The sequence below is a fragment of the Rhineura floridana genome, chromosome 7 (assembly GCF_030035675.1).
Source record: "Rhineura floridana isolate rRhiFlo1 chromosome 7, rRhiFlo1.hap2, whole genome shotgun sequence".
Classification (NCBI taxonomy): Eukaryota; Metazoa; Chordata; class Lepidosauria; order Squamata; family Rhineuridae; genus Rhineura; species Rhineura floridana.
Window position 1 is genome coordinate 29,919,207 of NC_084486.1, and position 72,089 is coordinate 29,991,295.

General features: G+C 42.4%; 1 protein-coding gene and 1 non-coding gene across 6 annotated transcripts; both read left to right on the forward strand.

The window, feature by feature from the left end:
* Positions 1–10,546: 10,546 nt before the first annotated feature.
* On the forward strand, positions 10,547–35,964 carry ZNF365 (zinc finger protein 365). Of its 5 annotated transcripts, XM_061635117.1 has the most exons (6): positions 10,547–10,604; positions 14,159–14,899; positions 23,490–23,670; positions 27,533–27,570; positions 27,700–27,978; positions 30,187–35,964. In XM_061635117.1, exons 2-5 carry the CDS (start codon positions 14,172–14,174, stop codon positions 27,950–27,952), a joined length of 1,200 nt encoding a protein of 399 aa, XP_061491101.1. In that variant the 5' UTR covers positions 10,547–10,604; positions 14,159–14,171; the 3' UTR covers positions 27,953–27,978; positions 30,187–35,964. The 5 variants fall into 5 exon arrangements, with proteins under 5 accessions (XP_061491101.1, XP_061491100.1, XP_061491102.1 ...); XM_061635116.1 differs by lacking the exon at positions 30,187–35,964 and having other exon boundaries at positions 27,700–29,959; XM_061635118.1 differs by lacking the exon at positions 30,187–35,964 and having other exon boundaries at positions 27,703–29,959.
* A 27,690-nt stretch (positions 35,965–63,654) lies between these two features.
* TRNAA-UGC (transfer RNA alanine (anticodon UGC)) lies at positions 63,655–63,726 on the forward strand. Its single transcript has one exon. It is a non-coding gene; the product is annotated as a tRNA-Ala (tRNA).
* The last annotated feature ends 8,363 nt before the right edge of the window (positions 63,727–72,089 follow it).

Genomic DNA, 72,089 nt, shown 5'->3' on the forward strand with positions numbered 1-72,089 from the left:
TGGTCGCCCTGATAGATGACTTTTATCGGGAGAAGGATGGGGGAGTGCGACCCTGTTATTCTTACTAGATCTCTCAGCGACTTTTGATACCATTGATCATGGCATCCTTCTCAGTAAGAATCAACTGTCAGTGTTCTAAAAGCCAGACTCACAGAGGCTTGGTTTAGCTAATCTGGGGGTCACACCAGACCTTTATTTCACTTTAGACAATCATGGTTTCCCCCAAAGAATCCTGGGAAGTGTAGTTTGTGAAGGGTGCAGAGAGGAGACTCCTATTCTCCTGATAGAGTTCAAGTGGCCCAAGTGGTTTAACACTCAGCCCCTCTTCTGGGGATTGTAGCTCTATCCCCTCCCTCTTACCCCTTCCCTCCCCTTCCTTTGCCCCTTCCTCTCCCTCCCCATTCCCTTCCAATCCCCTCTTTCTCCCTCCTCCTGCCTCCCCTCTCCTCTCCCCCCATGGTCAGTTTTTCCTATCTTAAGCATGATTGCACAGGAGTAAATCCCACTGAACTCAATAAGTATGCAAATGATCAAACCTCCCCTCCCCCCTCCCATCATCTCCCTTTCGCCCCTTCTCTCCCCCTTTTTTCACCCCTCGCCCCTTCTCTTCCAATCCCCTCCTTCCCCCTCCCCCTCCTTCTGCTCCCCTCTCCCCTCTTCCTCCTTCCCTCTCCTCTCCCCTCTCCATCCCCCATGGCCAGTTTTACCTGTCCCAACCATGACTGCATAGGAGTAAATCCCATTGAACTCAATAAGCATTCAAATGATCAGACATGCCTTTCCCCTCCTTCCCTTCTCCTCTCCCTTCCTCCTCCCTTTTTCCTCCTCCCCTACCCACTCCAGCCCTCCCTCTCCCCCTTTCAGTTTTACCTATGCTGATTGCACGGGAGTAAATCCCACTGAACTCAATAAACATGCAAATAATCAAACCTGCCCTCCTACTTCCCTCCCCCTTCTGCCTGCTCCCATCCCCCTCGTCCCCTCTGTCCTTCCTCCCCTACCCCTGCCCTTCCTCCTCTTCCCCTCCCCATCTCCTGTAGTCAGTTTCACCTATCCTAAGCATGACTGCAAGGGAGTAAATCCCATTGAACTCAATAAGCATGCAAATGATCGATCCATTCTCAGCAAACTTGCACAGGATCCCATTTCTTACCTCCCAGATGAAAAAGCAAGAAATTCACTAATAGGCAGCAAAACCTTGTGGTTTAAGGACGTACCTATTGCCCACAGATATTTCTATCAAACTTTAAAAAGAAGGGAAACTGGGCAGCTATAGTGAATGCACCAGGGGGTCAGGAGACCTGACCTCCTCTCTCAGATATTGTACTGCCCTACAAATTTGTAAAAATGCAAACACAATTTGGGTTGGTCTTTCACAGTCCAATCCCCTTTCTGTGTAGCTTGGAAGAATTTGATAACATGTCCCTCTGAAGATATGGTGAGTGGTGGCAACACCTGCAATCAGCCCAAATAACAGAAACAAGACATGTGCTTTGCTGATCTTGTTTTAGCAGGGAGGAAGCAACAATATTAAGAAAGTTGATATAGTTCAGACAGTCACTTTAAATATGTTTGATTTACTTCGCAATTTTAGAGACGTTTCCTATAGTAAATCATTTTCTTTTGCTTCTGTTTCTGTGAATATATGAAGTACAGCAACACTTTGCCATATTAAAAAACTTCAAAAACCATTGTGGAATAATGGCACTGACTATTCTGCAGAATAGTTTCCAGTGGACATGAAGACTGTCTCAGTTTGCACAAGATAAAACAGTGGGAGGTGAAATATACTCTAGCTAAATTCTAGGTGTGCTCTATGTTTTTAATTGACCATGCCCACCTTTCCTTAAGTGGAGTGGTTTAAGCATAGCAGGTTGAAAACATGCATCTTGGGCAGGCCAAATTTATTTATTTATTTTTATTTACAGCTAGAGTCATTGCTTTAAGTAGTAGCATATCATAATCAGTCTGATTTTACATCAAACTGCTGTTTCAGATTCAACTGTTAATGCACCCAAGATAGAAACAGACCTCCAGTTTGAAACACAAAAGGCTGTCTTCACCATCATATGACATTCACCAATAAAAAGGCTTGAAAATTAATAAAAATAAATTTGATACAGATTTCTAAGATGAATAATGAGATAAATATATTTTTCTAGGTAGAATTATCTAGTAGTTACAGTAGTAACACAGGAAAGAAGCAAAATAAGAACACCAACAAACATACAAAAATGTAATTTTCCATCTTTGGAGATGGCGGGTGTTGCCACCACTCACCATATGCTCAGAGGCACATATTACCAAATTCTTCCAACCTACACAGGAAATGGACTGGACTTGAAAGACCAACTTCAAATTGTTTTTGCATTTTTACAAATTTGTATGGCAGTACATTAGCTCAAAGAGGAGGTCTGGTCTCTTGCTCCCCTGGTGCATTCATTATGAAAAATGGAAATGGACTTCCTTTATGTCGATCCCGACTTATCATGACCCTATGAACAGGGATTTTAAGAAAGAAGAATTTCATGGTAAGCGGTATTCAGAGGGGGTTTACTATTGCCTCCCTCTGTAGCTAGTCCTCCCCAGCTGGGTAGGGCCTGCTCAGCTTGCCACAGCTGCACAAGCCTGCCCCTGCCTTATCCGCAACTGCCAGCTGGGGGGCAACTGGGCTCCTTGGGACTATGCAGCTTGCCCACGGCTGCACAGGTGGCAGGGCACGTAACCCTTGAGCCACTCACTGTGGGGTGATCTTTAGCTGGCCCTTGATACCCAGGAGACACGAGCAGGGATTTTGAACTCACAGAATCTGGAGTCCCAGCCAGGCTCTCCTCCCCACTCTGCTATACCAGCTGTTTGCATTCACTGTAGCTGCCCAATTTCCCTGCTTTTTAAAGTTTGATAGACATATCTGCTGGCTATAGGTAAATTCTTAAACTGCGTCTTCTTTGCCTATTAGTGAATATATTTGTACTTTGTACACAAATTGCAATGTCAGCCGCCCCCTAGTGGCATCATGCGGGGGGTGCAGGGGGTGCGGAGTGCACCAGGTGACACCATCAGAGGGGGGTGAGCCTCAGCTTTAATTTAAAAAAAAATTAAGTTTCTAGGTGGTCCGGTTCTCGAGATATACATAAAAATGTCAGCTGCCCCCTTTAAATCTTTTTTTAAACTACTGTATAGCACTTCATAGGTTTAACCCCTCCCATTCAGGATTGCAGCCAATCAGTGAAGTGTTTGTTTGACCTGTGGCAGTGTCTAGTAAACCTCATTGCAAGGCCAGAAAATGGTGGTTTCCCCCCCCCCATTTATCTGAAAATCTCATAAATTGGGTAAGTATATACATTTCAGTTTTTTCCCCTCTTGTGTGTAGGAGTCAGATCCTGGGCAGTGTTTTCAAAACCTTCCCAATACTTGCTTTTGTGGGGGTAAAAGCATTGCTAAGTAATCCCATATGTCCAGAGTAAATCCCATTGAATTCAATAGGATTTGCTTTTGAGTAGACATGGTTATGAATGTGCTGAAAATCAATGGGACTTTGGAGTGAATGTAAAAAAGAATTGTGTTTGTGTTCTCTTTCTGTCCCGCCCTCCTCCAGTCCTATTTTAAAGCAAGTAGGCAGGGCTTACTTAGGTATTACAGTTTTTATTCTGTAGGAAACGAATACTGATTTTTTAAAAACTAATTCTGATTTTTCTGCAATGACCAACTGGTTTGACAATAAACTATTATATGGGCTGTATGTATTTATACATCTGCAGTGTGTGTGTGTGTAGTCTTTCCAACAATCCTGTGAGGTAGAGTTGGAAACCAAGGCAGCTCACAACAAGAAATAAAGCCATTTAAAATCCAATAACCATAAAGCAAGAATAAACAGTTGGAAAACAGCCTAAAGAGGCATGATTCTGAATTTTGGTTTGGGTGAATGAAGTTTATTTATTATTTGATTTATATCCCGCCCTTCCTCCCAGTAGGAGCCCAGGGCGGCAAACAAAAGCACTAAAAGCACTTTAAAACATCATAAAAACAGACTTTAAAATATATTAAAACATCTTTGAAAATATTTTTTAAAGCTTTTAAAAAAAGAAAAGGCTTAAAAACATATTAAAAAGCAATTCCAACACAGACTCAGACTGGGATAAGGTCTCAACTTAAAAGAACAAGTTCCTTATCACTTGAGGCTGTAGTTCTCTGCACACTTCCCAGTTTGAGTAAGCCTCATTGAATACATTGGGACTTGCTTCTGAGTAAACAAACATCGGATTGCACTATAAATATATTTACAGATTGTGTAATTCATAAACATATTTGAGTGTCATGTTTATTTAAATATTTCTTCATACTGTGTCCCAATAAGTATTTGATTTCACACTATGGTTGTAGACGCTTTTTTCCTCTACATTTTAAGTGTACCCTTCTTCCTGGGGGTGGTCATGGTTCTCCATTGTTTTCATCCTGAGGGGAGGATAGGCTGAGAGATGGTGAGTAGCACATTTAAGGTCTCTTCACCTCCCCCCCTTTTTTATTTGTATTTATTTTATATTTCTCCAATATCTTCCCCTGGCTGTTTTTATGTATTTTAAATATTTTTAGATTAAATAAATAGGAAATCATAATTGTGAACCTCCCTAAAAGCAATTTACCTATCCTTATGTTTTGGCAAAGTGATGGTGTGGAGGCATGCTGGTAGAACAAGAGACCATGTTTAAGGCATGTTATAAGGTGTTTGAGGACTTTGTCACACATTACTTTTTGAGACCTGTAGATTCATGTTGGAAAGAACACGTGCACGTATTGAATGGTGGCTTGGGTGCTGTTTTTTCAGTCTACGCTGCATGCGTAGGGAAGGTGATACATCATCTGGCAGCTAGCTTCATAACGTGAAAATGAAAAACATTCGGATTGCCATTCACTTGTTTACTTTTCTCGCTATTGAGACCACTTCATATATTACTTTTTCATACACAGAAATTTAATCTTTGTATAGGAAAAAGTATTTTGTAAAATGTGAAGGACAGTGGCTGCCCAGTCAGTATAACCACTGTACAAGATCTACTTAGCCACTGTAATTACCTTTTTGTTTTGAGTGCCCTTTTGTCTGGGTCTTGGTTCAGGTGTGTATCCAACTTTGATGTGCTTATGGAAGGGGTGTGCAAGTAGCGCCCCCCCCCCAAGTGTGGAGGCTTGGACAAACATTGTGTTATGGAAAACCAAAGTCTGTGTGAGAGTACATATTTGGGAATGCCATCAGTGTAATCCTAAACACACTTAATAAATAATATCGAACTTGCACTTTACAAAATATATTACAGTCATGTCCATAAGCACCAGGAGGGTAGTCGCCCAGGGGATCTTAGTCCCTCTGCTTTTTTGGGAGCAGGGTCCCTATGTCTCCAAGCATCCTACAGTCAGCATGAAAAGGGAGTGTGTTAGTCACTGAGAAGAGTCTTCTAATAGGCTTCCTTGCCTTTTCTGCAGATTGGAGCCAATCAGAGTGAAAGGAGGTGAGTCAGCCACTGAGAAGACTCTTCTCAGTTGCTAACGCTCTCCACTTTCATGCTGATTGGCTCCTAGAGATGTTTGTTGTTGTGAGAGAATGCATTAACAAAGATCTCATTCTTAATCCAGGAGCAAAAAAAGTGTATGTGGCTGTAACTATCATGAAGGGACTCTGCACTTCTGAATTTTCTACTAAACAACTGATAAATACCTATGTAACTTTGTGTCTGGAGACTTATTATTAAGAATCACTTTCCATAATTGTAAGGAGGTGTGTCCACACGCAAGCATCCCAGGCCCCTAAATGAGGGGAGAGAGCAGCATAGGGACATAAGCAGGTGTCTTATTCCAGGGGTTCCCAAACCTTTCTTCTACGTAGAGCACTTGAAAATTGCTGAGGGTCTGAAAGTATCTGAAAATTTACTATGGGCATATGCAAGATAATTAATTCCCATTAGTAATAAGAGCAAGAATTTGAGCTGTGCGTATGATATTGTAATTCAAAGGTGTAATTTTAATTTTGCTAGTTGTTTATGTCACTACTATTGCCATTACATTCAGTGATATATGGGAATTACGATTTACGAGTAACATTAGTACAAAAAACATTACTAAGGATTCTGTATGGTCTGATACGGGAGGAGGTCCATGGGGGTGACACCATGAGTTACCGCACCAGGTGACACCAACCCTAGTGACGCCACTGATGCAAACAACTCTCTTATCTATCTTGAAACATGAGAAAGGGTAAAGGACCACTTAGACCTGTTGTAGCATAAGGGAACTATTTTCTTTTAACCTTGAGCTACAAAAGACAGGACCCCCACTTTTGAATGAACTGGACTTATCCTTACAATTGCCTTATTTTGGTGACTCTCCAGCAAACTCACTGTCAATGAATTTCTTGGAACTTGTTGCATATGAAGGATATGCCATTTGCATATATGCAAGTACAGATATCTGGAAGCAATCCCTTCATGTGATCTCTGCCACAACAAACCATGGGTACAATCTTATGCATTCCTGCATTGTGAAAAACAACAGCACCAAAGCACTTTGCAGCCATGTTGGACATATGAATATGCCATACTAAACAGATGTCCAGTCTATTATTTATTTATCAGTTGCTTTACACAAATGTCTCAAAGGGTGCAATCCAACTCAGGGGAAGTTGGCATAAGTTGTGCTGGACCAAGAGAAGCCACCGTAAAGTTCCGCCCATCCAATTGCCATTCAGGAGCCTCTGGGTTGGCTGAACTCCAGCTCATCAGGGAGCTGTGTACAGGGATCAGAAAGTAAAAGCCTGCTTTCCCATATACCCCTACCGGGAAGTAAGCCATCTCCATTGACCTCTATTGCAATAATTTTCTCAGACTGACTGTTTTCCCGGCTTAACTTTCCCCCAAACTGAGACCTTCAGGAGTGCTCTGAATACGAGTTGGATGTGGTCCAAGTCCCCTCCCCTTGGCCCCTCCCCTGACATGCCCCTAACCTGCCCCTTTTTCAAGCCTTACGCCAGCTCCACTTGCACTGGTCTTGGCTGAACTGGCTGGGTCCTGGCTGAGGGACTTATGCCTGCATAGCCTGGCTGAGCTGGGACCCAGCCGGCTCAGCTGGCGATCCACCACATCCAATTCCCCTCAGCCCAGCATAAATGCAAATTGGATTGTCCCCAAAGTCACTTACAAAATAAAAAGGGTTTTCAAAATAGTTACAGAACTATAATTTGTGATGCTTGCACCAAAATCACACCCTGATTTGCTCTCTTGCCCTCTTTTTTATATTTCTTTGTGAAACTGGGGATCTTTGTGTGTGTGTGTACAGCAGCATATTGAGAAGGTGATTCTTCTAAAAGTTAAGAATGGCTCATTGCTCCCTACACTTAGGAGATTAGAAAAAGTTCTAAGATGTACAGTAGGGCCCTGCTTTATGACGATTCGCTTTACGGCAATTCGCTAATACAGCGGTCTCAATTAGACGCAATCAGACTAAAGCCCCACTCATACGGCACTTGTTCCACTTTTACAGCGGTTTTCGGGCATCGCACGCCATTCTATTCAATGAGTTCGGCTTTACAGCAGTTTTCGCTTTACAGAGGGGGCCCGGAACGTAACCTGCTGTATGAGTGGGGCCCTACTGTAGTTCAAACCACTTCCTTTGATGTAACTTTCTGGTGAATCATTTAGTGGAGGTAGCCTTAATCACATCAAAGGCACTTTTATCGGCATCTTCCTGTTTTTCAGTGTGGTATGCCTATGTACTTTGCTCACAAGATATACTACACACTGTTCAAACTTTTCAACAGTTCTCTCTCCCAATATACAACATAAAGAAGCATACAATTTCATTTTGACTAGTGTTGCTTCACTACCATGTTAACACCATGATGTTAAAATAAGTTGCAGCCCTTTCTTCTGGAGTTATCCCTCTGGCCCAGTTTGAGGATCTGACTATTGAGGCCATCCCTGGAGAGACAGGGATTTGGCAACCCTTTCCCAATTTTCCAAGGGTGTCTGTTGATGCACTCCATGTGGGACCCTAGCTACAACCAGTACAACAAAACAAAAAGCCTGCCCATCTTGTGATTGACATGACCTAGCAGAGCCACATTGCACTGAATTGCAAGAACTGCACTGCCTTTTGGATCCAATTCAAGGTGCTGGGTTCTTTTAAAGCCATACACAGTCTGGGAAGGAAGCATCTCCTCCCACACGACCCTGAATGCCTACTAAGTTCAAGGGTAGAAGCCCGGCTCCCTTCCTATGGGATGTTTCATCTACATCACAGTTCTTCAACCTTGGGTCCTCAGATGTTGTAGGACTGCAACTCCCATCATCCTTGGCAATTGGCTAAGCTGGCTGGGATGGGAGTTGTAGTCCTACAACATCTGGGCCCCCAAGGTTGCAGAACAGTGACCTAGAAGACTTAAGAACAGGGCTCTTTCTTCTATTGTGGTATCCATTGGTAAATCAAAATAGAACAATTACTCCACAATAATAAAATGGAACCTAAAGGCGTTCAGAACCAAATATAAACCAGGTTTTTTCAGTCATTAGACTGAAATATAAATCAGCTTATAAATCTCATAATAGCATATAGTGGATATGAAGGAGAGAAAAATTGGTATCACAGCCTATTGACAAAGAGTCAGTTGCCAGGAACAATTTAATGCCAGTAAATACTACTGACTGCCAGCCACATTTCAACCGGGCAGGGACTCATTGGCATAACTAAAAAGTGGCTGTTTCAGAATATATCCAGGAGTTTCAATATCTGGGCTTGTGTTTGTCAAAGCACATTTTCCTTGCAATAACATTATAAAATTAATTTCTTAGTATCTTGCTCCTTGATCCACTTTATTTTAAAAAAAGCTCACTACATGTGCCAGCTTAAAAAAAAAAACTACTTGAAGATGTTTGGCTTAGGAAAAAAACTGTCCCTGGGGCTCTTGGTATTAAGGTTCTTGGGCTCCAAACAGCCTTCGCCAACCTGGAGCCCACCACCTGTTTTGGACTGCAATTCTCATCAGCTGCAGCCAGCACAGCAGGTGGTGATGGTTGTACAAAACATCTGGAGGGCACCAGGCTGGCAAAGACTGCTTTAAAGGCTCAATGCTGTGCATCGGGTCTTCAGTCCCACGTCGCTGCAGCTGGCAGTGGTGACATGGACCTGATCTGCTTCTCCCCCTCTGTGTCTGAGTCCTGCTTGCTGTTAAAGGTCAGACTCCAGGCAGCATCCACTCAGTTTTATTGACAAGAGTTATTTTATTTGCAAGATTTATTAGATGATTAAAAGATCAAGGGGACAACAAGCGGTCAATAAAATAATTACAGACAATGTTTAAAACAATTTAAAAAGTTTTTTTTAAAAAAATCAGCGCCATAAAACGATACAAGTAACAAACCCATATTAAAAGCAGCAAATGCGTTTTAAAGAACAAAACATCTTTGTAAATAAAAAAGAAAGATGCTAACTATCTAATGGAAAGAATGATGAGTCTGGTAGATTTCCACAGTGAGGCTAGTCCTTCAGAAAGACAGTGCCACAACAGAAATGTCCTTGTTCCACATGCCAATACAGAGGATACAGAGTAGAGCAATATATTCTGTGCCGTTTTCAGTGTGCAAAGTTTTATAGACCTTATCTCTTGCCCAAATAAACACAGGTACTTTGCTTTCAGAATTTCATCACACCAGCAACATGGCTGTCAAGAATTTCTTGTGTACACTTAGCATCTTACAATTCCTACAGAGGATCCACCCAATGACCCTGTCAGTTTGCCCAAGTGGCCACTTAGTGAACATCACTGGGACCAGGGCTACAAATGTTCCCAGTGTCACACAAACACACACACACCCAGGCCTTGAACTGTAGGAGGGTTCACTCCCTGGATTTCTGGTTTCAGGACCAGGCTGAAACCCTGGGTTTTATGAAGTTAGAAGAGAGTAGGAGGGCTCCTGAGCAGAGGCAGAGTGCATTAAGTTATTTAGGATGCAATCCTAAAGGTACTACGAGGCAGTAAGTCTCACTGAATATAATGGGACATTTCTAAGTAGACACAGGGCGCACTGAAGTTCTAGCATTTCAAGTCTTTTAACTAAAAAATAACCAAGGTACCTGATTTACTCTCCTCATTAACTGCGTCCCCCCTCACACCAGGAATTAGGGGAAAGGCTTCTAGATCAGAAGGTACCCTTTGCAGGCGGACTTGATCACTGCTACCAAGTCAAACGACGCAGCCTTACTTCCATCCTCCAAACGTAGCACTACCCACTGTACCACACTGCCCTCTTTTCCCTTTCTTCCCCCCCTTTTGCTTTTCCCTCCCTTCCTCCACGGGGATATTTCAAGTTCCCTCCCTGCCCCCTGCCTCCAACTGAAGTGGATTTCTGTGCAGTTCCTTGCTTCAGATCCCCAGCCTTTGCCCAGGCCGGTTCTGCAAGTCGCCGCCGCCGCCGCCTTCTCTGTGGGTGAGAATGAGTGGGCGAGGGGTGTGACCGCGCCGGGTTCAGCGTGATTTACGGCTCTGCTGAAAACTGGTTTTCCCCGCAGCATCAGCGCCGCTGGCACCTGCCGCCGCCGCCACCACCGCAGCAACAAGTCAGGTAAGAGCCGCGCTCTGCGCCACAGCCTGGAGCCAAGAGAGAGCCGGGGGCGCTGGGTGGAAACCAGGGCGTTAGCGTGGCAGCGGAGGGGACCACGAAGGATCCAGATGTGGGGGGCTTAAGATGCATAGGAGACCAGGGCCAGAGGCAGGCAGGCATCCCCGGCCGGGCGCACCGTGTAAGCAAGGAGGCAGGCTGCAACCCCCCAAATCATGCAGAATTCAGTGCCCGTGGCTTTCAGTGAAACTACTGCGCTGCAGACATGTTTGTCCCTCAGATCTGCATGGTGGCCAACGCTTCTCTGTCCTTCACAGATGTAAGCAAAGTCCCCCCTCCCTCCAATGTATCAGCCTGCATTTCTGCTGGTCTCTACCCCCTGCTCCCAACCCCAGCATCCCTTTTCATCTTGACCGGTGTGTTTTTTTTTTTTTTAAAGCCACACAGACTTTCTACCTCTTTCCTTTTTCCCTTTTGGGGATTGCCAGTGCTCTGCTTCCTTTCACCTTGCTGTGCTCTGTACTCTGATGCGCGCGGGGTTGATTTGACATAGATGAGGGGGGATGGGGAGGAGTAGCGTATTTTGCTGTTTGTTGCCCAATTTAACTAACATATGTAAGCCCTTGTTTGACCTGGATATGTTAATAACAGGATGCTTATTAAAGGGAACCTCTAATAGAAAACAAGCTTTTGAGGGTGATATGTAAATATAGGATTAGGCTTTCTTTTTTTTTTGGTCTACCTAGCGCATTCCAAAATTCTCTTGCATTTCTTAAAGTCCCTAGTTTTATGAGTTATTATGATTCTCTTTAATGAACAGCATTTGTGGCTTCACTGAGGAGGAGGAGGCCTCAACGTGACTTGCATCCTATTTTTGATAGCTTGGTACTCTGAGCTGAAATAAGAATGAGGCCAATTTAGTGTTCCAAATTTATTTGACACTTAGCTTGATTTGCATGTTCCACATGGTTTGCATTTGCACAAACACTTAAGCAAGTGAATGACACAATCCAAAGTTAAGCTCTTGTAGGTCTCACTGATGTCAATGGGAACATAGGAAGTTGCCTTATACTGAAGTCCATCTAGCTTAATATCATTTACTCTGACTGGTAGCGGCTATCCAGGGTTTCAGGCATGAAGAGCCCTACCTGGAGATGCCAGGGATTGAACCTGGGACCTTCTGAATCCAAGGCAGATGCACTGAGCTATGGCCCTTCCCTCTCATCTGTGATGAAACAACACCTTACACCAGAGTACAGAATGCAGCAAGGTGGAAAGATTAAGCAAATGCTTAACTCTCCCATTGAAATCAGTGGGGCTTGGAAAGTGCTTAACTTTGGGTGAGTCATGCCCACATCCCCCAAAACATGTACGAATGCACTTGGCTGTGTGACCAGGTTGCCTAGCGTGAAATTGTTATTGTTATTTAACAAATGTATATCCTGTTCATCCAAGGTTCAGGGTGGCTAACAGTCAAACAACTTTCAGATCCTATAATAAAAACCAAACCCATAGAAACCCTACTGAAATGTGGTGGCTTCTTCAGGAACTTGGGGTGTATTTGTATTTATTAAACTCATTTTCTGCTAGTCTTTTGGGAAGCTCAGAGAGGGTTATGCGGTGCTCTGAGGCACTGAACTGGCTGAAACCTGCTTAACTTTAACAACATAATAGCATTATTTATCTCACACTTTTATCTAGGCCCACATTTCCTTTTTTTAAAAAAAGTTATCACGCGTGAAAATGCAGTAAGGTGCTGAGAAAAATCTCTAGGCCTGTCAAGAGGCATGATTTCTGCTACTACTCCCTAACATTTCTTGAGGTCCAACAGGGTGTTCAGCTCTGTGATAAAAACAAAACAAAAAAACCACTCTCTGTCCAGAAAACATGCAACTCTGCACACCTGTCTGTCTCCTTCCATATCTTCTGCAGTCCATTTTCTGTTATGTGCTTTGAACATTTGAAATGTTTGCTATTATTTCTGAAGAAACACAGAGCTCTAGAAAGGTGCCTGATGCTGAGTCTGGACAATTTTAACCCAACCCTGTGCACATTTACTCGGAGGTAAGTCCCAATGTGGTTAGTGAAGCTTACCTTAAGTAAGTGTACATTGGAGTGAACCTCAGTGCATCTAGCTCAGTATTATCTACTTGGAGCAGCAATTGTTTCTTAGGGGACCTTCCAGTGCTGCTTCCTGTGATCTTTGTAACTGGCCCTAGCAATTGAATCTGGGACTTTCAGGAAGCCCAGCAAATGTGCTGCCACTGAGCTGTGATGATTTCACCCCTGTTATTGTTTCTTCTTGCATGCTGCACCCCCTTCTTCTTGAGTCTAATTGTAGCCTCAAAGTCCCAGAAAGGCTACAATGTTATAGTTAAATTCAGTTAGGGAGGAAAAATAAATGTATGCTCATTTCATTGATCTGCATAACCAATTCTAGTTGTAAAAGAGGAGGAATTCCTCTAGCTGAATGGCAGCACACCTGCTTTGCATGCTGAAGGCCCCAGGTTTGATCCCTAGTGTGTCCATGTAGGACTGGGAAATCCTTCTGCCTGCACCCTTGGAGAGCTGCTGTCATCAGTGTAGACAATGCGGAACTAGGTGGACCAATGCTTGGTATACGGCAGCTTACCCCCGGCCTGAAATTAGAGTTTTCCAGCTGCAGAGCTGTAACACTTCAGGTTGTTTTGGGTTACCAGAGATGAGATGCAGACAAGAGATTTGCTTACAAAGAGTTAAAATTTATTGAGTAACTTACAAGCATACAGCCAAGTATTCCCAATAAAAGTGGAACAGCAGCACAGCCCTGCAGAAGCTAGTGTCAGACTGAACACCCCATTGGGCACATGCAACACTTTTATAGTATTGAAGCTAGCATGTGGCATTGGCATGATTACATACGATATTGGCAGGTTTACATACACAAATGGTATTGAACATTACAGCATAATACCGATAATTGGTTATTTGACCTTCTCACAGGACATCTTCAAAAGCCAACTAATTGCTAGAAAACTATATGGAAATACCCTGGCACCCATTCTTAACATACTATATGCCTACTATATCTTTTCCATCTTTGCTAACAAGCAGTTGCTATACTATCTTTCTTTTGACCGTCCTTTGACTCGTCCACCTGGCTGTACTAACAAGCAACTACTCATTAACCGTCTCTTGACCCTAGGCTTAAGCCAACTATGAAACACCTTGCTAATAACATATTCTTGAATATATGCCTAATTGGGCTCCTTTGATGCCTCTCTAACTAACAAGGTACATTCCCACTAGCTTAGGTTTTCAGATGATTATGGGACGCAGGGGCCTGAAAGGGGAATACAAGCCTTCAGGCTCACTAACAAATACATACTGAATCTATGCTTAACATAAGGCTATAATATCTTGCTATAGGCCTCTACTTGCTTGCTGGAAATAACAGACTGGTACAGGGTATACATGAGCTCAGAAACATTTCATGCAAAGTTCAAAACTCTTTGGCTTAGAGCACAGCTTTTGATGCAAACCTAAAAAAAACCCCGGTATTATTCCTTTTCTTCCAGGATTTGAAAAGTAATGCAACAGAACACTTTTGAAGAAAGCAGATACCCTTGGCAGGAGTCGTTTGAAAATGTCGGCGTCTGCATGCCATTCCGTTGCCCACGATGTGGAGACCACACCAGATTCAGGACCCTGTCTTCCTTGAGAGCCCATCTAGAATACAACCATAGTTATGAAGATCGAAGCCTTCTGACAAAATGCAACCTCTTTTCTTCCCTCAGAGATACAGACCTGATCTCTTCCGATCCCCTGACACAAGGAATGCTTGGGGACAGCACCAATGTCATGAAACCAAAGACATCATATCTAAACTTCTGCAACACATCAGGCAAGAATATAAAGAACAGGAAGTCATTGGAGGTGGAAGCGGAAAGGCAAGTGTCTTTTGGGTCAAATTACATGTCAGGAGAATCCATTGATGAGCCCATTTCTAAAGCAGGGTTGGCAACAACTGACTCCAAAGCCTCGTTCGAGGCCCATGTGAGAGACAAGTTTAACAGAATGGTCGAAGCAGTGGACAAAACGATAGAGAAGAGGATCGACAAGCTGACCAAAGAGCTGGCCCAAAAGACTGCCGAACTCTTGGAGGTTCGGGCGGCTTTTGTGCAGCTTTCTCAGAAGAAGCAGGAAGTCCAGAGGCGAGAGAGGGCCCTCAACAGACAAGTGGATGTGGCCGTTGAGATGATCGCGGTGCTGAAGCAGCGGCTGACAGAGTCAGAGGAGGAGCTCCACAGGAAGGAAGAGTAAGTGGGAGGATTACTAGATCATGGGTGTCTTTCCTGTACGCAGCAGGAGTTTGGGACATGATTGGTAGAGGAAGGCCAACACTGTGTAGAAGCCAGTTCATTAGGATGAATGGGGCACTGCCCCACCAACCTCAGTCTGTCCTCAGCCAGCTCTCACCTCTTGCCTTTTTACTTACAACCAATCCATGGGGTGGCACTGACTGTCAGCTTCCTCATCCTTAGTCCCAGTGTTGTTCTTGTAGAACTCAGCAATGAAGATAATGGGAACAAGATTAGAATTTAGTTGGCTCTGCCTGTCATTGGCTCTGACTCCACCTACTTTCAGTCTCCTTGCCTTCCACCCTACCAGTCCCAATGGGCACCACTGCCAACACTCATTCTTGCCTCTCTGTTATCACATTGCTGCCTGCTCTCCAGCTCCTTTAGACTAGAACAGGTGTAGGGAATCTACATTCCTGGGCAAGGTCTTGGAACGGGTGGTTGCAGGCCAGCTCCAGGCGCTATTGGATGAAACTGATTATCTAGATCCATTTCAATCCGGTTTTAGGCCCGGTTTTGGCACCGAGACAGCCTTGGTCGCCCTGTACGATGACCTATGTCGGGAAAGAGACAGAGGGAGTGTAACTCTGTTGATTCTCCTTGATCTCTCATCGGCTTTTGATACCATCGACCATGGTATCCTTCTGGAGAGGCTCGCGGAGTTGGGAGTTGGAGGTACTGCGTGGCAGTGGTTCCGCTCCTACTTGGCGGGTCGTCTCCAGAAGGTAGTGCTTGGGGAACATTGCTCGACACCGCGGGCTCTCCAATATGGGGTCCCGCAGGGGTCAGTTTTGTCCCCCCTGCTTTTTAATATCTACATGAAGCCATTGGGAGAGGTCATCAGGAGTTTTGGAGTGCGTTGTCATCAGTATGCTGATGACACGCAGCTCTACTTCTCCTTTTCATCTTCTTCAGGTGAGGCTGTCGATTTGCTGAACCGTTGCCTGGCCGCGACAATGGACTGGATGAGAGTTAACAAACTGAAGCTCAATCCAGACAAGACTGAGATGCTGTTGGTGGACGGGTTCTCTGATCGGATGGTGGATATATACCCTGTCCTGGATGGGGTTACACTCCCCCTAAAGGACCGGGTTCATAGTCTGGGAGTCTTTTTAGACTCTTCCCTCTCACTTGAGGCTCAAGTAGCCTCGGTGGTTAGGAATGCATTTTACCAACTTCGGTTGGTAGCCCAGCTACGTCCCTATTTGAGTAAAGAGGACCTTACATCAGTGGTACATGCTCTGGTAACCTCACGTTTGGATTACTGCAATGCGCTTTACGTAGGGCTACCTTTGAAGACAGTTCGGAAGCTACAACTAGTGCAAAATGTGGCGGCCAGATTGCTGACAAGGACCAAGCGGTCCGAGCATATAACACCTGTTCTGGCCAGCTTGCACTGGTTGCCAATATGTTTCTGGGCTAGATTCAAAGTGTTGGTATTAACCTATAAAGCCTTATACGGTGCGGGACCACGATACCTTGCGGAACGCCTCTTCCGATATGAACCGGCCCGTGCACTACGTTCTGCTATGAAGGCCCTCCTCCGGGTTCCAACTCACAGGGAGGCCCGGAGGGTGATGACAAGATCTAGGGCCTTCTCAGTGGTGGCCCCTGAACTATGGAACAGTCTCCCCGAGGAAGTACGCCTGGCGCCGACTCTGCTCTCCTTCCGGCGCCAGGTCAAAACCTTCCTATTCTTTGAAGCATTTTAAGTTACACTGATTTACTTTTAAAAATGTTTATTGTATTGGATTGTTGATTGTATTTTAGTATTATTTTGTTATTCATTGTATTTTTATGCTATTTTATGTTCACCGCCCAGAGAGCTATTGCTAGTCGGGCGGTATATAAATTTAATAAATAATAATAATAATAATAAATAACTCCCATCGTCCCTGACTATGCTTGTTGGGGCTGGTGTGAGTTGTAGTTCAGCAACATCTGGAAGGCCAAAGATTTCCCACCCTTGGACTAGATGCAAAAGCATCCCAAGGCACATGGGGCTGCATATGTACTTTGGCAAGCACTTTCTCATACTCTGGATTGGACGTTGCATACATTCCAAAAAACAGTTGGCCATCACTGCTTTAGTGATGCAGCTTCTCATATTAAAACAAGGGACTTGCAAGATGTCTGATGCATAGTTGGTACTTTTCATATTATCACATGGATTCTGAACGTTGAATCCTGAGAAAATCTTAGATTTTGTTTTATGGAAAATCAAGATCCTAGGAGGGTATGGTCTGAAGGTACCTTGACCACCTTGCTGAAGCTAAGCAAATCTGGGTTTGGGCAGCGTGTGGATAGGTGACTGCCTGGAAACCAAATGTACACCTCCTTGGTTTACATGGTGGAAAAAAGGTGGGTTTTAGAAGAAAGAAAAATGAATAACCCAATAGTTTTCATGAGTACAGAGAAAAGTTTGAAAAATTAATGTGCTGGCCAGTATCTACTGAAGATTCTCAAACCTTTTTCTACCTCCCTAGTGTCTTCTACTTGTTTCTTTTCCTGCCATTCCTACCTTCTCCCCATCTCCCTCTTCTGTAGTCCATCTCTTCTTCCTTCATAGTTAGATAGATAGACAGATAGATCTAGAAACCTCTAAATATTGCAATAGGAATACAATAATGCCACCCAAACAGATGCATGCACATTTACACAAATTCAGTCCAGCAGTTCTAGTGTGCACACAGAATCATGCATGAACACACCAGAGCTCTGCACACACAGGGGCTGCAGCGTCATCTTCTGTGAGTTGCTGAATGGATGGTGTGAACAATGGAGATTCTGCACACATAACATGCTCTGACATAGAAGACAACAAGGAAGTTCCTAGGCCTACGGTGCTTCACTTGTGCATCAGAGCCCATATGAGTATGGATTGCACCCAGGTATTTTTTATGCCCAGAATTTGGCTGCAGAAAAATGTATCAGCTAGTCGTCTTACTGTTTACACCAGGGAGGGAGATCCTCTGACTCTCCATCTTCCTTTGTCCTTGACCATTGGCCATGCTGGTTGGGGCTGATGGGAACTGGAGTCCAACAACATCAGGAGGGCCACAGGTTTACATCAATGTTTTGTCATATGTTTCCCCCTCTCCTTATTTACATCTCTGTCTTCTTTACTCCATAACACAGCATGTACGTGTTCTTTAGAACATATACCATTTCAGCCTTGAGGCATAGATCTGTTTAATTTAGTAGAGAAGAAGGCATGCATCAGGATATACCAATTCATGCATCATCCAAATAAACCAAATGTATTAGAAGGACATTTTCAACAAGCCATTTAATAAGGGTAAGACTTTTATGCTCTAATAACATCCAGTGGGATTTCTTACAGAGGAAAGTGCTATTCTACGAGTAAGGGTATCATATGGGGGCTAAACCTTGTCCTGCTATACTTTAACTTCAGAACTGAAGGTAAAGATGTAAAGGTCTTGCTTCCAAACACCCCTTCCCCCCATCCCCAATTCAATGGCAAGTAAGAGCTGTAAACAAAACCTTATGGGATCACATCTTGGAAGGAATGATAATTTGGTTTCCTGCTGGCTTCCATAGTAGATTCTGTAGCCATTTTGGCAGTTCCAGCTCATCTAAAAATACTTCCATGTTGTATTCATTAAAAATGTAGTAATTGCTGATACATTATTTATATGTGAACTACTTGCGGCTGTAATCCTCAGTCTGCCCACTCTCTGATGTTCCCATTGATACTAGTAGAAGTTATCTGGAGCAAATGGTTAAAGGATTGTGGTCTTGGTTTGCATTCTCAGACATCCCCCAGGCAGTTCACAATACCTTGATATGTTCCAGTTAAATGTATGGTGCTGCTCTTGTTAAAATTGGCAAGCACAATAGCTCAAAAGTTTAAGGCAGCAATCCTAAACACACTAACTAGTAAAGTAAGGCTGCAAGCCTATATCCAATACTAGAGGTGTACATGGGCTGCAAGATTCACTTTGTATTTATTGTCTCTGTGTTTTTTTAAAAAATCCAGTCTATTTCTGATTCACTCTGTGCTCTCTTCGCTTCAATCTATGCTTTGTGTTCTGAGTCGGTCAGTATAAAGCAGGGGTGGCCACTCCGTGGCTCTCCAGATGCTGCTGAACTACAGCTCCCATCAGTCTCAGCCAACACAGCTCATGGTCAGGGATGATGGGAGCTGTAGTCCAGCAGCATCTGGAGACCCACGGAGTAGCCACCCCTGGTATAAAGTGGGAATCTAAAAACATTTATAACGTTTTCCTCTTTTGGCCAAAGCAGATGAAATGTGCAGACACAGCTGCCTCTCCAGAATGGACTGAGCCTGACAGATTGCAGGTTAATAGTTCCTAGAGCTTTTTGTGAAAGAAGTGAAAGAATTCACTTTCCTCCATAATCCATATTAGGGCAATGACTTTATTAGGCCAACTAAATTGTCAAAAGCCATGTTAGTTTCATAGTTTTGACAGCAGGGGGAATGGTTGTGTGTCTCTTGCTTTTATCTTCTAATAATTAAGAGGTGCCTATGTGTGTATTCTTGCTTGTACATTTTATAAAAACTTTGCAGCTTCACACTGGCCTTTTCTTACAGGTTTTTGATAGGCCATACCGTGTCTAAGAATGTTGCCTGCAGAGTTCTGAACGCTGTGGAGGGTTTTTTGTGTGGTTTAAATCAAGCAAAATAATAACTATTTAAAAAAACCCTAAATGAAGCTTTTAACTTTTTTAACAACCCTCTGCTGCTGCACTTTAACAAAAAACAAGTCAGGCCTCTTTAGTGCTCCACTGGTAATATTTTGGACAGCCTCACTTCTTGCAAAGTTCGTGGTCCTAGAGAAACATAGAGATATAGGGAAAGATAGAGCTATATGGGACAGAAATACAGATGTAACCTAGTGACACAAGGTTTTGTGAGGGCCCTGTTCTGACTTGGAGTGTGTGGTTTTATTGACACTGCACTTCAACTCGGGAAGGGAGAAATACTCTTGAATTGCTTCATTATTTGGCCTACCCACAGAGCCAATGCACTTCTTATCACTTACCTCAGAATCAGAGCTTGGAAAAGTTACTTTTTTGAACTACAACTCCCATCAGCCCCAGCCGGCATGGCCACTGGATTGGGCTGATGGGAGTTGTAGTTCAAAAAAGTAACGTTTCCAAGCTCTGCTCAGAATAAAGGCCAACTGAACTCAGCAGTCCTTACTTGACAGTAGTTGTGCATAGCATTGTATTGTAAGTCCCATACCAGTTATACCAGCCCTGGGACCAGATCTTACACTGGCACATGGATGATTGCCCTCTGCATACTCAAGCTGGAGCCAAACAAGATACTTTCACAAAGCAAGATGGAGGATGGTGGGATGGGAAAGAGAAATTATAGCCTTTTATGCAAGTCATTTGAGCACATTTTAAAAATTAGTCCTGCCCACAAATATTGATAACAGTCATTCATAGTGCATTGAACAAAGGTTTCCAACCTTGGTTGTCTAAAACCCATTCTTATTCGCCCCAGGTGATCAGACAAGAAGCTATTTACATGCCTGTTCTTATACTGCTCCTGAAGGATCTTTGAACTAGCCGCTCCCTTTGGTGGAGGACTGTGCCATTAGCTTTTAGAGCACTGCTCCACTTGTGAACCTGTGGAATGCCATTCCATGACTCTTTATGCAGTGACATCGGGCAGAGTGATCCTAACCCCTGCTGAAGGTCTGCAGGGGTTGGGGTGGGGGTTAGGATGAGGCAAAACTATGGCTCCAGTGACATGGAGCAGCTCCACTAACTGGATGGTCTGCCCTCATTCCTGCTGAGGCCCCTGGTATGCCCACAGCATACTTTCTGCAGTGTTTCTGCCAGAAGTAGGGCCAAATCCAGGGGGTTCCTGAAGCTGGTGTTAGTAAACAAGCACCAGCATGACCTCCACCACACAACTTTGACCTAACCTGATTTTTATTTTATGTTGGAGTTCCCATCCTCTTTCTAAACTCCCTCAATTCAAGACTATGGTGGTGAGCTTAGTTTAGTTCCGGCATGGGGATCCTGTAGACTCCAATTCTCATCAATCCTAGTCAGCACGGGTGATGGTCAGGGATGATCGGGTTTGTAGTCCAACAGCTTCTGGAGGGTCACAGATTCTCTGCTCCTGGTTTAGTGGGGGAGTAAAAGAATTGCTAAGTTTTTAAGACTGACCCCTGCAGGGGCAAAGAGAACAAGGAGTTAAAAGTGTTTCTCTTCCCAGGGAATGCTGCAAACTACTAAAGCCGAGCAGACCGTGTACTATGCATGTTTATCTATTCCCCTTTGGCATTTGGTTACCTGCCTTGGGCTTGCCAAGCACTCCGCTGGTGTGTTGGGACTGGCCTCTGTGAAGAAACCCATGGAGAATCCAAACCTATGGAGCTCTGCTAGTAAAGGCTTGTTGTGTAGATACAGTGTTCCAGAATGCATTGCATACTCAAGCTGGAACCAGGTTCTTCTTCTGTCATAGGCTTCAAAAGAAAAAGAGGGAGATGAAACCAACAACCTAAGAAGAGGTTTATAGAGATTGCAAATGAAATCATTTATATTGTGGCAACAATGTATGTGAGCCTTTGCATGGCATAATAAGTAGTACTTGTAGTAGATTTATATGCCATTTTCCCATTGCTCAGTCATTCTCAGTGGCTTACAGTCAATGAAATGCATTCCTAGTCTTTGGAGATCCTCCTGTTCAATGTAGGACAAGAGAAAGAAAGGTGTGTGTGGGAAGTTATGTATGAAGACTGCTTCGGTTTTGTAAGCATGGTTTGGCTGTCTCAGAACAATTGGTGTATTTCTTGGTTTTTACCCAGTGAAGGGCCCAAGAAGTCAGTACTGCACCAAGCAAGTTAGTACCACCGGGGGGGGGAGAGGTAGGTATGCATTCTGGGGCTGCTACAAAACAAAAGTCCAGTTTTCCTTTGTTCTTCGATAGATAGCTGAGGATTAATATTCACAAAATCATCTGTCATTTTTTTAAAAAAGGAAACTGCCCCGTTTTTCAAAGACATCTCTTCTCCAGTACTGAGACCAAATTCTTGGCCATGTTCTTGAAGACATGGGGTTGCATTCAACTAAGTCCTACTCAGAGAAGACCCACTGAAATTAATGAAGCTAAGTTAGTTATAATAGGGTTGTGTTGTGTGTGTGTGTGTTTTATTATGCATTGTAGTGGGAGTACTTATCAACTTGCCGCCCTGGGCTCCTCCTGGGAGGAAAGGTGGGATATAAATAAAATAATAAAATAAATAAATAAATAAACTTTGATTTTGTTGCTGAACCTCCCGCTAATTCTCTAAGAGGGGAATCAAGATGGTGCTGAATCCTTTGAATGGATTCAGTTGATTAATTGGGCTCTCACTGTTTCACCTCTTACTTGGTCTAGCTTTTGCTAATGATGCTCATGCTCTAAACAAGTACCTAATATAATCGTAACGTTATTTGAAATCGTCTTTCACTTCAAGAAATAACAATCAAAGGGATGCCTAAGCTCCATTAAGGAGACTTTAAACACACTGTTTAGTATTCATATCCCACAACATTTGTGGGAAAGAAGCAAAGAGAAACCTCCCTGGAGTGTGACAATTCTCAGTGCAGTCTCAAATGCCAGAGGGTGTATAGCTCCTTTCCAAAAGTGGCAACATGGCCATCTTGCTGCTGGAAGGCCACCCCTTTTGCAGAAGTGCAATCCTCCGTGGAGGGATGGTATCTACCGTCGTTGATGCAGGACTGGGGTGGGGCAGACTCCTTTGGCACAAAATAATTATGTTTTTTCATCACCTGGAGAGGCCCTAGGTTGGTTGTTATTTCTAGGAGCATTAGGGTGGCTGCTGAAACATCACCACAACCAGAGAGGAAATGCATCACACAAAACAAGAGAACAGATTTGCATATTATTTGCACGTGCCTATGCATCTTTAGAAATAATGACTATAATTGAAATAGAAATATGGTACATCTCACCATAGTGGGGAAAACCATGACCAGGTGACCTGTGTGCCTGCTTGGTTTGTGGTCCAGGTATTAGTTGCCAATGGGCAGCTTCAAGGCCCTCACTCTCTCTATATATGATGTAGTGGTTAAGGTGTTGGACTACGACCTGGGAAACTAGGGTTTGAATCCCCTCACAGCCATGAAGCTCACTGGGTGACCTTGGGCCAGTCACTGCCTCTCAGAGGAAGGCAGTGGTAAACCCCCTCTGAATACTGCTTACCATGAAAACCCTATTCATAGGGTCACCATAAGTCGGGATCAACTTGAAAGCAGTCCATTTCCATTTCCATTTTATCTTTAAACCAGACAGCTCTCCAAAGAGAGGACTGTCCTCTGTAAGGTATGCAAAAAAACCCCCCGCACCAGTGTTGTTTGCTTATTTGGTTACGTGCAAGTAGTTCTGGAAGGTTAGCATCGCATCTGGCGTGCAATATACCTGTAGTACAGGCAAGAGGCTCTCTGAGTTAAAAAGTAGCATCTGTCCGTTCTTTCCTCCTGCTCATTAATAAGGAAACACCAAGGAAATTCCAACAGAGCTGCATTTTTGTCATTGCAGAGAAGTAGTTATATTTAATCACTTCCTGGAGGAAGCGGCCGAGAAGGAGGTTTGTGGCAAAGCCAGGCTCCAGCACTTCATTGAGAATCTGCTGCAGCGGGTTGATCTGGCCGAAAAGCAGTTGGATTATTATCAGAATCAGCAGATCCTGGGCAACTACAGTGAAGTCAGTGAATATGTGGTAAGCAGAAAATAGGAGTCTCTTTCATTACACCTTCCAAGGAAAAGTTGAGTGGGGTTGATGGGAACTGTAGTCTGAAATATCTGGAGGTCACCAGGGTGGGGAAGGCTGATCTAAGCTGTTGTTCTACTTAAGCAGGAGTTGTGATGATGATTTGTGCTATATAAAATACTAGATATTATTACATTATTAGTTTGGCATATGACACATTATTACATTTTGTATCCCATACTTCCTCCCAGGAGCTCATGCTAGGGCTACATGTTTCTTTCTTCCCTGCAGTTTTATCCTCATGACAACCCTGTGAGGTAGGTTAGGCTGAAAGGCAATGACTTGTCCAAAGCACCCACTGAGCTTCATGACAATGCACACCAATCCAGTGCTACTCATGAGCAACAACTGAAGTTTCACTAGATGGGCTTAAGTATCTCAGTCCACATTGGAAGACATATGCAATTCCTTGGGGACTAAATGAGCAACATGATGTGCATGTGGATGCAGACCTAAACATGTACCCACATGTGCACCAGCAGTGCATCTAGGATGCCTACTTTTACTTGCAGATCTCCCTTGCTAGAGTGTGACAAATAGCTTTTCAGAGACCTCTAGGTGTACAGCAGAGCTAGGGTCACCAGTTTGCAACTTGGATGCAGTGATGCCAGTTCTGACACAATCACACTGGCTGCCTATATGTTTCTGAGCTTAATTCAAAGTGTTGATGCTCACCTATAAATCCCTAAATGGTCTGGGTCCTGTGTACCTTTGGAAGTTCTTTCTTTCATATATTTTTCCCTATTCCACGAGTTCAACCCATGAGGCCCCGTACTGAGTACCATCTTTCATCCAAGGGAAATTATCAGGATGAGGTGCAGGGCCTTTACTGTTGTGGCACCCACACTCTGGAAGCCTTTATTTAAAGGGAGAAATCTGCCTGGCCACCTCCCTAATGCCTGGGGTAAAACCTCTTCTGTTCCATAAAAAAATCCTTAGCTGTTAATGCAACTTGGAGGGGGGGAGGATTGATATTATTTGCAGATGCTTATTGATTGGCTTGGTGTCCATTTCCAGGGCAAGTTTAAGGTAGTTAGATAGTTTTTAAAAATGGGATTGATTTATTTTATTTTTTGTTTCTGTGAAACACTTTCTGAAAGTCTCTGTGGGTACTCTTTGGGACAGAAAATTGACTGGGAAAGGATACCAGAAATACATAAAAATGTGTTTGACAATGAAGCAGGGGCTTTGCAAGTGTGGCTTGCCCTCTCTTCCCCCAATTTTTCTCGGATCACTTCTGCCCTTGGCCCTCATCTCCTATAGTGAGCAGAGCAGGGACTCTTGGTCTGCTCCACCACAGATGAAGGAGAATGTGAACAAAGACCCAGGGAGAAATAGGCAGCAGAAACTATGGCAGCTGAGTCTTCAGTCTGTTGAGAAATGTAAAGGTACAGCATTCATCTTTGGGTTGCAGTTCCACCTAGAGCTATTGTTGCCTGGGTGTACACATGTACATTTCCTCTCTCTCATCCCCGCATCAAATCCATAAGAACATTTGCAGCTGTCTAGCTCAGCAATGTGTTTTCCACCATCAGTGCTGGCCCTACCATTAGGAAGAGAGAGGCAGCCTCCTCAGGTAGCTGATGCAGAGCGATTGGCAGCAACAGTGAGGTGTTGGAGAACTGTGCTGCTTGTATGCGGTGTGACCTGACCTGCACCCTGTCAGCTTAGTCTGGTGTCCTCAAGTGTGGTGGAGGTGCTGTCCCATCACCAGTGCTGAAGTAAGATTCGACTGCCAGTCCACTTGGCTTCAGTATATGGAATGGAGGGAGGTGCCATCTTGTCTTTTGCTTCAGGCAGCAAAATGTGTTGGGCTGGCCCTGCCCACAGTGGCTGATCAGATGCCTCTGGGAAGCCCGCAAGCATACCATGTGCACAATAGCCCTCTCTAGCTTGTTAAAGGTAAAGGTGTCCCCGCACTTATAGTGCAAGTCATTTCCGACTCTTAGGGTGACGTCTTGCGACATTTACTAGGCAGACCGTTTATATGGGGTGGGATTGCCAGTTCCTTCCCTGCCTTTCTTTACCCCCCAGCCGGGTACTCATTTTACCGACCACGGACCTCGACCCCTTTTACCAGAGATTTGACTTCCTCCTTCCATTGGAATCGAACTCCGGCCGTGAGCAGAGCTTTTGCTGCGTTACCAACGCTTACCTCTCTGTGCCACGGAGGATCCTCTCTAGCTTGTTACTCCCAGAGTATTCAAAGGCATACTCTGATCCTGGAGGGGGTATATAGCCATCATGACTTAAAGGCACTGATAGTCTTATTCTCCATGAATTTACCTAGCCCCCTTATAAAGCTCTCATCGTGGTCAAAAAGGTGTGCAGATTTAGGTAACGCTTCAAACATGGGCAAACTATTTGATCGGAGACGACTGTGGGACAGAAAATGAACACGTGTTCCTGCAGGCAATTATAACTCTTATCATAGCTCCATGGAGCCTCTGGGGGAAAATATTGTCAGTTTATAGCTCGAATTTCTTCTCAAGCATCAGAGAGCCCCCTTTTAAAAGAAAGTAGCAATAAATAAGCATAAACAAAGGAACGTGATAATTGAGGGTGCACGTGTGTTCTGCTTGGTATAGTCACACTCCTCCAAATGAGCCATGACTGCTAATTTGTTCAAGAGATACAAAATAGCAAATGAAAAGCTTGTCAGCGGTAAATGCCCAGAAAGCTGTTACTGAAATAAGAAAATGGTATCTTTTATTGGACTAGCTGTACAACACATCCAAAAGGCATGCTAGAAATTAAAATTCATGACCCTGATGGCACAAAGGACTGGATGAAATAGAGACCTTGGGTTACAGCTGTTTGCTTCCTGCTGGCGAGTTTGTTTTCTTTTGTGACATTTAAGCTCAGGCAGGAGTGTGTGTGTGAGAGAGTGAGAATGGGAGGCAGAGAGAGAGAGACAGAGAATTTCTTGAAAACACAGAAAATAGTGCTGGGTATAGTAGTCGCCCTCCTGCAAATCTCGGTTTTCATTTCAAACAAAAATCAAGCTTCTAGCCCTTATGGCTGTGAAGATAAGTTTGGAAATGTGTGGGCTATGCCTGCTGAATTTTTAAAAGGCACAGAGGTAACTGAGAGAGATTTCCAGAAATCAGGAGATTTGGACTTCTGCGCTCCATATAACTCCTTCATTCTGCCCATGAATAGGAAGTCCAGGATAAATCATGCAAAATAGGAAGCATTGCCAGTGCAGAACAAAATTAATATGCCAATTTGCTCACTCTGCCTGATTTAGGATGCAATTCCATGCAGAAGCCACATTGAACAATCGAGTAAAGATGCAGGTTGCAAGACGTAGGTTGGAGAATCCTGCTAGTCTTGGTGCAAAATCTGAATTGCCTAGGTGCATAATATGAATTTGTTAATATTTATTAGCACAAGAGTATACACAGTCCTGATTATAGGCCTTTATCTGAAGTGACCACATCAAACCGCTTTGTTGAGAAGTTGCATCCATTGAAATTAATAGGAGTAAGGGAACATCTAGAAATGAATTTTGTTTTTTAAACTCAGATGCATTCACCAAACTGCGCTAGGTATCTTCATGCTGAGCTAACCTGGTTCCACTTTATGATGTATAAAAGCACCTTTAATTTCCCTGGCATTAAGCGAGAGCACAGGTTGGGGGACACCTAGGACCATGGAGATCTGGGTTGTCTTTGCTTTGTTTTTGCATCTGTGTAGCTATTTAAATAGAAAGGAGCCTTTCGATACGTTACGTTAGAAAATAAATAGATAAAAAATATCTTTCTGTATTTCTTCATGTCAATTTGAATAATGTGCATGTGTGTTTTAGTTTACAGATATGTCATCCAGTAAGAAACCCAGATGCCTGTATGTATGTCATTTCATATTCTTCATACAAAATAATATTTCTGACAATGTGTTGTTAAAACTGTGCATCTCTGTTATTTTTACTGAGCTCTCTTTATTAAATCTGACCCCCCCTTTTCTTCACATCAGCAGCAGCCGAGGAAACCAACACGGCTATTATAACACCCCTGATGTGAAACCTCATTCTCTTCAGAAAGGACGAATGCATTTGAAGAAAGCCAAGGAGGACACAATCTGTGCCCATCCAGTTAAATTATTTTATGAACCTGTTGACTGCTCAAGGGACATTTGGAGACCTCAGAAGAAAGGGGATGGAGCAGTTGCCTCCCGAAAGGTCAACACAAAATCAAAGATCAGTAAAAAAACCAAACAGCTCTACTAAGAATCCATATAAGTATAGATATATATGTACGTATCTGACCTAATCTGTCTATAAATCATAATGCAAGATCTGGCCGCTTTGGGCTACTACAGATAGAGATTAGTAGCACAAGCATTTGCCTGTCTGCTCAAAATTAAGTCCTCTGAGTTTGACTGGACTTACTCCCAGATAAGTGTGTATAGGATTGCAGGGTTCATTCTGTGGAACTCAGTGGGATTTACTTCTGAACAGATAAGCCTAATATTATGCTGTCAGTCACACCCATTGCTTAACCACAATATATTTCCCTATTCATTTGGGCAATGACTTGATAGATTTAATAGATGAAATTAATACATATAATATAGAAAACTAATTTAACTGCCTCATTTCCAGGACTTTGATTGTATATGTGAGGTTGCACTTTATTTTCGCAAGAGCTTCTTACAACTGAGTCCACCATTTCACTCTATTATTATAACAGTACTGTATACAGGCGGGCCCCGCTTATACGGCAGGTTCCGTTCCGGACCCCTGCCGTAAAGCGGAAATTGCCGTAAAGCAGAACCCCATTGAGTATAACGGAGTGCGTCGCGCCAAAATGCCGCCAAAATGCCGCAAAATGCCGCAAAATTGGCTTTAAAATGGGGAATTTAAAGCCGCTGCATTAGTGGAACTCCGGGAAGCGAAGCGCCAGTAAGCGGGGCCCTGCTGTATGTAATTTATAATATAACCACAGACATACCTTTTGCCAGGTGGCTTTGTTGTAAGTCTGTTTTGCTGCGTAAATTTGGAAGAATTGCTTCTGCCTGGTACCTTGATCAATTTCCTCCCCTTTATTTATTGGGAGTGATGGGCCAGGAATAGATTTACAGATTGATGAAATCAGCCTTAAATGCACTTTGCTGCGGCGTCTTCCTTTGATGCCAGAGCACAAACAGCATGATGCCATTTCTGCAAGAACAAAGCAGCTGTGAGGAATCTGATTGGATAGTCGCCTCCCTCTCCTACCTACTCCTACAGCCTAGAACAGGAGGTGGGGGCATCTGTAAGCTGCATTCTGCTGGTGACCTAGACAGACAGCTGCCATGACTGGTGCTTGTGCTCACCTGCTGGAAGAAGATAAGGCAGATGCCCTTAGTTGTTCAAAGAGCAATGGGAGGTTATCGGGCTCAGTACTCCTCCCTCAGTCTGTCTTCCCATGGAGCACTATGGTTCCTTCTGTGGTGCAGAAATCACTGCTGCAAAGCACTGTAGTGACTTATTTCTGCACCTTGAAGGTCAGTGCAAATGCCGCTGTTTATATCACATTTGCATCTCGTCTTTCCTTCAAGGAGCTCACAGCAGTGTGTATGGGGGTTATTTTGTTCTGTCCTCCTGGGTTGAGTTGAGGGAGAGTGGCTTGCCCAAGGTCATGCTGTGAGCTCTACAGATGAGTGAGGGATTCAGACCCAGGCCTGCCTGGTCCAAGCTCGCACCCCCTTCCAATGACACCCGCAGTAGCTTTACATGCCCGTGAACATATATAATATAGTACAGTAGTCTAGTCCTTTCATGACACTGAGTTGGTTGCTGTGCTGTTCTAAATCCAAGCCTACACACTTACATCACAGAACTTGCTCTTTACGAAAGCTGCCCTATATGTGGGCTTTACGGAGGATCAAGTTCACTATCATATTGCCCAAGAGAAAAGTCTGAGGCCACACGATCAGACTGTTACACTGTTAAAGCAAAGCAGGTCTCAGTCTGGACAGTGCCTAGAGCCACAAATAAGCTGCTCTTAGCTTCTTTAAGGAAGCCCAAGTTAAAGAACGGTGATAATACGCTGACACCATCCATTTATTCCATTTTAAACAGCCATGGCTTCCCCCAAAGAATCCTGGGAAGTGTAGTTTATGAAGCGTGCTGAGAGTTGTTAGGAGACCCCTATTCCCCTCATAGAACTACAATTCCCAGGCTTCCCTGGGAAGAGGGATTGATTGCTGAACCCCTCGGAGAATTGTAGCTATGTGAGGAGAATAGAAGTCTCCTAACAGCTCTTAGCACCCTTCACAAGCTACATTTCCCAGGATTCTTTGGGGAAAGCCACAACTGTTTATAGTAGGATAATAGTGGAATAAAAGTCTGTGAAATGTGGCTGTACAGTAAAAGCCCTCACTTAACAACAGGAGCCACAGGACTTCTACATAAGTGGGATGTAATCTGTTTAGCTAAGATAATTAAGTTAATGCATCCACTTTTTCCTCCTGCAACAGGTGTGGGTAATGGAAGGCCTATAAGCCAAAAATGGCCCATAATTTTGTTTTGCGGAATCTGGCATGAGTTGCAGATGACTCCATGTTGTGGAAGACTTAGAGGATACATTGTTCAGGAAGCCGGAAAAGAACATAGTTATCTCTCTCCAGCAATAACAAAACAGCAGCAGGAAGCTCCTGACTCCACCCTGGTAGAACTCGGTCCAGCTCTACCTAGTGACTAAATTATGTAATGACGCTATCCACATCCCCTGGTCCCATAGCTCTGCTCATTCTGAGTGCAGTGCAGCCTCAGGGTTTTCATGACTTTGTGTAGCTCCATGTGTGAAGTTCGCTGCCAACAGAACTTCTGGTATAACCCGCTGCCAAGGGCTATACCAGCCTTCCCCAACTTGGGAAACTTGGTGTCCTACAGATGTTTTGGGAAAGTCAGGTATGATGGGATTTGTAGTCCAAAATATCTGAAGGGCACCAGGTTGGGGAAGGTTAGGGTACATGTTCTTTTGCGTGGGAAGCTGTGGTCTAGTTTTCACTGAAGTGGCAAACTTGTGCCTGGGCTGGACCTCTTCTTACTGCAGGTGGGGGCTCATGTAATGGAATGCTCCCTCATCAATTAAAAAACATCCACATAGAAAACTAGCATATTATGGATAAAGCTAAGCTAGAACCCTCCTTCCTGACATCTGTTTTCTGTATGGAGGGAATTTTTGTGTGCGGAGATAATTTAATTATGTGGGCCTCATCCAGTTTGAAGTGGTACAGCCCAAGTACAAGTTTACCACCCCATTCCTATGTTTCATTTACTCCCTGTGGTATCTTCAAGAGCTGTTGACTGCTATTCTACAAACTCTCTCATTCAACAGAATACCAAAAACTCAGTGAAGAATTAGTAGAGATTTGTATTTGGCAATCGCCAGCCAATAATGATTCCGTTTTCTATCCAGAAGGCAAAAGTCATGCAATCTTAACAAAGCAGCCTTAAATACAATGCTCATGCTTTAAGTTGTAGTTTTCTGTCAGCTGCTAGTTGATTAGTCATCTGCCTTTTAACCAATTCATTGATTATATTTAAATAAACTTGCACATTACCAAAACATCACTGTAAGTATCTGGTTTAGATACTAAAGAAAGTGAGGAATCATAAACCGTGAGAGAGCTTACAATATAATAAAAGCCACCACAAAATGTTAGAAGAAAAAGCCAACTTTAATACTTATTTTTTTCACTTCCGATGAAAATATTAACACAACAGAACCAAAATAGCCTCAGAAATAAACAAGCGTGCCCTTAATTCTCGACTTCACTAATTCAAAACTTCCCTCCCCAATTTTACCTGGTTCCCTACTTTTAAATCAATTTAGGGAACAATTCTAACTCCTGTCTGGGCATGGTGGTGGTGGTGGTGGAGGGGCTGAACGGAGAGACACAGATGCTGCCACATCCAAAGCCCCGTTGCTACCACCAGCCAAAGCAGAAGGTAGAACAGCAATGTCATCCCATGTTTTGCTATACAGCTCCAGGCTTGCACAGCAGAGAGGCCTGGATCAGGCCCATTGATGGTAGTTAAATCGGCTTAGGATCCAGTAGATCATTGACTTGCCCAGTATTGCCCCTTTCCTGCCTCAGAAGTGCCTCACAGAGGGGTTCTGCTGAGGTGAGCAGAGCTGGCTACAAGGATACCTCCACTATATCCAAATCCCTTCCAGCACAGACAGATTGGTGGTTTGGATTGCTCTGTAAATCTTTACTTGATTAATCTGCCAGTTAACCTGGCTGAAGCTTGCCAGCTTAATAATGAGGTATGTCTTCAGAGAAAGAGGCAGACAGTCTATCACTTGCTTTCAGTGAGAGACAATGGCATTAATAACATAATTTCAGATTATGCCATGTCCTGTATGTTCACTATGTATATAGGCTTCAAGAAGTTGTAACCTTGAGTTGAGACAAGTAATTTTTCTTTCTGGGGACTTGCTACCCTTGTATCTTGAGCCTCTTACAGAACTACTGCAAGATCTTGCTTGGCCAGGTGTTTTCTAATGAGTGCAGTTAATAGGTCTTAAGTTTGCAGAATCTCAGTGAGGCTATTAGAGTTTATTTTTTAGGTGTTTAGATTTTTTTAAACGCATTGGGCTATGTCCCTCATGTTTTAAGCTTTTGCTATTTTGCACTGACTTCTGCTGCTCCATCCTCAGTGGCACCAATTGCTCCCCTATTTCTAGGCCTGCTCCAGAGTATATTCATTGCAGTTAGAATGATCAAATTGTCCCCAGTTAATTAGGCTTCAGCGCATTTCCCTGACCATAACATCACTGCCTGTAGCAATCTGGCCTGGGATTGTGCCCCGCCCCAGCTCAAGATGTTGACTGGGAGACAGAGCTGGTGCCAGTTTTGAGGGGCCTCTGGGTAAAGTGCCCAGTGGTACTCTGCAGGCTTACCTGGCAGAGGTGGCAACAAACAGCAGCGTTGGGTGACTGAGGGCTACCTTTTAAAGTTCCAACAATGCCTCAGAGCAACGCTACATCAGGGGCACTGTGGGAAATTAAAAGGGCAGCTACACTCAGTTGCCTGGCGCTGCTCAGAACATGTGAAGGGGCCAAGGAAAGCATCAGTGGGCACTAGCAGCTGCCCAAGGATGCCAGATGCCAATGCCAACTCTGCTGGGAGAGGCTCCTGCAAGATAAGAGGTGGAGTCGGGTCACACATGGCTTCTTATCTTGCAGACATCCCTTTCATTGGTTATGAAGGTGCATATATCAGGTAAGCAGCTGCACTGTGTCTTGCACTTTCAGTCTGGCATCGGAAGAGTAGCATGGGCAGAGAAAAATTGTGTCTGTGTGTGCAGATATGGTGTTGGAGCTGCAAAGTGGTGATCCCTGATCTAGAGCCCTGGAAACATTTCTTTCATATACAAACAAGCCCCACAGAGTTCAGCACAATCAGGCAAGGATTTTTTTTGTTCCATTGGGTTGTGCCAAGTAGAAGGATTCTGCTTTTATCACAAAGTACTTCTCCATCACTTTTTGTGGATTTTTTTTTGGTATTGCTTAATCTTCATGCCTCATTTACAGGTATCTTAACATCCCCATGATGTTAGAGGCAAAACTAGTTTTCTCCAGAGAAAGAAAATAGCTCAGCCTTGTCTTCATGTAATTTATTTTGAAATGCTCCTTATAAGAGATGTAAAATGTATTTATGTGAAGTGGTTTTATAGTAAGCGTATTAAGACTTGTGGAAAATGCTTTTCTTTCTTTTTTACCACCGTGAATATTTGATTATTTTTTAAAAAACCAGTATGATTGTGGCAATAAAAACAGGGTTTACAATATATCTAACCGAGGTGAAATACAGGTAAGAATATTTGCTGTTGTATAAATAACCCCAAATGAAATTTGGTGATTAATCAATCTGTTAAGTTACTGTTTTATTTATATAATGTGAATGAAACTGTTTTAGTATATGTCCAACTTTCACTATGTTATTTCAGTTGTTAGGCCTATGTTTCAAAGCTGGTTCATTCAAGTTTATTCATATCAGTTGATCACTGCAACATCAAGTGATGACTTCCACATGTGGATGGGTTATCGTAGATCTAACACCATAGATAGAGTTTTCAAATCACCCCATCAGCTCCAGATCACCCCATCAGCTCCATTGGTGGCACTTAGGGTGGAACTGCAGATTACACAGAACATGGGGCTGCCTCCATAATATGGGATAACCAACATGGTGCCCTCAAAATGTTTTGGACTACAACTCCCATCAGCCCCAGACAGTGTAGCCGATGCTTAGGGATGATAGAAGTGTAGTTCACAACTTCTGGACTACCATAGCCTGTTTCGTAGCATCATTGTGGCATGTGCATGTCCCCACCCTGTGCTCTACATCATCAGTTGACACTGGCAGGAGCAGAGAAATGCTCAGCATAATGGTGTAAGGACATAGGACACATTTATTTATTTAAAATCCTTCTATTCTGCTTGACAACAGGCTTCCAAGTCAACATATTTAACATAGCAGTTGTATCCATCTTAGTTATACTCCAAGAGGTCCCACTGAAATCAATTGGCTTACGTTTAGTCATGATTAACTCAAGTCCGTTGATTTCCATGGGTCTACCCTAAGTATGGCTTATTATTATTTATTGGCTTTCTGACCTCTCTGACCTAGGGTAACTAGGATCTTTTTTTTACACACACAAAAAGGGAGTGATGACTGGTAAGGCGGTATGCGCCAACCACTGCTCTTTAAAGGTTGTACAGTGACCATGTAGGACAATGCTCCCCAACCCCAGACATGATTTGAGGTTGGAGCACTTACTTCCCTTTGGATGGTTTGTGATTCCTGGCTTCCCTGGCAGCAGGGGATGATGTCAACTGCCCAACTGCAGGCCCTAGGCATTAACGGTTGTGGCTCCAACCATCGCTGTACTCTGCATGCGGCATAGTGGGAGTACCTGACATGAGGTTACTTTTTCTTTTTTTTTATGGCAGCCCTGCATTCCTTACAATGCATAGTTCTGCCCTCAGCTGCCAGTCCTCAAGTTCAGGGAAACCAAGCAGGGTTTGCGGATGGCTGATGAGCCCTCAGTTGTACTTAGATTTTAGTATTTGCTTAGGTACCTCATTTTGTGTATGACATGACATGCTTGTGAAAAGATGTGTATCGATGTTCTTGTTTTGTCAAGTGCTACACTATGGGAAAGATTTCATTTACATCCAAGCAGCCTCAAACTGTTTAAGTGCTCCTTCTGCTTTGTACGTCACGAGCTTGCTTTAAAGATGTGTGGGAAATTGTAGCCCAAAATCTTCAAAGAGAATGAAGGGCACCACCGGACAGGTGATGTTTGCATGCAGACGTATTCTGCAACATGTCAATGACCCAATAATAGTACATTAGCGGTGCCTTGATATTGGACCATCCACACATCATTCCACTTTATGAGATGCTCCCCCAAAGCTAGGACATTATTGTTGTCTGGAGGGGCATTCTTGCACTATAACGCAGCAAAAGTGGGACAACATTACCCCCCCCCGCAGAACATTTGTGGTATGAAAAGTTATAGGATTTCAGCAGGAAGCTATGGGACATGCATTGATTAGAAATGAAGCAGTATATCTGCCCCAAAACTTGTGCAGGCACAAACAGAATTAAAAGCAAGATTGTGTAACCTACCTGATACCATCATGAGCACAAATAATCATGAATGCACACTAAAAAGGATGCCTGAAGGGTCCCTAAGGGTAGAGCACAGTAACGCTGCAGAAGCAGGAGCCCCATGTTGAGTGTCTTTCCATGCCTCGTTTCACATCACTGGTTGGCAGGGGTGGAAAATATATATCACAATGAAATCAGGACACAGGGTGAGTTGAACTAGATGTTCCAGATAGGGAACTTGAAATGGGGCTGCTATTTTTAGGAGCTGTCCTGTGTGGGTTTTTTGTAACATGTAGTTCCACCCTCAGTGCAGTAGCCCATTTCTTTCCTGAAGTGCAAATGAAGTAGCTTTCTCATTCTTAACTACTTTAGCTACACGTGATTTGATGACTGTTAACCAAGGAGAAACAGGAAATGATGTTTTGCATATGGATATGATTAGTTTCCATCTCATGTTGTTGTTTTTTTCTTTTAAAAATATCACTGTCAGCTGCATGTGTCTTTTTCCCTGATCCTGTATTGGTCAAGTCATCATATGCTGAATCAATCAGTTACAAAGCAGTTGTAATGCACTGTAACTCCAGAAACAAAAGACATTTTAGACTACTATTAAACAAATCTAATAAAGACTATATTTCTCAATCATTGTATTGGTGAACTATGTAATGGTTGCATGTAGACGAATGGTTTTCAAGCAACACTAGATAACACATCTCCTGTGTATTGTTTAGCTGTTGCATTTACTGCAGCCACAATCCAGCATGAGAACGGGATGGGAACAGACCTGATTGGTTGGTTATTCTCCACTTATCCTCTCTCTTGTCACTCAGTGATGGTGGACACCTTTCCTGGCTGAATCATGTGATCCAGGTCCATGAGTGGAGTACATCTGAATCTAGTACCTGAACCTTGTGTCCTGATGTGGTATAGACTAGGTCACTGGATGGACCCAGAAGGAAGGGGCACAGTTGGGTACCATTATGCAGCAAGAGGGGCATGGGGCAGGGAAGAGATGAATAAGCCAGGTCAGTCTGTCACCTGCACCTCCCTTTCCCCCAGCTGCCATGCACAGATAATCTGCCCATGCACTCCCAGACAGACAGATTCATGGCAAAGGAGAAACGTTTGGGGAAAGGTATCACAAGTAACTGCATGCAGGTAGTTCCACTGAGGATGCCCTAGACATCACACAAGGGCTCTCAAGAATCCAAGCATTAAAATGGTTTTGCTGGGATGATGGCCCTACATCTGTTTCAAGGAGTATAACTACATATTCTGTAACTGCTTTGGGGAGCTTGACATCCATGTCTTTGGCGCTGTGTAGCTGCGCAGCCAGATTTCGGCTGAACATCGGGGAAAACTTCCTAACTCTTCAGAGTTGTACAACAATGTAACCAATTACCTAGGGAGGTGGTGGGCTCTCCGATAGTGGAGGCATTCAAGAGGTAGCTGGACAGCCGTTTGTCGGATATGCTTTAACTTGGATTCCTGCACTGGGCAGGGTGCGACTCCCTCGGTATTTCTATTGTACCTTTCTTTTTCAAAAGAAAAACCACAGGCAGCTAATAATACAATCACGATAAAACACAAGTGGCTCAATGTGGCCTTGCGGCTTTCCCCTCTCCAGCCCACTCTGCTTGCATCAGCGGCAAGGTGACTGTACACTCACAGGACTGCCTCTGCTTTGGAATGGGCTGAGAGTTGGATGGCTCTAGCAAGCCAATGGAAAGGACTTCATTGGCTCTTTCCAGTCAGCTATGGAATGAAAGCAGATGGAACTTTAGGGGAGGGGCCACGTGGCAATTGGGCACAGCAGGCCAATGGAAGCACTTAGCTGTCTCTCCCTCTACTGCTCTCAAGATGTTCAGGCCTGAGATGCAGGGGGTGGAGCCTGGGAGCTAAGGGGTGGTTCCCTGGCAGATTGGGGTGGTGGTGAAGCTTGGTGGGGACAGAGGATAGCACCTGGCTAGCCAGGGGAAGAGCTTGGCAGCGCCTGGATCCTGAAGGTGGAACCTATACGGTCTTGAATAGCACAACCCCTCAAGCCGAGAACCGTTTGCCCCCTGATTCCAGCTCCTCACTCAGAGATGTTCCTCCTCCTCTTGACTATCCCCACTCCACAACCATTTTGTGTGAAAATTACTCTATGGTTTTTGAAATGGGATTGGCAGGAGTATTCTCTCCGAGGTTAAAATCCAGTACGGCCAAGCTTTGTCTAGCCCGAAAAAGACAGGCACTGGTTTCCATGCAACACATTTGCCTAAGTATCCCTTTTTGTTCTTGTTCAGGACCACTTGTTGAACTTAGGGGTTTAAAGAGCCAGTGCAGGGTTTCTGTGGAGGCACATTAAAATTTGCAAGCAACAAAAGGTGCATGTATATATGTCTCTGCATGCATTCTACAGGATTGTGGCCTTGATAAAAAAAACAAACAGCAATTACAAATATCTGGACGAATGACATTCAGAATGATAGGTGGATGTTCATCTTTGCACAGCAAATCAGAACATTAATATACAATGTTATGTCAGCAACAGAACCCAGATATTTCAAGTGAAGGAAATGGGTCACAATAAGAGCTCTTACTATCTTCTATCAAATTACCAATTTGGCTGCTCTAATCATCCACTTCATAGCAGTGAACTCCTTGAGTTTACTCAAGGCAGAGCCCTACTCATTTATCTCTTTGCTTTGCAGCCCCAAGTATTGACTGCCATTTGTTCTTCCATCAGTCTAATGTTGATTATATCTGAACTTCCTGTTTCAAGTGCCTCAATTAGTATTTATTTTAGTCTATATACACATGTGGTGGTGGTGAATGTTTTTTATATAAATTATCTTCTATAAAGACAACTAGGCTCTTATTTTACAAGCTGTTATGATATCAACAATATGTTCGCATTTCATTGCTGACACAAAATTAGTTTCCACTACTGTCCTCTGTCCTCTACCCTCCCAGTTGTCTTGATTGGTTCATCCCTTAAAAAAAATTACAAATATGCAAATATAGAAATGTTGTTGTTGTTATGTGCCTTCAAGACGATTATGACTTATGGCGACCCTATGAATCAGTGACCTCCAAGAGCATCTGTCATGAACCACCCTGTTCAGATCTTGTAAGTTCGGGTCTGTGGCTTCCTTTATGGAATCAATCCATCTCTTGTTTGGCCTTCCTCTTTTTCTACTCCCTGCTGCTTTTCCCAGCATTATTCTTTTCCAGTGAATCATGTCTTCTCATGATGTGTCCAAAGTATGATCACCTCAGTTTCATCATTTTAGCTTCTAGTGACAGTTCTGGTTTAATTTGTTCTAACACCCAATTATTGGTCTTTTTTGCAGTCCATGGTATGCGCAAAGCTGTCCTCCAGCACCACATTTCAAATGAGCTGATTTGTCTCTTATCCACGTTTTTCACTGTCCAACTTTCACATCCATACATAGAGATCGGGAATACCATGGTCTGAATGATCCTGACTTTGGTGTTCAGTGATACATCATTGCATTTGAGGACCTTTTCTAGTTCTCTCATAGCTGCCCTCCCCAGTCCTAGCCTTCTTCTGATTTCTTGAGTATTGTCTCCATTTTGGTTAATGACTGTGCCAAGGTATTGAATCCTTGACAAGTTCATGGTCCTCATTGTCAACTGTAAAGTTACGTAAATCTTCTGTTGTCATTACTTTAGTCTTTTTGACGTTCAGCTGTAGTCCTGCTTTTGTGCTTTCCTCTTTAACTTTCGTCAGCATTCGTTTCAAATCATTACTGGTTTCTGCTAAGAGTATGGTATTGTCTGCATATCTTAAATTGATATTTCTCCCTCCAATTTTCACACCATCTTGGTCCAATCCCGCTTTCCGTATGATACGTTCTGCATACAGATTAAACAAATAGGGTGATAAAATACACCCCTGTCTCACACCCTTTCTGATTGGGAACCAATCGGTTTCTCCATATTCTGTCCTTACAGTAGCCTCTTGTCCAGAGTATAGGTTGCGCATCAGGACAATGAGATGCCGTGGCACCCCCATTTCTTTTAAAGCATTCCATAGTTTTTCATGATCTACACAATCAAAGGCTTTGCTGTAATCTATAAAGCACAGGGTGATTTTCTTCTGAAATTCCTTGCTCCATTCCATTATCCAACGTATATTTGTGATATGATCTCTGGTGCCTTTTCCCTTTCTAAATCCAGCTTGGACATCTGGCATTTCTTGCTCCATATATGGTAAGAGCCTTTGTTGTAGAATCTTGAGCATTACTTTACTTACATGGGATATTAAGGCAATAGTTCGATAATTATTGCATTCCCTGGGATCCCCTTTCTTTGGAATTGGGATATATATTGAATACTTCCAGTCTTTGGGCCATTGTTTAGTTTTCCATATTTCTTGACAGATCTTTGTCAAAATTTGGACAGATTCAGTTACAGTAGCTTGTAGCAACTCTATTGGTATGCCATCTGTTCCTGGTGATTTGTTTCTTCCAAGAATTTTAAGAGCAGGTTTCACCTCACATTCTAAAATTTCTGGTTCTTTATCATGTGATTCCTCCGTGAATGAATCTGTCATCCTTGCATCTCTTTTATAGAGTTCTTCAGTGTATTACTTCCATCTTCCTTTTATTTCATCTCAGTCAGTCAGTGTGTTCCCCTGTTGATTATTCAACATCCCTGCTTGTGGTTTAAATTTCCCTTTCATTTCTCTAATCATTTGGAATAGGGCTCTTCCTATTTTGTTGTCCTTTTCTATTTCTATACAATAACTATTGTAATAGTTTTCTTTGTCCCTACATATTAGTTGTTGTATAGTTGCATTTAGGGTTCTGACCATGTTTCTATCTCCTTTTGCTTTTGCTTTCCTTCTCTCTTTAACCATTTTAAGAGTTTCTTCAGTCATCCATTGAGGTCTTTCTCTCTTTTGAACTAGAGGTGTTGTCTGTTTGCATTCTTCCCTGATAATGTCCCTGACTTCACTCCATAGTTCTTCTGGTTGTCTGTCAACTAAGTTTAAAGCCTCAAATCTGTTCCTTATTTGACCTTTATATTCTTCTGGGATGTTATTTAAATTGTATTTTGGCATTATGAGTGCTTTGTCTTCTTCTTTAGCTTTACTCTGATTTTTGATACGATCAGTTCATGATCTGTACCGCAGTCTGCTCCTGGTCTTGTTTTTGCAGAAAGTATGGAAGTTTTCCATCTTCTGTTTCCAATTATATAAACAATTTGATTCCTATATTGACCATCTGGTGATGTCCATGTCTACAGTCGTCTTTTTGGTTGCTCAAACAATGTGTTTGCAAGAAACAAATTATTGGCTTCACAGAATTCAATAAGTCTTTCTCCTGCTTCGTTTCTGTCTCCTAAGCCCCATTTCCCCACAATTCCCAGTTTATTTATTTATTTATTTATTTATTTATTGCACTTGTATACTGCCCCATAGCCGAAGGTCTCTGGGCGGTTTACAGCAATCAAAAAGTTCTTCTCTGTTCCCTACTTTTGCATTCCAGTCCCCCATGATTATCATCATATCTTGTTTTGGTGTGTGATCAATTTCCTCCTGTACTTCTGCGTAAAATCTCTCCAATTCTTCTTCATCTGCGTTTGACGTTGGAGTGTAGACTTGGATGATGGTTATGTTAATAGGTTTCCCGTTTAATCTCATTGATATCACTCGCTCAGAGCTTGCGTTGTAGCTCCTAATTGTTTTTGCTACATCACTTCTCACTATTAAAGCAACCCCGTTTCTTCTTGATTTCTCATTTCCTGCATAAAATATTTTGTAGTTGCCTGATTGAAAATGTCCCATTCCCATCCATTTTAATTCATTCACGCCAAGTATTGTAATGTTGATACACTCCATTTCTTGCTTGACAATTTCTAACTTTTGCTGGTTCATGCTTCTCACATTCCATGCTCCTATTGTGTGCATCGTACAACTCCGGACTCTCCTTTTGCATCTGTGCGCATCAGCCTCTGGGCTTCCTTTTGGCTTTGACCCAGCTGCATCATTAGTCACAGTGCTACTCGTACTTGTCCTTTGTTCTTCCCCAGTAGCTTGGTGAGTGCCTTCTGACCTGGGGGTCTCATCTTCCAGCACTATCTCGTGTTGCATTTTGGATACTCTGTTCATAGGGTTTTCGTGGTAAGAGGTATTCAGAGGTGGTTTACCATTGCCTTCCTCTGAGTTTGGATGCATATTACAATTATACATTATATAGGATTCATACAAATTGGTTATCCAGTTAAATACAGCAATTTGCAATAAAGGACGGGATATACTGATGGTTGTATAGCATCCTGGAATTTGCCATTCCAAAATGCCACAAACATAATTCACTTTTTCAAAAGTCCATCATTATTTACCTCTCTTTGGTTTGGTTCCTCCTGTGGTGTAGTGGTTAAGGTGTTGGACTACGACCTGGGAGACCAGGGTTTGAATCTCCACACAGCCATGAAGTGCACTGGGTGACCTTGGGCCAGTCACTGCCTCTCAGCCTCAGAGAAAGGCAATGGTAAACCCCCTCTGAATACTGCTTACCATGAAAACCCTATTCATTGGTTCGCCATAAGTTGGGATCAACTTGAAGGCAGTCCATTTTTATTTTTTTTAAGATTTTCATATTTTCCCTGTCTGCCTTTAACAGTTTCTTGATATGCAAGATTACAACAGATAAACAATATCACTACATTGGCTGGGCAAAGCAGCACCTGTTAATTTATGCCTGTTGCACAGTCCAGTTCTGGGAGAAGGCATGCTGAGTACTTGGAAACAACCCTGTCTAATCCCCATTCTGGGGGACTCTCTTTCTCTGCTTATTCAGTGGCGAGTGGGGGATGCATTCTACAACTTTTAAAGAGCACTCGCTTGGTCTCTTGTTTCATTTATTACAGGGTTTGCATGTCACTGTATTTTAAACATTTATAAATGCTTTGGGAAATTTTATACCTAAAAACACAGAATTATACAATGCAACTGAAGACAATTAAAAGCCAGATAAATTCACCTAAAGCCTGGGCATTTGTTTTTTTTTTATTGGGCACCAAAAAGGTATGGCACCAGACAAGCATCCCTTGGGAGATAATTCCAGAGGTCGACCATTACAGCTGAGAGGGACCTGTCTGAGATCACCCATTTCCTTGCCTCTGATGGTGCTGCAGGTGCCTTCTGATAAGAATCTTAATCTTAGTTCAGTGCTGAAAATTCCTCCTACAATTTCCCCTGCAATCCACCATCAATGTATGTGAAAAGAAAATGCATTGCAAAATTTATGAAAGGGGAGAGAAAAAAATCTGTGAAATTCTCATGAATGGAGTGTAAGGTTTGTGTTGTGCTTGTCTTACTTTCAAGGCGACCAAGGACTGTTTGTGAGGGTCCTTTCTTTGATTCTTCAAACCATCTCACTAGTGGTCTGCAGTCTACAGCTTTCCTGGGTGCCCACATTTCATGAAAAAAAAAAAATCCTGAGCATGGCTTTCCTGTACACATAGGAAGGTGGGGAGGCTGATTACTGTGTACTTGTTTTTACTTGTTTTTAATGAAGCCTTGTTTACTTATAAAGACATCAGTGTGGATTCTTTTTAAAAAAAAAATTAAAAAAATTAATTTTTTTGTTAAAAAGCTAGGACTTTCCTTGAAGAAAATCAGAGACCACCTTCATCTCCGGTGCTCAGTAGCCAACTTTCTTGGCTTCCTGTGCATCAATTAAAGCTTAAGGAAAGGCATCATAAAGTAACTTCTCACATGGGGCATTTTCAGATCAGGAAATATAGGCAGCGGGGGAGGCTGCAGAGTGTTGGGGAAATGTTTAATGGAAAGAAAAACACATTCAATGCCCATGGTCACCTCTCAACAATAAAATAAGCTCAATCCCATACCTACCAAAGAAATTCTAAAGGACTTCTGAGGAGCCCTGAGAAAGACAGATAAGAATGGAATCCTCTTTCACAGCGTAAGAAAACCTTCGAGAAATCAGATGTCAGGTTTCAGCCCAGTGCTACTTATACAATTTTCTTGGCCCAGTACACTGTATGGGCACTCCACCTATCTGCAAGAATAGTGGCTTATTTAAATATATTATACATACATTCCTTTGCTCCCCCCTTTTAAATTCCATTACCCCAATTCCACATTCTCCCTCCCTCCCTCCCTCCCTCCCTCCCTCACTCCAAGCGCACATCATCTGCACAACACACACAAATCAGGAGGTAGGCACAGAAACCAGTAAGAAGGAGGCATTTGTCCTCAAACTTACTGACTAATAAGATTAATTGCAACCCAGCGTGTTTTGAAACACAGGTTCTTCAGGAGCAATGTACAAATAATGAAAAATATAAAAATCAATTATTGGAAATGAACAAAATCCCCACTTTCTCCCTTTGTTCCTGGTGATTGACAAAGCAGCCTTCTCAGCATTATTAGATCAAGTGGGTCCTTCTCATATGTGTGACGTTTCCCATCACAATATTCCATCAACAGAACCACAACTGGCAGCTCGCCTAAGGGGCCTTAACCTTGATTGGCTGCATATTAGACAAATAAGTAGATTTATTAGATAGCCAGAGGTGAAAGTCTGGGGTACTAGAGAACTTAAACCATTTGAGACACTTTAGAATCCCAGGATAGTTATAAGGGTTTGGCATCTAAGCTTTATTTTCAGTTAGAAAATGTACAATTTCACCTATGGGAGCCCTCCGAGCAGCATGGGAATCAGACTGTGGATTAGATATTAATTAATTTATTTATTCATTTATTGTATTTATATTCCGCCCCATAGCTGAAGCTCTCTGGGCAGTTTACAAGAACTAAAAACATTAAAAACAAATATACAAATTTGAAAACACATCTTTTAAAAACAATTTAAAACACAATATAAAACAATTTAAAACACATGCTAAAATGCCTGGGAGAAGAGGAAAGTCTTCACCTGGCAGCGAAAAGATAACAGTGTTGGTGCCAGGCGCACCTCATCAGGGAGATCATTCCATAATTTGGGGGCCACCACTGAGAAGGCCCTCTCCCTTGTTGCCAGACTCCCAGCTTTCCTCCGAGTAGGCACACGGATGAGGGCCTTGGATGTTGAGCGTAGTGTATGGGTGGGTTCGTATTGGGAGAGGTGTTCCATCAGGTATTGTGGTCCCAAGCCGTGTAAGGCTTTATAGGTTAAAACCAGTACCTTGAATCAAGCTCGGAAACATACAGGCAGCCAATGCAAGAGGGCAGAATTGGTTTTATATGTTCTGACCATCTGGTCCCTGTTACCAATCTGGCCACTGCATTCTGCACCAGCTGCAGTTTCTGAACCATCTTCAAAGGCAACCCCGCGTAGAGCGCATTGCAGTAATTTAGCCTGGAGGTTACCAGAGCATGGACAACTGAAGCCAGGTTATCTCTGTCCAGATAGGGGCATAGCTGGGCCACCAACCGAAGTTGGTAGAAAGCACTCCGTGCCACCGAGACTAACTGAGCCTCAAGTGACAGAAATGATTCTGGAGAACCTCCAAGCTAAGAAACCTGCTCTTTTGGGGGAGTGCAACCCCATCCAGGACAGGTTGGACATCCACCATCTGGTCAGAAGAACCACCCACTAACAGCATCTCAGTCTTGTCTGGATTGAGCCTCAGTTTATTAGCCCTCATCCAGCCCTCATCCAGTCCATTGTCGCAGCCAGGCACTGGTTCAGCACATTGACAGCCTCACCTGAAGAAGATGAAAAGGAGAAATAGAGCTGCGTGTCATCAGCATACTGATGGCAACGCACTCCAAAGCTCCGGATGACCGCACCCAACAGTTTCATGTAGATGTTGAACAGCATGGGGGACAGAACTGACCCCTGTGGAACCCCATACTGGAGAGTCCAGGGTGCCGAGCAATGTTCCCCAAGCACCACCTTCTGGAGCTGACCTGCCAAGTAGGAGCAGAACCAATGGCATGCAGTCCCTCCCACTTCCAACTCAGCCAGTCTTCCCAGAAGGATACCATGGTCGATGGTATCGAAAGCCGCTGAGAGATAAAGGAGAATCAATAGAGTCACACTCCCCCTGTCTCTCTCCCGACAAAGGTCATCATACAGGGCGACCAAGGCTGTTTCCGTGCCAAAACCAGGCCTGAAACCAGACTGAAATGGATCCAGATGATTGGTCTCATCCAAGAGTGTCTGGAGCTTGCCCGCAACCACTCGTTCAAGGACCTTGCCCAGAAATGGAACATTTGCCACAGGCCTATAGTTATTAAGATTTTCTGGGTCCAGGGACCCACCTTATTGGAATTAAATTTGGTCAACTCACCCCTTTCTTTCTGTTTCTGCCAACATTCAAGAGAATTCTTTAAAAACAGCTCGCTGGTGGCATTTAACCCCAGTTCGATTGTCCTGCATGTTTCAGTCAGGATCTCCTCTTTGTTGGCAGGGCTGTGGGGAAAGGGACTCTTATTTCATTATGAAATGGGAATGTAAATATGTGCAGGAGGTTTGGGACTTGGTTGTCAAAGAGATTAGCTTAATTATTGGTCAAGAAATTTATTTAGATCCCAGATCGTGTTTATTATCTCTGTTTAATTATTGAAATTCTGGTTTGCCTGATAAGGTATTAATAACTTATTTGCTGACTATGGCACACCCAGCAATGGCTCAGGGATGGAAAGATTCTTCAACGTATCAAATTGACAATTGGTTTAGGCAAACACTATTCATAGCTATTTCTGAGAAGTTGATTTGCCAAGGCAGTTAGAAGTGATGTTGATTCAATAACCTTTATTGCAATCTGGTGGCCCTTTGTATCTTATATAGCCCAACAGACACATGGATGGGTTATTCCAACAAAGTACCTTATTTGGCACTCTTGATGGTTTGTGAGGATGTTTACTAATATGATAAGCAATATCTCCTATTCCCCCCGATATACCCTAAGTTGAAATTGTTTAAGTTGTAATTACAAATTTTCCCAACTCCCTCTTACGTATTGTATTATATTGAACTGTGTTATTTTTTATTAATATTTATGTGCCTTGTGTACATTGTAATTGTGTGGCATTCTCTAATAAACAGTTATTAAAAATATTTTAAAAAATATCGGCAATACAGTATCTGTTCCATATGCCCAGTCTCAGTGATAATCTATGTACCATATTCTGTAATGACTATCTTCAAGGGCAACCACACAGACAATTTGTTGCAATAATCTGGTAAATAGAACGTTATTTGAGAATAAATAACTGTGAACAGGAACATTCTACACAACAACATTTTGTTGCAGGCCCCACTTGTCATATTCTATGGTTTCAGGAATTACTAATTAATTAATTACATGTACTAGAAACTTTTCCCCAAAAATGTAACCCCCCCCAAAAAGCAGTAACCCAAAATGCAGAGCAATGACTACAATGCCAGCTTCTAGACCATGTGGCTAACTTTACCTATCCTGAACTTTATGCTAATCACCACTTAGAACTTTGTGCTCTCATTGTTTATCTCTAATATTTGTAGTGCCAGGAGGAAAGGGGGGGGGACCTTTTCTTGATAATATTGGTAAATGGGAGGGGGTAGGGAGAAGCTTATTCAGAAGTTTGCATTGTTGTTCAGTACAGTGTTCTAGATTCTTCAGGTGACTCATGTTACATGCACCCATGCCCTACTTTTTGACCCTTGACCTCATACAATTAATTTGAAATTTAATTAAGCCCTTGTATATTTTCTGAAATAAATAATGTGGATATATTAACCTAGTTTAACTTAATTCTAGTACTTGCCTTCTATTCACACAGATTACCTCTATTGACTGCAAAACAAATGCTCTCATGTCAGTGGAAAGTGACATCCTCATGTAGAAACTTGCAGTGGCAAAAAACAAAACAAACTGTGGAGGGGGACAGAATAATTTGGGAATAGAAAATTATGCTCTTTTAGGAACATGCATGCTGCATGATTTAACTTTTGAACAACTTATGCCAATGGTACATCCGCCAATATTGTTTGCATTACTAAAAGCTATAAAGATAGGGCAAGTGGTCCAGTGTCACCTGCTCAGAACTGGATGGCTTCTCGATCATTATAACACTAACCGTATTGACCTATCAGAAGGTATTCATTACCTGAGTCCAGTACTAGAGACATGTCTACATTATAGGTTTAACTAGTTTAATACTCCCCTTTCCCAGGGAACCCTTGGATATGCAGAAGTGACATTCCCTGAGGGAGAAGCTTTCAGCTGATTTTTTTTTAGCACACTCACCAAACTACAATCCCTCAGATACTTTGGTGGAAGCCCTGACAGGTAAACAAAACCAATATGACCTTCATGCTGGAGGCCTAGCATAAACTGGGAATTCTTTTAGTGGATCCATCAACCATATTGTTACCAGAGGGATTGTCCAGCTCATGAAACCATCTTCCCTCTGAAATAAAGCAAGCACTGACTTTGCTTAATCTTCCATGCTTCCTAAAGACTCATCTATTTATCCAGGCATTTGTAGGTTGTTAATACTGAGTCTGGGGGGTGTCTGGTTGATCTGCTCTGGATTGTTGTGCTGTGCATTTCATTGTTTTTAAATGTGTTTATTGGGATTGTGTTGCATTGCTGTGAACTGCCCTGCTTTTAATGGTGAAAGGTGGTATAGGAATATTTTAAATAAATAAAATTATAAAATAAACTTCGAAGTCCTGGTGTCCTTCATATGATTCTTTATATTTAAACCAGGCTTTAAACAGCTCTTCTAATAGAGGACATAATCAAATAGAGTACATTTTTCTGTAAATTGGGCACATTGCCCCCCTATCCTCCTCAGGCCTAGTTATGTCAACAAGCATATAGATAGAGGTGATCCAGTGGACATAGTGTACTTAGACTTTCAAAAAGCTTTTGACAAGGTACCTCACCAAAGACTTCTGAGGAAGCTTAGCAGTCATGGAATAAGAGGAGAGGTCCTCTAGTGGATAAGGAATTGGTTAAGAAGCAGAAAGCAGAGAGTAGGAATAAACGGACAGTTCTCCCAATGGAGGGCCGTAGAAAGTGGAGTTCCTCAAGGATTGGTATTGGGACCTGTACTTTTCAACTTGTTCATTAATGATCTAGAATTAGGAGTGAGCAGTGAAGTGGCCAAGTTTGCTGACGATACTAAATTGTTCATGGTTGTTAAAACAAAAAGGGATTGCGAAGAGCTCCAAAACTGAGTGAATGGGCGGAAAAATGGCAAATGCAATTCAATATAAACAAGTGTAAAATTATGCATATTGGAGCAAAAAATCTTAATTTCACATACAGGCGGGCCCCGCTTATACGGCAGGTTCTGTTCCGGACCCCTGCCGTAAAGCAGAACCCCATCAAGTATAATGGGGCGCATCGTGCGAAAATGATGCGAAAATGCCACAAAATGCCGCAAAAGCAGCTTTAAAATGGGGAATGAAAGCCGCCGCATTAGCGGAACGCCGGTAAGCGAAGCTCCGGTAAGCGGGGCCCTACTATATACACTCATGGGGTCTGAACTGGTGGTGACCGACCAGGAGAGAGACCTCGGGGTTGTAGTGGACAGCACGATGAAAATGTCGACCCAGTGTGCGGCAGCTGTGAAAAAGGCAAATTCCATGCTAGCGATAATTAGGAAAGGAATTGAAAATAAAACAGCAGATATCATAATGCCATTGTATAAATCTATGGTGCAGCTGCATTTGGAATACTGTGTACAGTTCTGGTTGCCTCATCTCAAAAAGGATATTATAGAGTTGGAAAAGGTTCAGAAGAGGGCAACCAGAATGATCAAGGGGATGGAGCGACTCCCTTACGAGGAAAGGTTGCAGCATTTGGGGCTTTTTAGTTTAGAGAAAAGGCGGGTCAGAGGAGACATGATAGAAGTGTATAAAATTATGCATGGCATTGAGAAAGTGGGTAGAGAAAAGGTCTTCTCCCTCTGTCATAATACTAGAACTCATGGACATTCAAAGAAGCTGAATGTTGGAAGATTCAGGACAGACAAAAGGAAGTACTTCTTTACTTAGCGCATAGTTAAACTATGGAATTTGCTCCTACAAGATGCAGTAATGGCCACCAGCTTGGATGGCTTTAAAAGAAGATTAGACAAATTCATGGAGGACAGGGCTATCAATGTCTACTAGCCATGATAGCTGTGCTCTGCCCCCCTAGTCAGAGGCAGCATGCTTCTGAAGACCAGTTGCCGGAAAGGAGGGGAGAGTGTTCTTGCACTCAGGTCCTGCTTGCGGGCTTCCCCCAGGCACCTGGTTGGCCACTGTGAGAACAGGATGCTGGACTAGATGGGCCACTGGCCTGATCCAGCAGGCTCTTCTTATGTTCTTATTCTGGGCTATACCACTTTAGACTGAGGTGGGAACTCTCATGAGTCAATGCCATCCCATACAGAAACAATCTTTACATACAGAAATGTAGATATCAGGGAGAAGGGTCTAGGCTGAGTGGTGGCATGCCACCTTTCTATCTGCAGGGTTGTTGGTTTGTTTTCTTAGCATTGAAGTATTCAGTCATATGAGTCCCTATTTGCATCCTGAAGTGGTAGAAGCCAGATACAGATATACTACATTAGTTAGGACAAAGCCTTAGATCACACAGGGTGCTGCCACCTAGATTCTGTTAAGGATGGAAGAGAAATTTGGTTTGGTTTGCATTTTAATGGGAAAATGTCTAACTTGCACCTCCCAAAATAACACACCAACCAAAATGCAGCCATCCTTTGAAATTTGCACTTCTCTGAATTTTAAGATGCAGCTCTCCAATTTTGTGTACCAAAATGTGTATATTAGGGAAAGTGTGCAGAACAGTGCATATATTATTGAAAATAACCTACAAAATGCATTATATTAAGAATAATTGTTTACAAAAATGTCTGTTATGCAAACCTGCATACAAAAATGTGTATATTAGGAGAAAAGTGCATTAAAACACTGATGAATTCTCACAAGAGCTTTAAAGGGTAATATCACAAACTGATGTGGAAATGTGGAGAACCGAACTTGACTGGAAAAAATGAGAAACAAAGAGAAATTGAAGTTGACAGATTTATTTATCCCTGTTCCTTTGGGCTTCAATATCATCTGCATGACCTGAGAGTGTACCCCAGAACGTACTTCCCATGCTCTCTGAATGCACATTGCAAGGGAAGATTGATCATGGTGGACACAGGTTGAACTGTTTTTCGTTCTCCTCACTAAGGAATCCCATGGTTCCTATGCACAACACAGCTTGAAAATCACTGTACTCAAAAGTAATATACGTTAAAGATTAATTAAAATAAATTCAAGGAAACTCCAATGAAAGGTAGGTTAGAAAGGCGAAGCTCTGCAGTTGTTAGATAACTTCTGGATCTGTTTTGTCACTATGTTTAGCTACTGCTTAGGCGTAATCAAGATCTGTGAACCCGGTTTAATTAAATGCACATAAGGGGTCTCTGAAAGGTCACACCAAATCCAGTTCACACTTAACTGATATAAAATGGGAGGTACACTTTTTGGAAATCACTTCAGCTCACAGTCAGATGCAAAGCACTTAACATTATCAGAACCAATACACAATGACCCTTGGTTACAAACAAATAAATATTACCTACTTTCCTACCTATCAACATATCCAGCACATGATGAGCAGTTGAAAATATTATGTTACAGGGAATTCTTGGCTTTTACCACCCAAAGGAACACAAAATAAATTGCAATATGAAGTAGCAGAATATTTACCTAGCTCTTTCTCTCTTTCCCCCACTAGGGGATGATAAAACATAATGAACTCTTACAGAAATTAGATAATCTTTCTGCTTCCTTTTGCTGCATTCCCCGGGGGCTTTTCCTGTGACTTTTAACAGTGGCATTTCATTGAGATCACCTTTAAAATATGCTCCATTTCCTTAGCAAAAATTCAGTCTAATCTTTATTCAGTTTATTCTCAATCGATTGGTGCAACTATTTCAATTTTGCACAGGTGGTGGTGAGGGGGAGAGATTCAGCAATGCAAGTGATTTTATAAATAAGCCTTTTTGGGGTGTGTGGGTATGAATGCTTTCAAAAACATGCTAATGCTACATCCAGGGTTGGGATATGCCTCTTGCTTGCTTGTCCTTCCATGTACAACATGGGAGATGATACATTTTTAAAAAATTTTTTTGACATTTATATCTTATCTGTCCTCCAAAGAGCACAAGGCAGCAAAAGGCAGAAGAAGGAAGTTCTCTCTCCCTTTCCCCTCCTGCCAGTTTATCTTCACAACAATCCTGTGAGATAGGTTAGAATGAGAGATAATGACTGGCCCAAGCCACTGAGTGTGCTTCATGGGGGAATGGGGATTTGAACCCAGGTGTCTCTGCTCCAAGCCTGATGCTCTGATCACTACACCACATCGGCTTATTTTCCAGGTTGCAAGGATTACAGCTAGATAATACATGTAAAATGTTGTAGGCACTAGAAATCACAATGCAAATATTAAGTATTACTATTTACTGAGGCAAGAAGGAAGTCTGGATAAAGAGGGATAAGAGAGCCAAGGACAGACCTTTCATTCTTCCTTGCAGCAAGCAGGGAGAGGGGAAAAACAGACCTGTGGGTACCCTCCATATGTGAGCAATGCATGCAAGTCCCCCACGGCGGGTGGACTGAGCCATTGGTGTCTGCCCTAACCCAGCTTGGCCAGAACATCCAGCTATAAATGTTCAGTGCCTGAAGAACATGGCTGGAGGGCAGGAAGTAACAGCGGAATCCTCAAGGCCAGGAATAGCCAACATGGTACCCTCCAGATATTGTGGACTACAATTCCCATCAGCCCAAGGCAGTATGACCAACGGTCAAGGATTATGACAGTCATAGTCCGACAATGGCAACATTCACACCATACATTTATTCCACTATTATTCCTCTTTAGACAGACATGGCTTCCCCCAAAGAATCCTGGGAAGGGTAGTTTGCGAAGGTTACTGAGAGGTGTTAGACTTCTGTTCTCCTCACAGAGGTACAATGCCCTGAGTGGTTTAACACTCAGTCCCTTTTCCCAGAGAACTCTGGGCATTGAGCTCTGTGAGGGCAATAGGACATTTCCTAGTAACTCTCAACACCCTTTGCAAACTACCCTTTCCAGGATTGTTTGGGGGAAGCCATAAATGTCTAAAGTGGAAGAATAGTAGAATAAATGTATGCTGTGAATGTAGCCATTGTTGGAAAACTGAAAAGGTGTCATGGGCCAGCACCAACCAGGTGGAGCTCAATGGCAGCACCACCAACAAGGTCTCACCTGCCAATCATAGGGTCCAGGATGATACTGGAGTCCCACATCATTTATGGCTTTATGTGCTATTACTGACACCTTGAATTGGGCCTGGTAGGTCATTGGAAGCCAGTGAAGTACTTTCCGGACCAGTGACACATGGTCCCACTGGGCTGCCCCACTTACCAGCCGTATTCTGCACTAGCTGAAGCCTCCAGACTATCTTCCAGAGCAGCCCCACATACAGTGCATTATAATAGTCCAGGTGGGAAGTCACCAGAACATGGTCAATTGAGGCCAGGTTATACTGGTCTAGGAATGGCTGTAGCTGGCAAATCAGCCTTACTCATAAGCACTCCCAGCCACAGAAGGGACCTTAGTGACAAGTTGGAATCCAGGAGTATTCCTATGCAGCAAACCTAACACTTCAGGGGGAATATAACCTCTCCCAGAACAGGTCAAACACCTAATTCCCAGACACAGGAACCACCCACCCACAGCATTTCTGTCTTTTCAGGATTCAGCCTCAGTTTGTTGCCCCCCATCCAGCCTTTCACTGCCTCCAGACACCTGTCCAACATCATAGCCTCTCTTGATTCAGACGGAATGGAGAGATAGAGCTCCATGTCATCAGCATACTGATGACACTGCACTCCAAATCTCCAGATGACAGCTCCCAATGGTTTCATATAGATGTTAAATAGCATAGGAGACAAAGTGGACTCTTGTGGGACCCTATAGCCTCAAAGCCATGGAGCTGAGTGACAATCTCCTAGTAGCAACCCTGCAGATAGAAGCAAATTCACTGCAGTACAGTACCACCAATTCTCACCTCCCTCAGTCACTCCAGAAGGACACCATGGTCGGACTTCCGGGAAGGGTGACTTCGCTTGTGCCTGCTTTTGGGACGGGCTCCCGCCTCAAAAGAAGCTTATTCAGATATAAATCAGTCAGAACATTTTTTTTTTTTGACTGATGAAATTTCTCCCGGGCAGGGAGAAACGTAGAGATCAACCTCAAAGCCTGTTTTTGTTGGGAGGACTGGATTTCATTAATTTATGAGATAAGGTCCAGCCAACAATGCCGGACGGACTTCCTAACAAGCTCTATCTGCTTAAGCGATACGTTTATCTTTTCTTGAAAGAGAGAACGGACTAACAGGCAAGCACCCTTCTTTCTATTATTTTTTTTACTTGGTTTAAATTGTTGCAGCAAAAGGAGATTTGTCAGATTGATCGGCTTTGGACAACTTCTGGGTGAGATATAGCTCTTCTCTGTTATTCACGAAATTAACAGCTTATCTCTGTTTCTGTCGCAAAAAGCTGTCCTGGAAGTGCATTCTAAAGATAATAAACAGAAGAGGGATTTCTATTCCTGATTTCTATTCCGAGGAATATTATATTGTCTGGGACTATTCTCTTTTTGGTCTATTTTATTTTGACGAATCTGCTTCTTCACGACGCCACTAACTGTTTTGATGCTGGGAACTAAATTTATTTTGCATTCTTGAACATAGAGAGATAAGGCAGGTTGCTCTGTTTATACTGTGATGTCATCAAGCCTGGAATATTAACCCAATTGTTGCTGAAATAAGAAGTGGTTCTTCTTTATTTTTGTTTTGCTTTGTTTTCGTGGTTTTAAAAATGGCAATCAAGAAAGTGGCTGAGAATCTGGAAGTAATTATGTTTCAGAAAATAATGGATGAGATTGAGATAACGAAACAAACCCTGCGACAGGGTAGTAAGGAGCTGAAAATTGAACTGAGCAAAATGACGCAGGAGTTTAAAGAAATAGGGGACCCTGTGAGAGAGGAGAATGAGATCAGAGATGAGAAAAGAAAAAATAAAGGGAAGATACAAGCCCTGGAGATTGGAACAAATGTGGAATTGGAAAAAGATCTGGAGTTTATGGATTTTAGAAATAAAATCTACTGTTTGGAATTTAACGTTATCTCTGAAGAAATTAATGAAGATATTAGAGATAAAGTTATCAATGGCTTGGATAATCTTCTGGACTGGAATGATGTGATGGAGCTTGATATAGAGAAAATCTATGGAATTAACTGCAGTCATGTGACAATGGAAAAACTCTTAAGAGATGAGCCAGTGCATTTTCTAAAAAAGAAGAACACAGATATGAATTTACAACAATGTTTCAGCAACTTATTCAGAATCGATGGCAAGAAAATATTTGGGATAGAGGAAATTCCCATCAGACTCTTATTATATGACTATGGCTACAACAGCAAGATTATTATGGAATACTGATAATGGAAGATTGGACACTGAAATTACTGGACTTAACAGGACTATTGAAGATGGAAGATGGAACTAATAGGGATAATGGAATAATGGCTATTGAAATTATTGGACCTAACAGATTCTGATGAGATGGATTAATCGAAATGTTTATTTGGACTATGATTATGACAATAAGATTATTATAATTATTAACGAGATGGATTAATTGACATGTTTATTTGGAGAAAAATTGATAGATATATTTCTTAAAGAATTGAAACCTCTCTTTGACTTTTTGTGGAAAGAATAAAGTAATGTTTATGAGATTTGATGATTAATTAAGATAACTACTGGAGGAAAGTGATTTTATAATATGATTTAAGAGACAGGATTGTTATATATTGTAGACCTATAACTGATTTGATATGTGACAAATGGGAAGTCAACATTTTATTTTTTTTTTGTTTAATCATTTTTGTTTTGTTTTGTTTTTTGTCTTTGAATGTTTTATGATTTTGTTTTCTATGTTTTATGAAAATTTGAATAAAAATTATTGTAAAAAAAAAAAAGAAGGACACCATGGTCAACGGTGTCAACAGTCACTGAGAAATCAAGGAGAACCAACAGGGTCGCATTGCCCCTTTCTCTCTCCTGATAAAGGTAATCAGTCAGGGACACCAAGTCTGTTTCTGTGCCAAAACTGGGCCAGAAGCCAGACTAGAATGGATTTAGATAATCTGCTTCCTTCAGGCACGCTTACAACTGGCCAGCCACCACCCTCTCAATCACCTTGCCCAGACAGGGAATATTAGAGACTGGATGATAGTTTTCAAAAAGCAGGAAGGACCTCAAGAGGGGTTGCATTACTGCCTCTTTCAAAACTGTGGGCACAACTCCCTTCTGTAGTGAGGCACTGGCCACCCCCTGGACCCATCCAGTTCATCCCCTCCTGCTAGATTTTACCAACCAAACTGCTTAGGTCCCAAATATCTGGAAGACCACCTCCTTCCCTACAGACCCTCTTGGGTGTTGAGATCAGCAGTGGGGGCCCTTTTTGTAGTTCCACCATGCTCGGAAGCTCGTGGGGTGGTGGCCCAGGAGATATCTTTCTCTATGACAGCCCCTAAGCTGTGGAACTCCTTCCCCACTGAGGTGTGTGTGGCAACTTCGTTGTACAACTTTCGGAGAATGCTGAAGATACACCTCTTTACCCTGGCCTTCGACACCCGAGATATACATTTTTAGGACCACACTATTCTCTGTGATGTTGTTTAAGTTGTTTTTAACTGTTTTAATTATGTGTTTTAACACTGTTGTAACCTGCCCTGGGACCTCTGGGTGAAGGGAGAGTAAATAATAACAACAACAATAACAACAACAACAAACAACAACAACAACAACAACAATAATAATTTACCAACCATAATGGGCAGGGATCAAGAGGGCACATAGTTGGCCTTATTTTTGCAAGTGTCCTGTTCACATACTCAGGCTGCAACAACTGAAACTGATCCCACCAGCTAAACCACCTGGTTGGCCACTGTGAGAACAGGATGCTGGACTAGATTGGCCACTGGTCTGATCCAGCAGGCTCTTCTTATGTTCTTATGTTCTTAATTCAGTGGTACTCCAGTGACCTCCAACAATCCTGAACCAATTGTGGCATCAGGTTCAGCATGAATCCAAGTAATTTCCCTCTCAAAGTGATTTAAAAATCTCTCACAAAAGACTATTTTGTAGTCCATTGTTGATGATGTCACACTGTTCTGGACCAGTAGGTTTACCACTCTAAACAGCTGGGAGATTCATGTTTGGAGATGTACACATTTTACAAGCAATTTCTCCTAATATTATGCATTTTTGTATGTTATTTTCACTTCGTCATTTTTATGAACACTTTCCCCTAATATGTTCATTTTTGTAAACACTGACGTGTATCACAACATTTGGATACATGCGAATTTCAAAGGATGGCTGGGTTTCAGTTCTCATACTGTTTTGGAAATTGCAAATTCAATAGATTCATCTTGAAATGCAAACTGAATCAAATTTCTCCCCCATCCCCAGCACTAGCTTACTTGAAAATCTATACCTGCTGGCAATGGGCTCTTCCAGATGACCTATTTATTGAGCGTTCATCCTGCTTTGCTTATGCAGAGGTTAGGCTACAGCTGTGAACACCCTAGCCGCCAGAGCAAAGAGTTTCCATTAGCCACACCTGGAGGGGGAAACGGGTTGATCTGCTAATCAGTTGTGAAATCTTTCAAGCGATTTTTTTCAAAAACACACTCAAGCTATTCCCAGCAGGTTTGACATTAAAAAGTGGCAGGGTTTGACTAGCATCGTGTGCTCCCGTTTTCAGAAGAGAGAGGGGGAGACGCACTGGAAGCGGCACAACAGCAAGTGTGTCTCTACCTACGCCCTGTCTTTATCGAGCGTTGATTCTCATATGTTTACAGGGTGGTTATATGACAACGAGGATTCATCCTGATCTGCTTGTGAGATGTTTATATGTCTTTCCATTATTCATTTGTTCATCACACAGTTTTCAATGCATTTCCTTGTCTCTTTCCCAACTGCAAAAAATTGATACCTTTAAAAAAATTTGAATTTATTACACTAGGGGGACAGAGCATTTTAATCCACCTTTAAGTTGCATGAAAATCTAAATTAATGGTAAGGGGTTGAATCCTCCTGCAAAACAATGATCGTCTGGAGGCATCTGTTCTCTCTTCTACACAACTATTAAAAGTGCAAGAGCCCTGTCCTTTTTTGCATCTGGCCAAAAGAGATTGATGTCTTTTGCCCTGACAAGTAAGGCTTTGGTTGGAGAAATTCTAGGATAAATGGGTCACAATAACTAGGAAGCAGTTGGGAACTCCTCTGGAAGGTTGAGAGCCATTTTGGCAAAAGGGCATGGGTGTCAGGGAGGAACCAGGAGTCAGATTCCTTTTCATCAGGTGATGGAGGCGAGGAAGAGAGTGTGGGGCCAGCCCTACAGTCATTGCTACCAGGTGAATCTGGGCCTCTTTAAGTAGAACAGCATCATGCAGCATGGGTGGTGCTAATGATTATATGCTACCTCGTGTACTGCTGTAAAAGGGCTCAGTTTCAGCTTGCTCCTTGCTGGAGCAGCTTTAAAGCCCTGTGTTTCCTAGAGCCCAGCCCTGCCCAGCTCCGCCCCTCCCCTCGTCCTACATCCCTTTTGAGCCTTGCTGTAGAACAGAGGAGGGCAGTGACTATGTTCCCCCACCTGGTTGATGATATAATCTCTGCATCTGTCAAGGAAACAAATGAGAGACTGAAGTTGGAGAAAATGAGAAAGACACAAGCCCTATGTATGTGCTGTTCATGTGTAGAGCATGGCTATGTACAAACAAGAGCAAGGACACACCCTTGGTTGTCGGTACATAAAGTCCCAGTGTGAGCTCCTGCTCAGAAGCAGGAGTTTTGTGTGATGAGGACACCCACACAACCAGCTGTCCCAATCACAGGGATTCTACGCACAAGCAGGAACTCATGTGTTGGGCTTTCTCTACAGTCAACTGCACATGACATGGGGCTGTTGAAGAAAGAAGATGTGACATCAGGGCTGGAGCTGAAAGTATAAACTTACTCTGGTCTGAGTTACGTGTGCATGGGGCTACAGAAAGCTGATTTTGGACTCTGTAAGCTAGCAATGTTTTGGTCTCTAAAGCAGGCCCTCTGAATGGCTAGAATGTGTGTACTGCCTTCAAGTCGATTCCAACTTATGGTAACCCTATGAATAGGGTTTTCATGAGGCTGAGACGCAGTGACTGGCCCAAGGTCACCCAGTGAGTTTCATGGCTGTGTAGGGATTCAAACCGTGGTCTTCCAGGTCGTAGTCCAACACCTTAAAGCCATTCAGATGTTGCAGGTTACAACCCTCATCATCCCTGATCACTGATCATGCTGGTTGAGGCTGATGGGAGTTCTAGTGCAAAACAGATAGAGGGCACCAAGCTGGCTATCTCTGGGCTAAAAAATATCCGAAAAGAGGATACACTTTCTCCACATCCCTGCTAAGAATGGTGTTATCAAGGTGCATGTGAAGAGACGTGCATGCATGAGAGCATTCCTCGTAGTTGGAAAAGTGTGGGCCAGTTGAGCCTGCCATCGCAATTGTCTGCATGTCTGGGGTGGCGGTGGTGGTGGCGGCATCTCATTGAGACCCTCTAGAGGAGGTGTGTGTGTCAGTTGCACCTGTGGTGAAGGGAGGTGGAGGGGAGGAAAAGGGGCTGACTCTTGATCAGCCAAAATTCTCTCTGTTGTACCTGAAGCTAAGGGGAGGAGCTGTCACTGTCAAAAGTGCTGAAGCCTTCTGCTTCAACACTTTCTCGTTGCAAACTACTAGGACCTTCCCCTGGGTCCCATCTTCTTCTTCTTCTTCACTCAAGGAATTTTCCACAGGGGCCATGACAGGCAGTGACCAACCACCAATGGCAGCCTCCAAATCAATAGCTGTGACTAGTTTCCAGGGGGGAAACTAGTATCAAAGTTCTTACTCTTCATGGATGGGAGTAGCTGGCCAAATTGTCTGATTCCTCCAACAGGCTGCTGTTCTGCAGGTGTAGCAGAAATAAAATAGTGAGTTGCTTTCCAAATTACCAGCATGGATAGTTCTAGCAACAATCAGGAGTGCAGGCTGACTCACATACCATAGCCTATCACTGTACAATCTACCTAAATTTTAGATTTCAGTATGTGTCAAACAGTGACTTAGGCTGCAGTCCTAACCCCACTTACCTGGGAGTCAGCCCCATTGAATTTAGTAGGACTTCCTTCTGAGTAGATATGGTTAGGACTGTTCTGATATTCCGTAGCTAAACAAGCAAGAATCATTGCTGTAGGTGTTAATAGCTTTCATGAAAAAGTTTTTAAATTGTTGAGTGAAAACTGTGATCTTGGAGAGGGAGAGAGAGGGGAGAGGGAGGGGGGAGAGGGAGAGAGAGGGGGGAGAGAGAGAGAGACTAAACCCACTCTCTCCCATTGTTTGATGCAATTATGACATCACTGGACTGTTTCTCCAGCAACTGCTTAAAATCTACTGATCTGGTTTTTACTCTGTATCACCTGCCTTTACTGATAGCTGTGTTGTCACCTGGCAGCCCCCCCCCAATCTTGTCAAGCCTTTAAGGCTTGCTGGATTTGAATGGAAAATATTCTGGAGTCTGGATAGTTGCAGAGAAGGGATTTGGAGGGGATGGGCAAAGGAGATGCCAGCAGACTAGGAGGGTTGTTTCTGAAGTGTGGGGAGAGGGATGTGTTGGATGGATTGAATCTCCTTTCACTTGCTGGCTCAGTCCTTTCAAGGAAGGCAATTTGTAATCTGAGAGCACTTCAGTGAAGGCCCCCAAAAGGTACCAAACAGACATGGGGGTACTTTAACACAAATAGTGGCTCTTTTTTACCCTCCCCCCTCTGGGATGGGGGAGAAGTTCTATTCGGTGTGCATTTAAAGCCAAATTGATCAAATTTGCACTTTCCAAAACATTATGAGAACCAAAACAGGGCCATCTTTCAAAATCCACACATCCAGATTTTTGTGATGCAGTTCTCCAACCAAACCAAAATGCATATATTAGGGGAACATGTGCATAAAAATGAATCTATTAGTGAAAACAACGTACAAAAATGCATTATATTAGGAGAAATTGCTTGCAGAAAAGGGGAAAATTAATCAAAACTGCATACATATATGTATTTATTAGAAGAAATTCACACTAAAATGCTGAAGAATTTTCATGAGGATTTTTTTTAAAAAAATTGCAGATTGAAATTGACAATTTCCAACCCTACTTCCCCCCACCCCCCAAGGGAGGTGCCATTCCGGCTTTTTCATCCCAAGGACCTAACTATATGTGACACTACATACATTGCTGGGAATCACATCAATGGATTTTGTTTATTCAGATGTTTTGTTGTTGTTATGTGCCTTCAAGTTGATTATGACTTATGGCAACCCTATGAAACAGCAACCTCCAATAGCATCTGTAATAAACCACCCTGTTTAGATCTTGTAAGTTCAGGTCTGTGGCTTCCTTTATGGAATCAATCCATCTCTTGTTTGGTCTTCCTCTTTTTCTACTCCCTTCTGTTTTTCTCAACATTATTGTCTTTTCTAGTGAATCCTGTCTTCTCATTATGTGTCCAAAGTATGATAATTTCAGTTTCATCATTTTAGCTTCTAGTGACAGTTCCAGTTTCATTTGTTCTAACACCCAATTATTTGTCTTTTTTGCTGTCCATGGTATGTGCAAAGCTCTCCTCCAACACCACATTTCAAATGTTGATTTTTCTCTTATCTGGTGTTGAAGAAATATTCTTTTAGACCAGTTAAATGCTCCAAAGTACAGAGGTTTTACTGAGTAACAGCAAAAAAAAAAAAAAAGCACTTGAGGGAAAGGCTTCCAGGAAGTCAGTCCTCCCTAAATCACAGTTACACAGCTTTTTAATTTGGATTACACGCCATGCATACATTATCTAATTCTAATACATCATTTACCTATCAATAGCCAACAATGCATCTTATTACCATATAAGGCATGTATACAACCCTCTTGGGTGGTCTCTAAGTCACGTTTTACCCCAACTTATGACTCTTGTGCCCAGTGTAAAGTTCTGAGATTCATTCCAATCTAATTCCATGCTCCGGACATGTATAATATTCCTGTACCTTTGCTTAATTCTTTAGCTTAACCATGACTTCCCCTTATTCCTACAGCAAAACATGTTTTCAACTACAGGCAGGCAAACTTCCTCTTTTACAGAGACTGCATTAAACTTCATTGAAAACTCTTATTATGCATGCAAGCACTTGGATCAAAGCTTCACTACTTATTGCTTATAAATGTATTAATAGGATTCGCTCTAAAAAGACCCTTCTAGATCCTCTGGACACAGAAATCTGCCCACACAGGTTTTTTCACTGTCCACATTTCACATCCATCCATAGAGATAGGGAATACCATGGTCTGAATGATCCTGACTTCAGTGTTCAGTGATACATCTTTGCATTTGAGGACCTTTTCTACTTCTCTCACAGCTGCCCTCCCCAGTCCTAGCTTTCTTCTAATTTCATGACAATTGTCTCCATTTTGGTTAATGACTGTCCTGCTTTTGTGCTTTCCTCATTACTGGTTTCAGCTAGTAGTATGGTATTGTCTGCATATCTTAAATTATTGCTATTTCTCCCTCCAGTTTTCACACCTCCTTCATCTTGGTCCAATCCCACTATCCGTATGATATGTTCTGCATATAGATTAAACAAATTCGTTGTTGTTATGTGCCTTCAAGTTGACTACGACTTATGGCGACCCTATGAATCAGCGACCTCCAACAGCATCTGTCATGAACCACCCTGTTCAGATCTTGAAAGTTCAGGTCTGTGGCTTCCTTAAAGAAATAGGGTTTTAAATAGGGTTTAAACAAATAGGGATTAAACAAATAGGGTGATGAAATACACCCCTGTCTCACACCCTTTCCTATTGGGAATCAATCAGTTTCTCCATATTCTGTCCTTGTAGTAGCCTCTTGTCCAGAGTATAGGTTGTGCATCAGGACAATCAGATGCTGGGGCACCCCCATTTCTTTTAAAGTATTCGGTTTGTACTGCAAGTGCCACAAATCCACTTTAATTGTGCAACCTGAATTTGCTAGTATGCCCTTGAATCCCACCCACAAAATAGCGACAGCCTGGAAGCACCCCAAATGGTATTCTAACTAAGGCTGTACCACATTCACAAGGGCCATTGCTCAACCTTTTTATTTCTAAGCCTTTTGGTGGAGAAGAGCATCATAGCAGCTGCCAGTTTGCTTTGCCCAGGAAGCCCTGTTCTGAGGTGCTTCTTGAATTTTGGGAATTTGGCAAATGGCTGCTTCCATAAAAAATGGCTGCCTCCTCTGTGTCTCACTGGAGGCAGCCATTGTAATGGGCAGCTGTTAAAGATATACACAAAATGCACTCACTTTTACAGTGTGGCTGGACTGTTCCTCTAGCAGCTCATTTTATTCAAGAGTCAAAGTGTTACTCCTTCAAATAAGGGCAGTGACTGAAACAGGCTTGTTAAAAACATAACATCACCGTATGCTGTTCCATGCAACAGTGCATGATCTTGAAACATGAAATAGTAGGAAAAACTGTTTTTTAAAAAACTCGGATTCCTTTTCTTTTAAAAAAAATGAGAATACATTGCAAAAGCCTAAATATGCTTTATTTGAAAGCAGACTTTTTGAGGGGAAAGAAGGGAATCAGAGATTAGCGGTGCTGTTTTATTCATGTCAAATCAGACCTTGAGTTCAGTGGGGCTTACTCAAGTAAATGTGCTAATGAATTGGTGAAATTATTTAGCAAAACAAAGTTGGGAGAACAATTTCACAAAACCATTTCTCCTTGAATTACTAGGTCAGTGTCACAACATTTTAGGTTGAATCACTGTTTCTATACTATCCCGATTCCAACTATCATACTGACTTTGCTTAGTGTAAATGCTGTATCGTCAGGGCAAAAAGTTACTGAAACAAAGTCTTGCTGGATTTATGAAAGCTAAGGGTTGCATCCAATGAAGTTGTCCTGTTAGCTCAAGAACTTCCATCTGTGCAATGGGACGCCCTCTTATAAGAGGAAAACTGAGAACAGATTGGGGGGTGCGCAGTGAGAGGTGTAGAAGAGGTAGTCCCCTTGCAAAGATGGACTTCCTTGCACTAATGGGATGACTTTGCTGGATACTACCCAAAGTCATTTTCTCCAGCATTGCAGCAAACACACATAACCCGAATCCCTGGAATTCACCAGCCAATGCAATGACAATCCTGAGTCATTGAAAAGTATGTCTTTATTCAAGGAAGATGGGGTAGGGTTGTAGCTCAGTGGTAGAGCATCTGCTTTGCATGCAGAAGGTCCCAGGTTCAATCCCTGGCATCTCTAGTTAGGGCTGGGAATGTGTCCGTTTTAGAATCCTGGAAAGCCTTAGCCAGTCAGCAGACACAGCACTGAGCTGGATGGATCAACTGTCTGACTCAGTATAAGGCTGCTTCCCATATTCCTTCTTTTGTAGAGTATCCCCATATACTCAAGCAGGTAATGAGCTATTATTTTTGAAGTTTAGAGTGTCACAGTATACTCATTTACTATATAGCTTAAAAATGGAGCGAAAGGTCAGAAGTCAGGAACTCAAAGTGACCAGATGAGACTCTCATTTACAAAATTTGCCCAGTTGCCTGGAGATCAACACTGATGTCAGAAAGGAAGGCTTGGAGTGGAGTTCAAAAAGCAAGATATGAAATGCATATGAAGTATTTCAAGCTTATCTTAAGAATAAAGGCTTTGACCTCCTGTAGTCCTTCCTTAAAGATGGCTATTTTTACAAGCAAGATGGCTACCCAGTTAATGTACTGATGAGGCATATCTCAATTCCTCCTACACTGATGTTCAGGTACTTCACAATCTCTGTCTTGTTAATTCCCACTACAACCCCATGAGGGGGTACTTCTCCTTCTTCTGCCTCACTTTATTGATTTATTGGGGTAGTTATATCCCACCTGTTTCTGATAAAATAAAATTCAAGGTAACATAATAAAAATATAAATCACAAGAAATGAAAAACAGGTCAAATAATAAAACAAATAGTAACACAGCACCGTAAAAATAATCTCAGCAACAACAGACCATGGGGAGAACCAAAGGATAAGAGATTATGGCCTGCTGAGGCTACTCATTCTGAACATTCAACATTCCCAACATGTCAGCAGCATTTTCTTCATGTGCCCATGATGGCTGTTTCTTGGTCACAGCCAATGAGCCACCTGATTCATTTGTCATAAGCTGAGCATTCACTCTCTTTAAAGTGGGTTTAGCGGCTGCTAAATGGCAAATGAGAGAACTGACCTCTGTAGTCACATACCCAGGTCTTAGACCTGAGCTTTGGCATTCCTCACCCAATGTCCCATCCATTGAACCCCTCACACTCTCTCAAAGGCTAATCAGCCCAGTTATAATTTCTGATAAGATCCTATCTATGAACCTTTTAGCAAAGCGGTGTCAGCTTTGTTAAACAATAGTGGAAACAGCAATGACTGCAAAACGTATAAGGGAAAAGATATGTTTAAATATTTGACTCACAAATATTAAGTTCAACACATAATGCTCCTAGTGACTAAAATGTCCCTCAATTGCCCTTTTTAGCTAGCTTGTGCTTTAACCGCCCATTGATGGAAATGATGTTGACGCTCACTACTACAGCAGAGATGTTTGGAGTACTTTGTGGTGTGTGGAGTGTACTTCTCACTTGGCTGGGGAAATCTTTAAATAGCAAAGAACAGCAACTCAAAGCTTCTTGAAGACCTACTTCAGCCTCAATTCCCCATGACAACAGCAACATTGCTTATGTACTAACAGCATGGGAAAGAACTATTAAGATGATACATTGAGAATCGTGGATGGGGGGGGAAAGTCAGTTCAGAAGAACCAGAAGACTCTTATGAATGCCAGATTGATTAGGCCATATATTTACAAATCCCTGCAGTGTAGGAGTCATATTGGCCTTACATAAGTGGCTACAACTTGTTTTATAACTTGTACTGAGCTACTGGGGTAGTATGGGTTAAGAATCTGAATCGATGAATATATCTGAATTTACTCCAATACATCCCTGAATCAAAACAAAAAGGGGGAGGAACAGTTTTGTGATATAAATATAGTGGATAGTTGCTTCTAAACTTTCTTTACTATAAAGATGTTCCATCCTTTTTGTGAGCCTGTCTGTCTAACTTCTCCTGAATCTGCCAATGTCTGATCAAGACTGAAATGAGAAACGACATCACTTGGTCTCCAATCATGCTTTCAACAGGTATTTGTGCATGACTAGTTGTGCCAGAATGTTGTGGAAATGCACATTTAAAACAATGCAGGGCAGTACCCACACTCTAGTGCATATCTGATTTGTACCCGTGTTTCTACTCCTTCCGGATTTCCTCAGCTAGATCTAGGGATGGAATGATATTGTTTCAGAAATAGTGAATATGATAAATACAGCTTTACATGTGAACTGAATCGAATTTCTCCCCCATCCCTAGCTAGATCAGGGACCATGTATTCCCATCTCAACTGCAAATCAAGCATGAATCTTTCATTCTCAGGTCTCATTTCCAGTGCTTTCTCTCAAGACATTTTTGCGATCGGCTTAAGAGGTTAATGAAGATATGTGCCAGACATTTCCCAGAGAATGGGTGAATACAGACAATCATTTACCAAGTGATGGGACATCCTTGCAAGATAGGTTGGATTTCTAAAAGTCACATCAGGCAGTCTGGTTCATTGGGAGGGCCCAATTCCCTCTCAAAATAAAAAAACTGTGGCATATACAGCATAAATTCGCCAACACATCCATTATTATGTAATGATTTTATACCAGTTTAACTACCATGGTTTCTGTCAAAGAACGCTGGGATTTGTAATCTGAGGTGGGTACTTAGAGTTATTTGTTGAATATCTCCTTATAGAACTATATTTCTCAGGGTCCACTGGAGAGAGGGAACTACTTAAACTCATTTATGCTTAACTGCTTTAATCTCTACCTTGCCAAGGAGGTTTTTGTTGTTATGTGCCTTCAAGTCGATTACGACTTATGGCAACCCCATGAATCTTTTTTGGATATATTCATAGGGCTAGCTTGCCATTTATTGTAGACCAAAGCAGGACCATATAAAAAGAATAGAGTAGGTAAAGTAGGTAAGGTAGGTAAGGTAGAGAAACACAGTCACTTCCTATATTTCAGCTCTGGAAAGAACCCCAGGACTAAATTGAACTCTTTTCCTTCCAGACTTAAAGAGGTATAGGCTGAGAACATTATGGAATCCTCCCCCCAAAAACCTACTGTTATTTCTGTGGGTCACAGTCAACTTATGATCAGAGGAAAGAATACAAAACAACTTTAGAGCTGCTGAATTTTTTACCAGTCCTAAAAAAAATGGTTCCTTTCTGTCACGAAATCCAGACCTTAAGTTCAGCATTCATTTATGGTACTGAATTAGTCTTCTAAATATCCACTGGCTGAATATCAAATACTAGAATTTAAAATGTCAAACTAATATTTTTTGCTACTGTTAATTATACCAAATAATGTTAATCTATCATTGGGTATAATTTTGCAAAAATGTAATTTACAGCTTATTAACTGCAGTTGTTAGAAATGATGTATTTCACTCATTTATGCAATCAAATTAGAACAAATAAAAAGGATATTATGTAATTTTCATTGCTTTCTATTAGAAAAAGACAAAGCAGACAGAAAGCAATACAATCAATATGGTATTTCTAAGCACAATTAAACAGCTTGGCTAACTTTCAACTTGACACAAAATTCAATTATAGCAAAATATTTACATGAAGGAACTGGTCTGGATCCAAATACCTTATGGAAAGAGCACTCACCCCATGATACCAACACACTCCATGGAGAAATTAGTGGGGGCTTATGACAGGAGCCACCAGGAAAAGTCAACAAGCCACTGAAGACAGATTGGCTGCATTTGACCATTGTGATAAACCATAGTTTATCTTGATGGGAATGAAACTAGCTTCCCCTCTGGCTTGCATGCTGCCCCACTCCCTGCGCAGCCAGCATGAAGAATCTAGAAACCTTTGTTTCATTTTTTTATTAACTACAGCATGTCATGAACCTGATAAACTGTGATTAATCTTAACCATGTTTCATGTGCAACAAACCACCTTCAAACTATGGTTTGTAAAACTGACTTGTTTCAACAAATCAAAGTTAAGAATAACTACAACTTAGATCCAGATGTAACACTAAGCTGTGGTTAACTGAAATCAGAAATGAAAGCTTCCAATCTCCTCATGGCCATGATGGATGGGATGGGGGAGCATGTGAGCCTGGGGAGCGAGCAGGGGGCTAGGTTTGTTCCATCACAATAAACCATGGTTTATTCTGACATCCAAATGCAACAATTATGTGGGCAAGCCTATGTGGAGATGGGAGTCCAAAAGACAATCTGACAATAAAAGTATCTTTCAAGTATAGATACTTTTAAGTACTCTATGCTATTCTGAACCTGACCCGTTTGCATGCTCTGTCACTTCATTTGAGAACAAAGTAAAGCTTGCAAAGGTTCTGGCTCAGGCCTTACATAAGTGGTCAAGTAGCTGCTTGCACACTATTCCTTGTTAGCAAGAACTCAGAGAATAGGGTGGAACCAAGGAGGTTTCCCCAGGGTCAACAGCATTAAAAGCAGTGTTTCTCAAACTCCTGTTGGGCAAGACACACTTTTCCTGAATTAAAATGGGAGATACGCTCCACATTTACACACATAAAGGTTTGGATGTGTACAGGTAAGAATTTCCCATCCTCAAAGGAGTTCCCTGGTGCTTCTGCATGAATCACTGTTCTTCGTGTGCTTTCTGAATGGAAGGAAGCTAGTCCAGAACAACTCACACAGAGATGCAACATGCAGCCTCCTCTGAGGGCAGGTAATCATGCTACATCCTTACATCAGGGATGATTGATTGCTCCAATTGCACTCAGTGCAGAAATGGGGCAAAATATGCCCCAGTAGGAGTTGATTAGGGGTGTTTCCAGTTTATTGTGGGATGAGTGCTTTTCACGCGTGCAAATATTCAGTGTCCTAATGACATAATTGTTATCAAAATGCCAGTCTGTATTCCTCTCCCCTCCCTAATTTAACCTGGTTTTAACCTTTCCAGGGGAAATCCAATGAGTTTTTTTAAAAAAGCCTGTTGCCAATGACCCATTTGTAGTATCTGAATGACCCATTCACAATATTAAGCCCTGATGAGAAGCACCTTAGCTTGAGGTGGTATTTTTAGGCTTACAGGGCCTTTAATTGTTTATAGTTAAATCCTGTACATGCCTCATAAGAAGTAAACCCTATCGAGTTCAATGGGATTCACTCCCAGGTAAGTGTGCATAGGAATGCAGCCCTAATTAATATATTCATGTTTCGAGTAGGAGCACACATGCAGTTCTTCCTTGAATACGAGTGTGTGTGCCCTGAGTGTGTGTGCTGAGGTAAGGCCTCAGTTGCTGACAATTAGTGCAGCTTTCTTGTTTGGTTTCCAGCTATTTGCTTTGGCTCCAAGCTACCTTTGCTTTAATCCTCAACTACATCTAATCTGCCCCACCCCACCCCCTGGCTACCTCAAGGCCTAGAATCTTTCTGCTGTCATGAGCAGGAATACAATATGTCGCTTTCCAGCTGACTTCAGCCACAGCAAGGTGCGTAAGCTGGATATTGATATGCTTTAGCAAGTCTCCTCATCACAATTCATTCCAAATAAATTGGGCCTTTCACACATTGACATTTAGTACATTGCTGCATTTTTGTAATGCAGGGCAATTAAGTAATTGGCAACATACAGAACTTCAGAAAGAGTGGAAGCCCTTGAGTCAAAGAACAACACAAAGGATTAATGAAGAAGTTTGAATAAAGAAAGCTTTTCTCACTGAATGTATTTTGTTAAAAAAAAAAGTTAAAGAAAGCTTTGTGAATTGGGCAGTAAATTTGCTTTGAATATTCCTTGGATCATGCAGGTGCTCCTGTTAAGGACCAATTTCCTCATTCCTGTAGTATTCTAGTGACCTTTGTTTTATTGAGGTTGCTCTGTAAATGTTGTAATGTAGGGTGTGGTTGGAGGGTCCCCCCTCAGGCGAAGACTTCAGTTATAGGATATTAATGGCTTCATCTCCCTCTTCTTGCTGATGATTCTGGCACATAAAAAACTGTACTTAAAAAAGAAACATCAAAACCATAATGTGTGAAGACGCATCCATGCAACCCAACAGTCACAGGTGAGATTCTCACCCCAAGAATTGTTGGCAATCGGATCAGTTTCTGCTTGTTGGGTCATCCCATGTGGCTTCCAGCACCCTCATTCAGCAACAGAACCCACTGAAGCAGCATCGTAATTGAAAGTGTTATTTGCATTTCATTAGCATTGCCAACATTTATTTTAATACAATTAAAACCAGAATACCATTTAATCTGGTTTTAATAAGATAGTTAATGTGTGATAACTAAATGCCAACGGATTGTTAAAGAAAAAAAATTAGCAATCAATTGAAATCAATACATAAGATATAAATCTTGTTGCTGTGCCATTAACGCAAAATTGCATAAATAATAAATGTCTAATCAGATTCTCTATAATGAAGAGCTATATGTATTTATTAAGAGTTATTTGGGTGGTTGTCACTTCCATTAGAGCATGAATGGACTACTTGAACCAGGTCTGACTAGGCCTTTTCTTACTGCATGCTACAAAGGACAGTTCTCATGGTCAATTACTACCCCTTTCCCTTTCTGTCTCCTGACCTCAGCTGCTTCTCTATCTTTTCTATTTTTTTATTTTCTTATATTTATATCCTGCCTTTCTTCCATCATGGAACTCAAGGCAGTATACATGTGATTCCCTGGTGGTCACTCATCTAGGCACAGACCAGACCCAAACATGCTTAACTTCACCAAGGCGATGGCCTCATGTTTGTTCCGACCATACATTAGCACTGGACTCTTCTTAACAGCCGGATTTCCACAATATTTTTATATGTGGAAAGTCACCACAGGATATCTTCTCATTCTCCCCCGTCACTTTACATTTTCAGGTTTTCTTCTCAATGTGCCCCATGTGAAAAAGATTAATACAGGCGGGCCTCACTTATATGGCAGGTTCCATTCCGGACCCCCGCCGTAAAGCGGAAATCGCTGTAAAGTGGAACCCCATTGAGTATAAAGGGGTGCGTCACGCAAAAATGATGCAAAAATGCTGCAAAATGCTGCAAAAGCGGCTTTAAAATGGGGTATGAAAGCTGCCGTATTAGCGGAACACCGGGAAGCGAAGCACCAGTAAGCGGTGCCCTACTGTACCCACCTGGGTGGCTTTGCTTTCCCTACATCCATGTTCTTTTTCTTCCCTTCCAACCCACCTGATCCTACTAACTACTCACAGCTGGCTCCAGCTTTTTGTGGGCCTTTAGCATCTTGGCCTATGAGAACCCCATAACCAGAGCTTGGAAAAGTTATTTTTTAAAGCTACAACTCCCATCAGTTCAATGGGATTTACTCCTGTACAATCATGCTTAGGATAGGTGAAACTGAGCTGGGGGAGGGGGAGGGGCAGGGAGGGGAGAGGGAGGAGATTGGGTGGGTGGGCACTGGGCAGAGGGGAAGCCCCTTTCCTTTTCAAAAGGAAAACGTAGTGAACAGTACCATTGTTTTTCAGTGTTTCCCCCACCTTTTTTATTCTACAGCAGGTACATGTAGTCTCCCATCCTTATTTAAACCAAAGCTATCACTGGCCACATCCACACCAAACCTTTATTTCATTTTAGAAAGTTACGGCTTCCCTCAAAGAATCCTGGGAAATGCAGGTGCTGAGAGTTGCTAGGAGAGGCTCTATATTCCCCTCACAAAGCTACAATCCCCAGAAGAATGGTTGACTGTTAAACCACTGGAGCTGGCCACTGGAGCTCTGTCGGGAATAGAAGTCTCCTAACAACTCTCAGTACCCGTCACAAAATACACTTTCCAGGATCCGTCTAAAGTGAAATAAAGGTCTGGCGTGGGTACGCCCACCGGATTAGCCAAGCCAAACAGCGGTGAGTCTGGCTTTTAGAACACTGAAAGTTGGTTCTTATTGAGCATGGCCATGCTTATCATTGACTTCAATGTTAAATTTCTTAAATTAATTAAAAATCAACCAGGCATTTTTTTAACTTTTAACCTCCAGAAAATGAAGGTCAGAGAATGGGGCAAGGTCAGCAATAGGATTACAGGTACTCTGTGAACATGAATGATTTTTAATTAATTTCAACAGATTATGAGACTGCTGATGGAAAAAAGTCCAATTTTCTCTCTTGTTTTGCACTTTGAACTCTTGATTCTCCCTGACTGTTTTGTATATCTCCATGAAAATTTAGAGGGTTGTTAAGCAAGCGTTTCTGAGTTCAGGACTTGAAGTTTTGTAAGGTCTTGTTTTGAAATGAGCTATTGGGAAGCAGCAGAATGGCATGAGGGTATTTTCAATTTAACATTGCAGAATGCGAAAAAACCATGCTGGCTAAAGTATACAGCCACTCTTGTGGCTGTATAATTTTATCATTGTAATCCACTCAAGTATCTTAAGTTGAAGGGCAGATGAGAAATCTAATAAATAAATAAATCAAATCAAGTAGCTGATTTTAATTTACTGTTTTTGCTGACTTTTAATGTTTTTGTTGCTCTTAGCATAATAAAATTGATTATGTTAATGTTTTT

Excerpts from the sequence above, each read along its gene's own strand:
- ZNF365 (XM_061635117.1), top strand. The coding sequence starts at position 14,172 with ATGCAACAGAACACTTTTGAAGAAAGCAGATACCCTTGGCAGGAGTCG. Across the intron at positions 14,900-23,489 it reads GAGCTCCACAGGAAGGAAGA|AGAAGTAGTTATATTTAATC; the intron begins GTAAGTGGGAGG and ends TTGTCATTGCAG. Across the intron at positions 27,571-27,699 it reads AGTAAGAAACCCAGATGCCT|CAGCAGCCGAGGAAACCAAC; the intron begins GTATGTATGTCA and ends TCTTCACATCAG.